This window comes from Papaver somniferum, chromosome 4 (genome assembly GCF_003573695.1).
Source record: "Papaver somniferum cultivar HN1 chromosome 4, ASM357369v1, whole genome shotgun sequence".
In the NCBI taxonomy this organism is placed as follows: Eukaryota; Viridiplantae; Streptophyta; class Magnoliopsida; order Ranunculales; family Papaveraceae; genus Papaver; species Papaver somniferum.
In genome coordinates this window covers 156,171,614-156,243,702 of record NC_039361.1, presented here as the reverse complement: position 1 = coordinate 156,243,702, position 72,089 = coordinate 156,171,614, and the positions used below count along the sequence as shown (strand labels likewise).

The window sequence follows — 72,089 nt, the reverse complement described above, 5'->3', positions numbered from 1 at the left end:
ATGCGTCTATACGCAAAGGTACCAAAGGGACAGGTAAAAGTGGTTTTCTCCTGGTCTTCTGGGGCAATAACGATCTGATTATATCCAGAGTAGCCATCTAAAAAGCAGTAGTGACTATGTCCAGCTAATCTCTCTAGCATCTGGTCGATGTAGGGAAGGGGAAAGTGGTCCTTCCTAGTGACCTTGTTCAATTTCCTTTAGTCAATACAAACACGCCAACTCGTGGTTACTCCGGTCGGGATTAACTCATTGTTATCATTCTGGACTACAGTAATACCAGATTTCTTGGGAACAACCTGAACGGGGCTGACCCACTTACGGTCTGAAATAGGGTAGATAATGCCTGCATCTAACAGCTTAAGAACCTCAGTTCTAACTACTTCTTTCATATTGGGGTTTAGTCGACGTTGCATCTCCCTAGAAGGTTTGGTGTCTTCCTCTAAATAGATCTGATGCATACAAACAGTAGGACTAATACCCTTAATGTCTGTTATGGTCCACCCTAAAGCTTCCTTGTTGTTTTGAAGGACGGTTACTAGCCTACTTTCATGATCTCTATCCAAATCGGAAGAAACAATCACAGGTAAAGTCTCAGACGGGCCTAAAAACACATACTTCAGGGTATCTGGCAACGGTTTTAGGTCCAACTTAGGAGGCTCTTCTAAAGAGGGAACTAGGGTAGATTTGGAAACTGGTAGTGGTTCGAACTTAGGTTTCCATCCATTACTAGTATCTAACAAAGGGGTTGAATCTAACAAAGCATTCACCTCATTAATCACATTATCATCATCAAAATCAATCCCAAAGTGAGCTAGGTATTTCTCTAATGGATCTTCTAACAAAGTGTTTGGTAATGACTCCTCGACTAATGTTCCTATCATGTTCACCTCTTCTATATTAGAGTCATGTAGTTCATAGGGTAGCTTACTAATATTAAAAACGTTCAGCTCAATAGTCATATTACCAAAAGACAAATTCATAATACCATTTCGACAGTTAATGATCGCATTGGATGTAGCTAAAAACGGGCGACCTAAAATCACTGGTAATTGGTTCTCTGGGTCAGGGACAGGTTGGGTATCTAGTATAACAAAATCCACTGGATAAAATAAACTTGTCAACCTCTATGAGAACATCCTCGATCACACCACGAGGAATTTTAACGGACCTATCAGCTAACTGAAGTGACATCTGGGTAGGTTTCATCTCACCAAGTCCTAGCTTAAGGTACACATGGTATGGAAGTAAGTTCACACTGGCTCCTAAATCAAGCAAATCTTTCTCAACGCGATAGTTACCTATTATGCAAGAAATAGTAGGGGACCCTGGGTCTTTATACTTAGGAGTAGTGGTATTCTGAATAATGGAACTCACGTGACTATCTAGGAAGGCTTTCCTTTGGACACTAAGCTTACGCTTTCGTGTACACAAGTCCTTAAGAAACTTGGCATAAGCGGGGATCTTCTTAATCGCATCCAATAAAGGTAGGTTGATAGTAACCTTCTTGAAAACTTCCAATACATCATTAAAGTTGGATTCCCTCTTAGTCGGAACGGGTCTCTGGGAACAAAGCCGGGTTCATCAGGACCCTCATTGGTCTTTTTGGAGACTCTATCAGTCTCCTCATTTTCTGGCTCAGAAGGGTGAACTACAGCAAGTTCACTTTCAGGTATGGAAACCTTGTTGTCAACTTTCTTTCCACTCCTAAGGGTTGTAACAGAGTTCACATGATTGTACGATTTCTCTCCTCTAGGGTTAGGATCAGTATGACTAGCGAACCTTCCTTCTTCTCTCTCATTAATAAACTTAGCTATTTGGCCGACTTGAAGTTCTAATTTAGCAAAAGACTGGGCACTATTCTTAAAATTCTGTTTGGTTTCCTCTTGAAAATTACCCTGGCTTTTTACTAACATTTCCTGACTTTGTGATAGCATCTCCTGGCTCTTCCTTAATATACTAAGGGTTTCCTCTAAGCTAGTTATTCTATTCTCAGATGGGTTCTGGTTCTGACCTGAAGAGTTCTTAGTATAACCAAAACCTGCGGGAGGCTGAGAATTACTAGACTGGCCTTGATTCTGGCCCTTAGACCAAGAGAAATTAGGATGGTTTATCCAACCAGGGTTTTAGGTCTCTGAGTAGGGGTCAAACTTCTGACGGTTCTCAAACCTAGCATTGTTATAGACAGCATGATCTTGCTCTTCACTAACCTAACCTTCCCAGAATGAGTTATCGGGCTCTATTCCACAACTAGAAACTTGAGAGGCTCTATTAGGTTCAACAAGGGACTTATTCTTAGATTGGCCCATCTCCAACACTTCTAACCTTCTAGATAAAGCAGCAAACTTAGCATCTGACGCAAAACTTGTATCTACCATATTGGTGCTACTTCTATTGACCAAGAGTCTTTTAGGGGGTTCCACACAAGACTCCCACTGTTGGGATTTTTAAGCGATAGCTCCTAAGAAGGTAAAAGCATCATCAGTATTTTTACTAGTGAACTCACCAGCGCACATTGACTCGACCATGGCTTTGGTCGAATAGTCTAAACCATTATAAATAATCTCTACCAGTTTCATCTTATCAAATCCATGGTGAGGACACTGGGATAGGAGATCATTGAATCTCTCTAAAAACCTATAAAGAGACTCTCCCTCTTGTTGCATACTAGCACTAATTTTCTGCCTAACAGCTGCAGTTTTATACTTAGGGTAGAATTTCATATAGAAAGCAGCAATAAGTTCCTTCCATGTTTCAATGGATTCAGATGGTAGGTTGTTCAGCCAGGTCTTGACTTTATTTCTCAAGGAAAATGGGAACATCTTAAGTTTCAAGACCTCATCAGTAAGGTCTTTTATTCTAATTGTCCCACAAATTTCCTCAAAATCCTTAATATGGAAATAAGGGTTCTCATCATTCTTTCCAAAGAATATAGGGATCATCTGAAGAATATTAGGTTTTATCTCGAAATTAGCCGTAGTTGCTGGCAATTTAATGCACGAAGCTCGGTTGGACCTAATTGGGAACATGTAATCTTTCAAAGTTGCCATCGGTGGCACAGCAGAAGTACTAGGGGTACTTTCCTCACGAAAAGACAGATTCTCAAAATTGAAGTTTCCAAAAATGGGGCTCTCAAAAGAAGAGTCTTCGAGCTCCCCGCTTTCACAAGAAGATCTTTTGGGCTCGTCACTAATCAAACGGCCAAAATTATCTCTTTTCCAAGCACGCTCTGTACAGGACTCGAGCGCTTTTTGCATACACAAAAAAAATTCCTAAGGAAGAGGGAGGTTCTAAGCAAACACACAGCAAGATGACTCCACCAGATCAAACCTAAAAATTTCTAGCAAACAAAAAGCATGATGGCTCCATTTAGATTGTTTCTAGACCATCTCATAATCCTTCGAAAGGGAATTCGTTACAATTTAAGCAAACCCCTATGGAATCAATCCGAGCTAAAGTAAGTTGAATCGAGGCGAGGGAAGCTCAGTGGAGCTTTGATACCCAAAACCTCACCGATACAAGGTGGCGCAGTCACGCATTCAACTCACAGAAACCATCAAGAACTTTGAAGTATGCTTAAAAGAGTAACCAATATTTTTCGAATGACTGTCCTGTTAAGATCTTTACCCTATAGGTCTCTTTCTAGTCAAAATTTTAGGCTTAGGTTCGCGTTAGGTTTCGTTTTCCTAAGGCGGTCAAGAAGGGAACGGTGATGAAATCCGAACCCTTATCTTATATGGCCAGTTCTTTCCCTTTACTAGGAAATTAAAAACAACCGGTTCAGTCCTCAATAAATATTCACCTTAAGGAATACAGTAAACCCGCTTGCAGGAGATTCGCGGGTGTTCCGAAAGACTTACCTCCCGTACCAGACGGGTGATGAACCGCTGAAGTCGACTCGGGCCACTGACACCGGTGTCAGTGTGCGAACCCAAGGGACCGAGATGATATTGTAATCGTCGTCCTTCCCTGCACACAGTTTGTATTTAAGGTACCCTTCCGTAGGGTAAAAATAAATTAAAAATGTCCAAGTCACAGTCCAAGTCCAAAGTAAAGTGAAAAAATATTACAAAAATTTCCTAATACAATTCTAAAAAAAAAATTAAAAAAATAATAAACTGAATCTTAAAAAAAAAAATTATTTGTCTTTTTTTTTTTTCTTTTAGCTTTGCTTTGTTCCAAGTCCTTAGTGTCCAACTTCAAACCTGCAAATCAAAGACACAAACAAAGAAACGTAAAGAGGAACAAATGAAAATAATAAAAAAAAAATCTAAAAAAAATGCTACCTAAACACAGATCCGCGTCGGCGGCGCCAAAAACTTGATGTATTTTCAAATGGTTGTAGTGATAGTGGTAAAGATGGGTTCTTTTCATATTTGTGAAGGGAATAAAATTTTTAGATTTTTTTTTAAAACTTAGGAATGTAGCAAAATTAAATAGCAAAGTGATGTGAAATTTTATGGATAAATAGGGGTTTAAGATTCCACCATTCTACAATACTTATGTGATTTAATATTTTTTTTACTATGGAATTTCAATAATTGGTTTGATTCTAAATTATTGCCAAAAGCAGATTTCCAAAATATCAAATGTTAGTCACAAGTATAATGCATCAAGAGTCTAAAACTAAGCATGCATTATCAAGGAAAAACAAAATTGATTAATAAAAACCATTTAATTCATTTTTTTCAATGCAGTTAATCACATAAAAATATTGCATAAATTAATAAAATAGAGTTTACCACATAATTCTTGCGAGAATGGCTTCCTCCGTCACCCATGGGATTGGGTTTAGTTACTCATGTTGGAAAACCTCTCAAAATATTTCATTGATGCTCAAAAGTGTTTTACAATGAAGAGAAAGACAAGGAAATGGTATAAAACAGGATTCTGCGACCCACAGACGCTGTGGTTCTGCGACCCACGTCTACGACTGTCCTGCACAGTGTGTTCTTCCTCTTCGAGAAGCAGCAGCAGCAGAGAAATATTTTTTTCTCTCTCGATTCTCTCGCTCTTTAGTGCTCTAAACCTCTACCAAACTTTCTAGCTTCCGGTGATCGACACTAGGGACATATTTATACACACACAGGCCTTCGAATATCACCCCATTACTCCCAAAAATCCTCATTTACTCGGCATTGAAAGAAAATATTCTCGAATATTTTCTTTCCATTTTTCTCTTCTCGCGCTGTCAGATGGATGAAGACATAATTCAGCGCGTCTCTCCCTCATTCAGAAGCATTGTAAGCACGCAATAGCCACGCGAAAATATCCAAAAAATCTCGAGATATCTTCCACGTACATGCTTTCCCTGTTTAGCTCCAAGATCACGTTCTAGCCCAATTCAGCTCATTACAACGCCCATAACAAGCTTGTTATACTCAATAAAGATGACCCAATTAATTCCAGCCATTTAGTCTCCCTAAAACATGCTTGAATTTTCAACCAAAGTTCTGCCAGTTAAGAACTTTCTTTTCCCGCCAAAACTGAAATTTGAAGTGTTGAAGATGAAGTGCCCTGATCCAAAATATGGGTGCCTTTAACAGCTCGGGTGCCTGGCGGTGCCCTTATCCAAAGTATGGGTGCCTTTAACAAATATCCTCCGGGGTGCCCCGAGCAACTTTTCAAGCTGATTTTTCCAAAAATGTTTATTTCCTAAAAATACATAAAAACACAATATTAGTACAAAAATAGAGTTCCAACAATACGGACATTGAGGACAAATTAGACACAAAAATGTGTCGATCATTGAATGACATATTCAGATTGAATTATGCTTGAGCGGATGTGGTGAAGTTGGAGATTTTTGATTCATTTGATGCAAACCTGCCATTTGTGGTTATTAAGTGTGGAAAAGGTGTTATAAATTGGAATGTCTAGGAACCCATGTGATCAGATATTGTTTAGTTTTTTTAGCTTTTAGACTTCTTTTTCATGAGGATGAAGGGAATTGCTGCTCTGTTTGGATTTACTTCTTTTATGTCTTATCTTGAAATTATTTTGCAAGCTTGTGGCGTAATGAATTCATAGAACAAGTTACCTAATACGCGTTTTTTTTATTGTGCTGTACACTTTGTCCATTGGTGAATTGATATAAAAAGTTACAAAATAGCGTTTTTGTTCATTGTGTTAGTTCTCCATGTACTTTGTTTAATGATCGGTTACATTCGGGCCCTCGAGCCACAATTTTCATAAATGTACACCTTGTGCCATATAAGGTTATGAACTATGGATTTTTGAGTATTAGAAGTTTGACACTTTGCTTAAGATTTATCAGGTTTTCTATATTATGACGTTGTTCCATTAGAAATTTCCCTATTGCAACTGTCTTGATTTGCTAATTGGTATTGAAATTGGCTATTTTAGTGTCTTAACCACACCCGACATCACAGGAGGGGTTTTGCTCAACTCCAACTCCAACTCCCATTAACTTAAGAGTGGATATAAAATGTTAACCACATTTTTGTAACCTGGTACCTTCTAATATTTTGAACAAAAATTTCATTAAAAGCTTCTCATTGTGACGTGGAGATCACTCTAAAGATTGGTGAAGCTTTTATGGGTGCGGTAGTACCATAATTACTGAAACATCAAACTTGTACTATGTTTTTATTTTCTCCTTCTTCTTTATTTTCTCACTCTTCTTAACATTAAAAAAAAAAGAAGCTAAATATCTCTAAAATATAAGTCGAAAACTAACAAATTTTATATAATCCGAAAGGTCTCGATGAGATTTACGGAATGGTTACCTATTGTTTTATGTTTGGAAAATTTAATTTTTCGGTATAATGACAGTTAATATCCAAGGATGAACATTATTTTTGAACAAGGTAGTTCATTCTAATTCTAGCAATTTATTTTGTAGATTGAACTCATATTAACAGTTTTATTTTTTTAGTAGAATTAAATCGTCATAGTAGTTCATTATTGTAGTTCATATTCAAGAATAAATCTCGGTACAAAAAAATCAGTAATGATAGTTAATTATGGTATTTCATATTCTAGAATGAAGTTGTAATAGGTGCTCATAATAGTAGTTCACATTATGCTTTGATATTGTCAAATGAACTCATGTGGTATTTCATATGGTTGAAGTAAACTCATATGTTAGTTCATTCAAGGAGTTCACTTTGTAGAATGAACTCGTATGTTAGTTCATTCAAGAAGTTCATTTTGTAGAATGAACTCATATGATAGTTCATTCAAACAATTCACTTTGTAGAATAAAATAGCTAGTATCACAGTTCACTAAAGTAGTTCATTTTATAGGTGATTTTTAGCTAAAAAATAAGGTAAAAAGTAAAAGCCTCGGTATATAACAACAATGGTACTCGCTGGGAAGGTCAGGCGGAGAGCTTTCCGAAATATATAAAATTTATTATTTTTTGACTTTTGGTTCAAAAGATATTTATGTTTTAAGTTTTTTATATTATTATTTATATTTTTGAAGAAAGAGAAAAAAAAAAGGAAGAAAATGGTACTTCTGTCACTTTTTTAAAAATGATGACATCATTGACAAAGTTATCCATGTGGGAAACTTTTATTATAAGAGCAAACAATATTTTTCTGGATCAGACTGATTTTTTTAAAAAAAAAACATTACCTTATCGGAAGGGTAAAATACCCAATCGCCACGTGTCAACATCTCAAAGGATGATCTCATGATAACACAAAGAATAGGATGTACCGAATCATTCTCTGAAAAGGTAATCACATCTGAATCGAGGTATTTGTTACACAACCGCATGAGAGACCCGTGTATGGAGTAGTCAAATCATTCATACGGTCAAGTCTAAAAAAGAAGCAATGCATTTAATGAAGGATCAGAAGGGGTGTGATACAGCTGTGGACGAAATTACATCGTATCAGAATACTCGGACGAAGGACGATCAACAGAGTAGCTCAAAGAAGGTGCAACACGATGTCTTCCAAGGAGGAACAGTATGATAATAAGTAAGGCGAGACAACTTGGATGAGAGTCGAGCAAGGAACCACGAAAGAAAATAATATCAGAATCGCCCGGGTCATGATAAGATGTACGAAAGCACCACCAATTTAGCGATATCTGATCACACCTTCACGAGTCCAGTCTTTCTATAAATACCAGTCCATGTATAAGGAAATTGACAGGTTATGTTGTATAATCTTAAATGGTCTTTTTACAGAGAATTCAAGAGAGAGATTTAGAGAAGGAAAGAGTTAGAAGTTCAAGTGAGATTTGTAATTATTTCAAGGGTAAGACCTTAAATTAATAAAGAGATAGTTTCTTTCCCGTGGATGTAGGTCTACAAGGCCGAACCACGTTATATGCTTGTATTCATATTTACTTTCATGTTCTTCATATCTTGTTTATCTTTAAATCTTGAATGTTAGTAGTTTTATAGTCGTTAGATCTAGTTGGGTGCAGTCATTAGAAAAGATGCAACTACATTTGGGCGCTAGAAATATGGAGGTATAAAAATTTAGTCTACCTCCCTTGCAAAGTTTTCAAAGTTCTTTTCATAATCTCTTAAAAGGAGTTGTTTTCTATATCACTGTATAGATCTCTACGAGACTGTCATGTGCCTTCTTGAGTTACTATGTGGGTGCCCTTATCAGTGGTCCATATGCATAAATAATGAAGCTATCCGGCTAGTCTTTGTCTTTCTAAGACTGGTGATCCTTGGACATGTGTCATTGGAAGATTAGCCTCTTAGTTTAAAGTTTCCTTTCTATTGGCTTAGTATTTATGTTGTAAAAAAAAACTGTTTTGGGAACTTAAGTTGATTTTAATGAAGTAATAAAGAGGCTGCTACGACAGATTTACTAATTCCGGTCAAGTTCCGTCTAATTTTCTGTGAAATCCTTTTTTTGATTTGTACTAGAGCCGTTCTTTCCTATCTTTCACCATGGTTGTTCCAACATGCAAATACCTACAAGATACTAACAATCGCCAGCAAATTGAGTTCGATTCATTGCACTAGAAAGTCAATAATCTTGCTCTGCAACTCAATACAACAACTACGAAAGAGGATTTACAGTTGTTTAAGGTGAAAATCCAACAAGAGATGCAGTCTCAGTTAGAATTTTTCTTTTCGAATCAATATCTGCAACGAGACCAAGGTGGTACTCAAGGTTCTAATGGTGGAATGTCAAATCAGGCTGGTGGGTCTAACTTTAACAGTCCAATTGGTGGTAGAGATTACAATCAGCAACACCGTATGACAAAGCTCGACTTTTCCAGATTCGATGATGAAAATCCTAAAAGCTGGCTTCAAAAATGTGAATATTATTTTCAGATGAAAAACATCCAGGATAACCACAAGAAAAGGATGGCATCCATCCACCTAGATGGCAAAGCTACGAAATGGTATGATAATTTTTGTCTGAATCAGACCCATATTTCTTGGAAATCCTTTTGTGAGAATGTTTGTCTTCACTTTGAAAATCCTGCTTATGATAATATTGTTGGTTTATTTAACAAATTGGCTCAACTCACCACTGTGGATGAGTACTTTGAAAAATTTGAGTATTTAAAAGCATTATTGTTAAACCTTCACAAGGATTTTCTTGAATCCTATTTCATTTCTAGCTTTATTGGAGGTTTAAAAGAAGAACTTAGAGGATCAGTTCTCATGTTCCAACCCACCACATTACTTCATGCTTTTCCCTTTGCTAGAATGCAAGAGAAGACTCTTTTACTCCAACAAAAAACATTTAAGCATCCTCAAAGACCTTTTCCTACTAATTTCTCCACTACCAGGCCATTCCATCCCTTCTCCCAACCTCCAAAATCATTGCTTGTCACTTCTCTACCACATCTACAAACTTCACAACCCAAATCTAGCCCCATCTTTCCATTTACAGAATTAACCCCTGAGCAAGTCCAAGATAGAAAGGCAAAGGGTTTATGTTTCAACTGTGATGACTACTAAGGAGGGGGCACATTTGCAAAAAAAAATAATACTTATGTGTACTCATTGGTGAAGAAGCATAAGAAATTTATGATGAAGGAATGGCAACTGAGAAAGACACAGAGCCACTCTTTTATTAACAGTGATATGGAGATTTCCTTACATGCTCTGAAAGGCAGTGCCTCAGGTGACACTATTAGGATTCCTGGCTTCATTAATAAAAAGACAACTTCCATTCTCATAGATACATGTAGTACACATAGATTTATTGATTCTGCTTTGGCTACTTCCTTACAATGCCCAATTGAAAGCATTGCTAGTCTGTTGGTCACTGTAGCAAATGGGAATAAAAATGTGAGTTCAGGGGTATGCTCTCAACTAGAATGGTATATGCAAAGCCATAAGTTCACAGGGAACCTCAGACTTCTGCTACTAGGAGGTTGTGACATTCTACTTGGTACTGACTGGTTAAGAAACTTAGGGGATGTCCTCTTCAACTTATCAAAGTTATGAATCACCTTCAAGCATAAGGGCAAGAAGATCACATTGACTGGAGTTCAACAAAAATATTCTTTAAGCATGATGAGTGGTGGAGAAGTTAAAAGATTCTTCAATAACCATTCTCATTGAGTTGTTGGTCAACTTTTTTCTGTATCAGCAAGCACCATCCAACCAACCTATCCACTTCCCTAGCTCACAATTGTCATTAACCAATTTCCAGATGTGTTCTCTGACCCACAAACTCTACCACCTCCAAGGAACTTGTACCATAAAATTCCCCCCATTCCTAATGTCAGGCCTGTAAATATCAAACCATATAAGTGTCCCTTCATCCAAAAAGAAGTGGTGGAAAATCTAGTGCAAGAAATGCTTCAGTATGGCGTCATCCATCCAAGCAACAACCCTTTTGCTTCCCCCATATTGATGATCAAAAAGAAATACAACTCTTGAAGGTTCTGTGTGGATTATAGGAGGTTAAACAACATCGCAATCAAAGAAAATTTTCAATCTCAGTCATAGAAGAATTATTGGATGAATTACATGGCTCCAAAAAAATTTCAAAGCTTGATTGAAGTCAGGATATCATCAGATCAGAATTTTTCCCTCTGACATTCACAAAACTGCTTTCAGAACTCACCATGGCCATTTGGAATTCAAGATAATGCCCTTTGGCCTCACCAATGCACCCGCCACCTTTCAAGCTCTCACGAACACATTTTTTCAGGCATATCTTAGAAAGTTTGTACTGGTATTTTTTGATGATATCCTAGTTTACAGCCCATCCATAGAATCTCATTTAATTCACTTATAAACTGTCCTTGAGATTATCAGAACTCATAAACTCTTTGCCAACCTTTCTGTTGTTTTGGACAGTCTGAATTAGAATATTTGGGACACATCATTAACCACAATGGAGTTAAAGCTGACCCTGCAAAGATATCTGCAATGGTTGAGTGGCCTATCCCTACTACTCTTAAGGGCCTTAGAGGATTCTTGGGCCTCACTGGGTACTATAGAAAGTTTGTAAAGGATTATGGTCTTATAAGTAAATCATTAACTGACTTATTGAAGAAGGATGCTTTCTCTTGGTCCCCTACTGCTACTGAAGCTTTCAATAAGCTTAAATCGTCCATGACCACTACACCTGTGATAACATTGCCTGACTTCACCAAACCATTTGTTCTTGAGATTGATGCTTGTGATGTGGGTCTTGGAGTTGTTCTTATGCAAGAACACAGAGCCATTGCCTTTTACAACAAACGCCTTGGGACAAGAGCTGCATCCCTATCCACTTATGAGAATGAGTTGTTGGCTATTGTTCAGGCAGTACGTAAATGGAAGCAGTATCTACAGGGAACTCATTTCATCATCAAAACAGATCACCAGAGGATTAACTATTTTCTAGACCAAAATATATCCACTATACTATAAAAGAAATGGCTCATGAAATTCTTAGGATATGATTATGAAATCCAGTACAAAAGAGGTTCTGACAATAAAGTGGCTGATGCCTTCTCCAGAAGACCGCACTTCACTGTTGGATTTCATTTTGTCTCTCTCTCACAGCCTGTTTGGACTCAATAACTTATTGATATCTATGCAAATGGCACTGCAGCTCAGAGCCTCATAGCACAAATTTTCATATCTTCAGCCTCAGCTCCCAATTATACTTACTTGAATGGCATCTTAAGGTCAAGGGCATACTCTATGTTGGTGCTTCAGCTGACATCAAAAACAAGATTTTAGCATCTCAATATTCTTCAGCTTTGGGGGGCCATTCTGGCATGCATGCAACATATGCTAGAGCCAGATCTCACTTCTTTTGGCCTGCTATGAAGAAGTACATTCTATTATTTGTTTCTACTTGTGATGTATATCAAAGAAACAAAGGGGAAGACACCTTCCTTGTTGGACTGATTCAACCTTTACCTGTTCCATACCATGCTTGGCAACACATTTCAATGGATTTCATTGAGGGATTGCCTATGAGAGAAAGGAAGTCTGTCATCTTGGTGGTTGTGGACATACTGACAAAGTACAACCACTTCATTGGCTTACACCATCCTTACACTGCCTCATCTGTTGCAAGGGAATTTATCTCTCATGTTTTTAAACTCCATGGTCTACCTTCTTCCATTGTATCTGATAGGGACAATATTTTTACTAGTCATTTTTGGCAGGACTTGTTCAAGGCATTGGGGACTCAACTGAAGTTAAGCACATCCTACCATCCACAAACTGATGGTCAAACTGAGAGGGTCAACTCCTGTCTAGAGAGATACTTAAGGTGTGTGTGGGCACCAGCTCAAGAAATGACATCTATGTCTTCCACTTGCAGAGTGGTGGTACAACACCAGCTTTCATACTAGTCTTAAAATGAGTCCTTTTCAGGCACTCTATGGACGCCTTCCTCCACATATGGCTTTTCTTTCTAATGCTACTACTTATGTGGCTGATGTTAAGGCTTATTTGAAGCAAAGAGATACTGTCACTGAACTTTTAAAAGACACTCTTTACAAGTCCCTGGAGAGAATGAAGTTCTTTGCTGATAAGACAAAAACTGACAGGGTTTTTGAAGTGGGAGACTTGGTGTATCTGAAATTGCAGCCTTACATACAAGCTATCGTGGCTTTAAGAAGGAACCTAAACTTTCTGCCAAATACTATGGTCATTTCCTGTTGAGCGGAAGATCGGTGCAGCTGCTTATAAACTCAAATTGCCAGCTGAAGCTCGGATTCATCCTATGTTCCATGTCTCTCAGTTAAAGAAACACATTGGAGCAAGCCACATTCCCTCTCCTTCCCTACCTGTGCTGAATACAGATGGTACATTTCTTGTCATTCCTGCTGCTGTTTTAAATTCCAGAATTATCATACGCAATGGTAATTCTATCCCTCAACTGCTTATATAATGGACAAATACTACACCGGAGGATGCTACCTGGGAGGATACAACTTACATCACACACCATTTTCCTAAGTTCCATCCTTGAGGATAAGGATGTGCTGATGGAGGGATTTTCACGTGACTTATTGAGTTAGCCGTGTGGATGCCCTTACCAGTGGTCCGTCTGCCTAAATAATGAAGCTAGCCGGCTAGTCTTTGGCTATCTAAGAGTCGGTGATCCTTGGACATGTGTCACTGGCATATTAGCCTCTTAGTTTACGGTTTCCTTTTCTATTGGCTTAGTATTTATGATGTAAGAAAACTGTTTTTTGAACTTAAGTTGATTTTAATGAAGTAATAAAGAGGCTGCTACGGCAGAGTTACTAAAAGTTTTTACTATCTTCCTAAAGAGACTCGTGAGAGTAGATGGTTGGAACGAAAATGGAGTCATAAAACTTCAAACCAAAGTTCAAACAACCTCATTCGTGAACGAGTTGGGAAGAAATAAGCAAGTAAACTTCATAGAGAGAAAACCTGCTACGACAGTTGAAAAAGCCTTAAAAGAAGAACTATTCATGATGTTCTTCACCTCCTAAGAAACTCAACACGACCTAAAATCTTCTTCTTTGAAACCCAAATCTAAGAAAAGGGTAAGGGTTGATGAGTACATAACCATCCATCAAACTTAAGTTTGTTCAAATCAAGAGCTTAAGGCGTTGAGAAATATTTCCTAATTTAGGAAAACGTACTTAAAAAAAGCGGGGGTCTAATAACCTCACCCAATATTTCGTCTAAGCAATCTGTATGGACATACTCCAATATAATTCCAAGAGAATCAACTAAACAATCAGACTCAATCAATGGAAATATATCCAAGAGTTGTATCTCTGTTTCACAATGCAATCATCAAATCAAACAGGTAAGAAATCCACGAGCCTGATTATTATGTGAAACAACTTGAACGATACCAAAGACCAATGTTCAATTGTCAATCAGTTTATATCAACAACCAAAGGTTGGATTATCTAATTGATTGAAGTATACACAACCTATGATATTTAAATTATATAAACAAATATAATGTGGAAAAGAAATAACACAGACACCAAAAATAATACAGGATCATGCGACGATCGTTTCTAACTTTATTATATGAAAATTAGATGTCTGGGACACCTCCTATTGGACATGCAGGTATGTGACGCACGATTCTCCGTTAGTCCCCACTTTGATATAAGACTAGGGATTCCCATTGACTTAGGACGTTTGCAAAATGAAGTAAGACCCTTGTAGCGCACGATATTGAGTTTTCAAGGCGTGCAAGGGAAAGTCTGTGGGATGAAGACGTCTTTGGAGATTCATGTCGAGATACTATCGCATGTGTCTTTGTGGACAAGATGAAGTTGTTGTTCCGCCTCTACAAGGTGTCTTGAAAGGGATTCATGTGAACTTATATAGTAAAATTATCCGTTGAGATTTATTATTCTTTTGGGAGGATGCTCAACCGAACTTGAGAGTCGTGTATGCCTTATGGTACAATTAGGGTAATAGATACATTTAGGTCCAACTGCGCAGTCGATTTTTGTTTGTTTTATTGATGGAAGAGTTCTCTTGGAATCTGCTAGGTAAATCTTCACGTGGAGGAGTCGTTTTTTTGACATGAGGAAATTGTATCTGATCGTCATATCTTGTCCTTTGTTCATCGCGTCTGAGCCTGACTCATGGAATAACCTGTCAATTGGATTTTTTCGACAGGAAAGACTTTGACTGAGGGAACTGCTAGTTTGTGCATGAATGAGTAACGTGTATCCTGAAGCTATGGTCTCAGATCCTTCTCTTGTTTTACTTTAGTGACGGTAGTTGTTTGTAGATGTATGTCGAGTAACAGAGTTTTATCTGAACTGTTGGCACTTCAGATTTCTTTTTCCTTGGTAAGTTCAGGTGCTAATATATTCTCCTTCTCCTTCTTAGGTGAAATGAGGTCCCATCAGAAAATGATACTGGATAATCGTTGGTGTAGCCGAAATGGAGGCTCACCGAGACTTATTCGTACAATCTCTAAGACTCCTTTTCTTTCTGACGAGACGGGTGTTGAGATAACATATCAACCGGCGGTTTTGAATCTTCAGATAAGTATGAGCATTGTCCGAGTAATATCTTGGAAGCTAGTCTCATCTTATACCTTGTCGCGTTCTGGTCATGATCCTCTGAAACACGAAAACAACAAGATGCATCTCGACTGGAGACTTATGACCTTATGTGGCTCTGCAAAGCTTTTGTCTAGGTCACGAATTTTTTGGAACCTTTCCAAGTTTTCGCTAAGTTTATCATGTAAATGATGAAAATACAAATTCGACAAAAAAAGAACTAGGTCAATCTCATACAGAATAAAAGAGTTAGAAGTAAAATAGTAAAGTGAAGTAAGCTTCTCGAGTCCCCTGTGATCAGGTTGAGGGCCCTTGACCTAAACACATTTTGGAGAAAATATTCGTCAGAATCTCCAAGTTTAGAGCGTCATTTGGTCCTTGAGGTCCTTGAGAGTGATAAGGTCGACTGGATGGTTGCTCATTTGCTCTATCGCAATTGTAATGAGCGTTATCTTCTCCAGTGAGGTCGATTGCAGGAAAGATCCCGTCAGTGCTATTCTCAGCAGTTTTAGTACTCCTTCTTTAGGAAACGTGTACTCGATCTAGATTTGTCGGATTTATCCCTACTGGTAACTCTAAAGGCCTATCCAGATAAGTTTGGATGTCGATCTGACATTTTGCAAGATTCTGTCGAGTCTCTGGGAGTTCTCCTTGGTCCTTATCCAACGTTTTCAAGGATTAGAAGTAGTTTCTTATGTAAATAGGTTACTAGGGCGTTTTGTTATGCAGGAATAGATCCATGTGATCCAGGACATACTAACCTATTCACTGAGGTCAAACTCGAAAGAGAAAGAAAGTGTTTGTAAGGATAACTCTCTCGGATAAGTCTATAATGGATTTACAAAGACTGAATCAATTGAACGTTTTTGTGTTTGTATTGTTGGAATCGTTTTCCTTCTTAAGAGATCTTGATTGATATCTGTAACTGATTGAACAACCTCCCACTGTGGCCGCCAAAATGTAGTTACCTAAAATCTGAGAGAGGCTAGAAGTGGGATTCTAGGGTTTCTGAAAGTAAGTTTCGGGAGGTTGAGTACGAACAGTCTTCGCCTAAACCACGCACAGTGGCAGTTCAAAGGCTGTTTTAGTCACATGGAAGAGAAATTTAGGATTGGTCTTAAGGAGGGAAGCAGATGAAGAGAGATCAGAGAACTTTAGGGTTTGAAGAAGAATTACTCTGAGAGGTGATGAGAAAGATCATCATAGCTTGGAGAAATAAATGACATGTTTATAGATGAATTCTCTAATCTCGGGTCGGTGAATATAAGGATTTCTTTCCGTTCTGTGCGGAGCAATTCTATCGTCTCTTCGGGAATAAAGATAAACTAGGTTGAGTTTATCACATTATTCAACCGCCTTTACTCTTTTCTGCGGTGAGAAATAAGTCGGGTATTTCTCATACGTGTCGTAGACCGTCAGACCAAAACCCTAATTGTTATCCCCCATTTGTATGAAGTTGAGTCACCTTCGTGATGACATGTTGAGAGAGAGAAATACTCTCTTTAGCCGAGTTAGCCGAGATAGAGAGATATTCTTCGATTTGTAAGAATAACTAGGATGCATCACGTGAAAAGGCATGAGATTCCTCAGAATTCGTGTGGAGAGGTGACTTTTTTCCTACAGTTGAGGCTCATGCCTGCCATGGGGAATATTTAGCCTTATTGGAGATTTTCCGAGAGATTTGAATCTCTCCGAGATTTTGCTGACGGATCAAAATCTCTATGAATATTTTCTTAACGGATCTGAATATCTATGTGGTCAGATGGGACTCGTTCTGAAGAGAGAGAAAAGGCTTTGTACGCCCGTTTAATGCCTCTGCGAGACTTTGGCTCACTTTTTTTTGACAAGCGTATCTTGCCGAGATGTGCTAGGAATCAACCTTGTGTCCATATGATGAACCAACAAGACCACTGTATCTCGAAAGGATGTTCTAGGAGTCTGTCGAAAGGGCCCAGAGGTATAATAACCAGCGTATCTTGCGGGGATGTCCTAAGAGTTATTTAGAAATATCATTTAGTCGAGTCAGAGCCTAGAGCAGACATGACCAGTGTATCTCGCGATGATGTACTAGGAATCATTCTTTGATCTCAAATAGGGTGAGTCGTGCTTACATGAGATATGTATATCTTTTCTCTGGGTCATAAGTATGTCGGGGACGTATTTACGCATATATAGAGCCTACATGACCAGCAACATCTCGTCGAGGATGTATACTAAGAATCATGGCATCAAAATCAGCTTCGTCTCGCGAAGAAATGCTGGAATTGTGGTTGTTCTGGTTCATAAGTCTACTGGGTATGTTTTACGCTCTGCAGAACCTACATGACCAGTAGTATCTCGTCGAGGATGTGCGCTAGGAATCACGACATCACGACCAACAGTGTCTCGCGGGGACGTATACTAGAAATCGTGGCTAAGGATTCCTTGAGGTCCAAGGGATAATCTCTCCTGTGAGAGTTGAATTTTGTCTATAGGGTTGAAATGACACTTTTTTCCCTTATCCAAATTTCACCATCTACACATACAATCAAAAATTATATCATCTAAACCCTAACTTTTTATCAAACCATGAAATAAACTCAAATTACAATTCAACTAACTTCTCTTTGGATTCTCAATCAAATTGAGAAATTGAAGTATGCTTAGCTTCCTTATGTTGCAAAGAACAAACCCTTTGAAGCAATTTCACGAATTTGAATTATCGAACGAGAAATCAAAAGAGGGGGATATTAGGTTTTTTATATTGTGACAAAAAAGGGGAGAAATATATGAAATAAACAAGTGATACTGGCACTGATTTTATATTGATTGGTATCGCTAAGGAACAGAACATTGGTGCTTAAACGTTCTATCTAAATGAAAGAGTGAAAGCACAAACTAAGGGGGGGTAACATGTCATATGAATTGGTATACCAAAGACGTGCTTATGGAATATCTACCTATCTTCCTTAGGGGGGGGTATTTGCTTTGTTATTATATTTTCAACATCAACATTTTCAAGGATTAAATGAAAGTAGTTTACTATGATGTTGAATTCGGGAATAAAGCGTATGTGTAATGAATTCTTGTAATTTGCTTATCCATATGATGTAAGAGTTTTGTCACTAAAACTGACAAAGGGGGAGATTGTTAGAGCATTGCTCGGTTGAACCCACCAAGCGTTGGTATGTCAAGTTTGGTTGTCATATTTTAGTGAATCAAAACTCATGTTAAGAGTCGCTTGATTATGTACTAGAGTCAACTTCGTATAGGTTAGCTTGAAAGTATTAGGATATGAGACATTACAAGTATTGCGAAGACTGGAAGATGTGAATAAGCAAGGAGCTACAACGACAAAAATCGTCCTTCCACTTGAGGTTAGTGATATTTTACTTGAATTGTTTCATTCCCTAACGTATCTTTCAAGTCCTGCATATTGAAAACAAAACTGTGAATCATATTTGAACTCTAGGTAGACATAGTATTAAGGAATACAATACGAGGTTTATTGTTTAACTATTAAACTATGTAGATAAGATATCGCCATAATCATTTGAATGCTATTGTGATTATGTATGGGTATAAGGCGAGGATTTCATCCTAGGGAACAATGTTTTACATGTGTTCTAAGGAAGTAAGTTCATAAACTTGTTTGTGAATCGAAAAGGAAATCGCCATGCGTTATTGGTTTATTATTAATTGCATATCTTATGAACAACCAATATGTGTGATTGAGTATAACCGTTCACGACTTGTTTTGTTCTTGGTAGAACTATTCACAAAGGCCTGACTTATGTATTGATATGACTTTTATTAGTAAAACCGATCTTAAGTAATCACCTGAGATGGTATGATATGGTTTGTGATTTTATGTCTGACCAAATATGGGAAAGGGGGACCGATCCTAGTAAGAGGTATTATACATGACAAAGGGGAACCGATCCTTGTATGAGCTGCAGCAAGGTTTATAACAGAAAGGGGAACCGATCCTATGAACATGTGCAACACATTTTTAGGCAAAGGGGAACCGATCCTATGGGAATATGCAACACATATAAGTTAGATACCATATATATATGTGGGGAACCGATCCTAGTACCTAGTCAACCGAATTTTGGAAAGCTAGTGTGATTATGCACAATACTCTCATGGAAGGTAGAACCGAAACTTGTTTTGGTAGAACCGTTAAACACATGATTGTAATTGGATGTTATTTGATCAATCGTATAGTTCTTGAAAGTCAGATGAACCAATTGTAAACTTGTTTTGAAATGTGGAAAATCGGTTTCAAGGTTGTAAGTGTGAAAGAGAATTTACAAAGTAAGGATGTCGACATACTTTGAACACGTGCTATGAATGTTTATTTCTTTAATTGTTCAAATTTATTCCTTAGTAGCTAAGGGAAAAGAATCCCAGGATCGAAACATAAATAAGTTAAGAATCTTTTAATTAAGGTTGTTAATTTCATTTTGTAGGGAAATAAGAATTAGTAATGTGCATTTACTAATTAGAGATTTTCCGAGAGATTTCGATCATTATTTTCGAACAGAGCATTTCCAGGAATTATGAAAATCAAATTTATTCTTTGATGAATATCTTGAGAATATTTTCGTTTTTGGAAATTCCTTGGTGTCCAAACTTCCTTGTCTATAAATACTTGAATTTTTCCTTTCTAGCAAACTAATCATTTGTAACAACAAGCTTCCTCTTTGTTGTGTTGTTACTGATGTAGCCGCCTATTCGGAGAGGAGAGTAACCTAATTAGGCGAAATTTCTTACGGCCGCTCAGTTTAAAGTCTTCTTTGGGATTGAGAAGCTCTAGCGTGTACCGTTGGTAGGAAACTAGATAATTACAGTTTATTTTTTGTTTTCATTGATGTTATTGACTAACGGTGGTTGAACTTTGATTGCGCCTAGTTTGTATATGCTTGAGAATCTTCTCTTATGATATAAGATTCACTCAAACTAGTTCAGAGTTTCAACATGGATATTTATACTGTTGTTAGTTCTAAAGACGATCTTGTGATAATCCATTATTAACAGACTCCATTCCGTGCGTGATTGATCAAAAGAGATTCAAGTGATTGTGTACTGGTTATTATTGAAGATCTAAGAAAATTTGAAGACGAAGAAGATATTTAAGATTTCTGATTTGTGGGTTCATAATCTTTGGGGTGCACAATACGTGTTTCGGTAAAATAGGATCCAATTAATAATCGGTTTATCCTTGTGATAGATTTGATTGATTAATTGAGTAGATCGGCATCAACTGTTGTTGGCTTAATCTTAAACGATTACTTTGGTAATTGAATATAAGATAGATCTAAGGACCTGGCGAAGGAGTTTATGTTAAGATAAGCAGAAGAGCCTTTGCCCGACTCATATCACTTGGTTGAAGAGAGTTGATACCAAACAGATTTGTTGTTCCTTCACTGTTTGGAATACGAACCAAGTACGTGACTTATTTATAGGTTGGAGGCGTGGGAATACAGATGGAACTAGGTGAACTATATGTTTGGTTGCTTGGTCTCAACTATACGAAGTTAGGTGTAATTTTCTGTAGCGGCTTAATCCTGAGAGTATATAATTCTGGACAAGGTCCCGGGATTTTTCTGCATTTGCGGTTTCCTCGTTAACAAAATCTTGTTGTGTCATTTACTTTATATTTCCACATTATAATTTTTTTATTATAATTAAAGTAAATCGCACAAACAATAATTCCTATTTACTTGATAAGTGAATTCTATTGTGTTTGGTTAAGTCCGAACATTTTTTATCAAGTAACATACTTCGTTGTTGTATTGTCTCGATCTCGTACTGATAGACGATCACACGAAGTGTGAACCCACTAGTTGTATTGTCTCGACTCAGTCCATAGACTATCACTTTCGGAGAAATGACTTATAGGTAGGAAAAGTTTTAGCTTGAGGTATATTTGGGTACCCTCGCCTTTTCAATAACCTTAAACTGTTTTTTAAGCTTTTTTTGACAATAACATAGGTGTTTGTCTACAAGCTTTCTCTAGGTCTGTCTCGCAAACCTCCCACTCTGTGTATATTTAGTTATAACAACCCACATTATCTAGATGTTCTTACTTATGATCTAAACATCTCTATCTTTGATTTGGTTTTCCAAACTCTTTTATTTCTAATGTAGTTTTATAAAACCTGAGTTAATTATTTTTTGTTTTTACCTTTTTTTTTTTGAAAGTGTTTTGTTTTTGTTTTGGGAAGAAATGGTCACTGCGATTTTATGTTAAGGTCTATGTGATTTCATTGAGTAATTTTAAAATTGAGTATCGAGTTTAAATAAGTAAAGAAAAAACGTTAATCAACAAGAGAATTAAACGAATTGTTGATCAACGCATTCCCCGTCCACTTCTTGTGGACTTTTGCTTCCTTCTTCAGTTTTTTGCAACTCTGTTTGATTTTATCCGATGAAATTTCTCCTCATCTTCCTTTAAAAGAAAAAGAAAGGAAAAAACAAAGGAAAAAAAACTAATTTACCATGAAAAGAAGCTAGTTTATCATTACGAGTCATCATTGAGTTTGATATAATATTTCAGAAAGGCGGCTAAGAAACAAAGTGTAGTAGTTTTTCATCACGATTGAACTAAGTGTAATATTTCATCTCAGTCTTTGATGATATGCATTTTCTTCCGTTCATCAATCTTTGATTCCTCAAACAAAAACCTCTTTGTTACAACTTCTTCTCCAGTAAATCTTCCTTCTTGAATGTAACCCATTAAAGTCTCTCTGCGGGAATAGGGGTGAAAAAATATCAAACCCTGGAATATCGATTGGTTCAGTAGGCACCCACAAGAGGAAAAATCCAAATCATTGATGAAAGTCATAAACTAAGACATATCACTTATCTTGTGGTAGATGCATATATTGTACTGCAATCCTCTTGTTCTCATTGTCTTCGTGATTAACTTTATTAGCAATCCAAGAAAATCATTTCCATACCCATCTGGATTTCCCATTCTCATCTTTTATTTTCTTTTCTTCATTATCTCAAGAACTGAGTAATGCATTTTCTCTTTGAGATTGTCGGATTCGATAATATCATGTGTTCTAATAACAACAACCGACCAAAAATAGCTAGCGAGAGAACCTAAAAAAGGGAAAAAAAGAAACGACAAATGTATTTCGTGAAAGTAGATTTCATAGTTCATAGTTATCTAAAACCTGAAAAATCTAAATTAATTATTAAAGTACAGACATACAAACTTAACATTTCAAAATAGAACAAAAAAATTTGACTTCAAAGTTAACAATATAAGCGTGTGAGAAATGGTCAAATCAACTAACTTCACAACTAACAGTCCTAGATATTTGGTTTAAATGGAAAAAAAAATAGAAAACACATTTCTCTTCCGTTAACACATTTTTATTTTATTAATATTAATATAAGACCATATTAGTGGAACTTTGGAAACTTATGTATTGTTATTTACTTATGTAAGACTTTAATTAAGTATTTAATAACTTAAAAAATCATGTTTAAAACAATTTGTGCATGGATGTATCATAATACCAATTTATTAGCATAAAGAAATAATCGCAAGTGGACTAAGTTGTTTGGATCGTTGAAACAACCACGAACCAAATTTTTATCTACTATTTTACCACCGGTAAAAATCAAATCGTTGTAGAGTCGGGCATATACAAACTGGATTAAAACCAAACCGAAGTTAGGCCGATTCAGTTGCACTTTAATTTTAAAAACTGATTTGTGCTCAGCTCGTTTATAGTTTCACTATAACAAAATGGTCTATGATCGGCTTGGTGGCGGATTTTTGGGTGAAGTTGGAGCATTTTGAGTCATTTGATGCAATCATGTATCTGTGGTTTTTTAGTGTGAGAAAGGTGTTATAAATTGGAATGTTTAGGAACCTATGGAATCAAATATTATTTAGTTTTGATTTTTAGCTTATAGATTTCTTTTTAATAAGGATTAAGGGAATTGATGTTCTGTTTAGATTTACTTCTATTGTGTCATATCTTCAAATTATTTTGCAAGCTTGTGGCTATTTGTGAAATGATAGAAAAATTTACCTAATACGTGTTTCTGTTTATTGTGTTGGTTCTGCGTACACTTTGCCCATTGGTGAATTGATAGAAAAAGTTACCAAATAGCGTTTTTTTTCATTGTGTTGGTTCCACGTCTACTTTATTTAATGATCGGTTACATTCCGACACTCGAGCCCCAATTTTCATAAATGTGCAGCTTGTGCCACATAAGGTTATGAATTGTGGATTTTTGAGTGATTATATTTTTTCATGAAATCAGACACACAGCTTTGTTCCTGCAACCAATTCATAAAAGTGGATTCTTTACATCCACGTGAAAGGTAAAGCTTTTAATTTTAGACTTGTAGTCGTTTTCTTCTTCTTTTTCTTCTATACTGAGATGGAAGTGTTTCTCTTTTTTTCTTCTGGAAGTTGGCCCTAGTTGAGCTCTGAACTCCATAATTGAGGTTACACATCAAATCATCTATCTAAAATTTTTTACCTAGCTCTAAAAGACCGTTGACGACATGTAAGTGGTTTCAAAATTTCTCAACTCAACTAGCTATATAGCATATTTTTGAAACTGGAGTGAGTATTAAAAGTTGGGAACTTTGCTTAAGAGTAATCAGTTTTTCTATAGCATGACGTTGTTTCATTAGAAATTCCCCTATTGCAACTATCTTAATTTGCTAATTGGTATTGAAATTATCTATTTCAGTGTCTTAACCATGTCCGACATCATAGGAGGGGTTTTGCTCAACTCCAACTCACATTACTTAAGAGTGGATATATAATGTTAATCAGATTTTTGTAACATGGTACCTTCTAATATTTTGAACAAAAATTTCATGAAAAGCTTCTCACTGTGACTTGGAGATCACTCCAAAGATTTGTGGAGCTTTTACGGGTGCGGTAGTATCATATTATAATTACTGAAAGATCAAATTTGTATTATGTTTTAAAAAAGAAAAAAACTTCAAAACTAAATATCTTTCAGAATATAAGTCGAAAACTAAAAAAAAATTATATAATCGGAAAGGACTCGAAGAGATTTACGCCACAATTACCTATTGTGTTATGTTTCAAAAATTTAATTTTTTCAGTATAATGAATAGTTAATATCCAAGAATGAATATTATTTTTGAGCAAGGTAATTCATTATAATCTAGAAATTCATTTTGTAAAATAAACTCCTATAAATAGTTTTTTAGTAGAATGAACTCGTCATAGTAATTCATTACTGCAATTCATATTTAAGAATGAATATCGTGATAGATGTTCATATTGTAAAATGTACTCATAATGGTAGTTCATATTATAGGAAAGGTAATTCTTTTGTAAATGAATTATGAAATGATATTTAATTATGGTAGTTCATATTCTAGAATGAACTTGTAATAGGTGTTCAATATAGTAGTTCACATTAAGTGTTCATACTGTTGAATGAACTTCTAGTGGTATTTCATATGGTTGAAGTGAACTCATATGTTAGTTCCTTCAAGTAGTTCATTTTATAGAATGAACTTGTATGTTAGTTCATTTAAGGAGTTCATTTTATAGACCGAACTCATATGATAGTTCATTCAAACAATTCACTTTGTAAAATAAAATAGCTAGTACGATAGTTCATTCAAGTAGTTTATTTTATTTGTAGAATGAACTCATATGGTAGTTCATATTGTAGTTGATTTTCATATGATAGTTCATTCAAGTAGTTCATTTTATTTGTAAAATGAACTCATATGGTAGTTCATGATGTACTTGATTTTTAGCTAAAGAATAAGGTAAAAATTAAAAACCTCGATATATAGCAACAATGGTACTCGTTGGAAAGGTCTGGTCGAGATTTGAGAATGGATTATTGTTTTTATTTGGTTTTAGTAGATTTTCTAATAGAATAAAATGTTGTTTTTTAATTTCTAGTGTCTTTTGGCACATTTCTCTACCATTTTGGTGATTTTGTCTATGCTTTTTGGGTGATTTTTTCATCGCTTTGAGAGCAATTATTTCTTCACTTTGATGGTGATTTGTTCAATCTTTGTTGGTTGTTTCATGACTTGTTATTCTATATTTGAGAACAACGACGATTCAGCACGGCCTTGCTTTGTTTTCATCTTCAGCAAAGGGGATTTAGGGTATCCGGGTTTCTCGTTCATATATACAAGATTAAGGGTTAAGCATTCCTTTCTTTTTGGAGCATCTCTTGTTATAGAAGACAAACATTCAAAATGGTCAGAATTGATTCCGGATTATACCATATTTTCTCTCTACTTCTCATACAAAAATTGTGTACCTTTCCGGTATTTTGCTCTTTCTCTTCGCAAATTACATGTAATTGGTATCTTTATTTGTATTTGTATTTTAATTTTCTTGTATTTTGATTTTCTTTCTCTTGTAAACAATCATGTATTCACCTTTTGGATTAAATGAAATGTGATCTGATTGTTCATCAAAAAGAAAAAAAAGGTCTGATCGAGAGCTTTTCAAATATATAAAATTTATTATTTTTTGACTTTTTGTTCAAAAGAATAAAATAATAATTTACAACGAAGTTAATCGTATAATACCTTAGGTGGCACCCTAGCAACAAGTTGGGCTCCAACACCCCTTTTAAAAGATATTTATGTTTTAAGTTTTTTTTTTAATTTATATTTATCAAAAAAAGAGAAAAAAAAAGGAAGAAAATGGTACGCGTTTTTAAAAAATGATGACATTAACAAAGTTATCCATGTGGGAACTTTTATTTCAGGACCAAACAATATTCATTTGGACCATACTAAAAATAATTTTTTAAAAATTACCTCAATTGGACCGAGTTAACAGGACCAAATTGAAACATAATCTAATACAAGAACTATTTGATAGTTTCTACTTTTGAACTCATGTTGTTGATATGATCACCAATTTCTTTTACCACTGCAGCATGACATCGGCATATGGGAAGTGTTCAATCATAAAATTAATGGCAAAGAAGAAAACATTCAGCTGAGATACTCAGAATTCAGTAGTTAGTTGGATGTACACAAGCAAGTGTGTGGTATCATGTTCACAAAGTTGAGGATGTCGTAGTATTTAATGGAGGTGGATTAGGAAATCTAGTTGACTACTTACATGGCTGCTAAGACCGAGTCTTATCTCTAAAAATCGTAGCCTAATCATCTCCTTCCCTCTCACGTTCTTTATTCTCTGGGATTACTACTAGGAGAGCTAACGAACGGACAATAATTGCCCACTTTAAAATGTAAAAATCGGAAAATGATTGTCCGTTCTATTCTTAAAATCCTTGTAACTTAGTGAGGTCAATTGAGATTTTAGTATAAAAATCGATTAATCTTTACAACCGGCTGATCATTATCCGTTTTAATTTAAAATTAGTGGGACCAATAGATAAATAAGCAGGATTTCGACTATCCTCCTTTAGATGCTTTTAAAATAAATGTTGATGGCTCTTTTCGTTATGATATTAAAAATGGTGGCATTGGACTTATAGTGCGTGATTTTGCAGGTACACATAAAGGATCCAAATGCATCTACTTAGAAACTGTGTGGAGTCCAAAGCATGTAGAATGTCTTTGAGAAGCTGTCAAGTGGGCTGAAGAGATGCAGCTAGTGAAGGTTTATTTTGAACTGGATTCACAAATTGTAGCAGATGTAATCAGCAAAAACAGTATGAACGTGGATTGGAGGATTCGAAATTTGTTCTTGGATATCAAATCTATCTTCTCTAAAAAGAATTCTTGGCAATGCAATTATGTACCCAAAGAAAAAAATAAAATAGAAGACATATTAGCTAAGTTTGCTAGAGTTTTTTACATTAGTAGTGTTCGGTTAACATCTATACCTGAAAATATCCTTTATTAACTTCAGGAAGATGCAGAATATGTAAACTCTCAAATCTAATCAATACATCTCCAGTTTAAGGAAAAAAAAGAAGAAAAAAAAATAGTATTTTGATTAAATATTATATAATATGGATCCAACAAATTATAAAACAGATGATTTTTATCCGTTTTTCTCTCAAAACCAGAAAGAACCGTAAGGGTTGGGCTCTTCCCAATCTGACATGGAAAGGAAATTGGGAATGGCTGGGAAAGAGCCATAAGACCCGGTGCAAACTAACAGCAGAACCAGTATTCAAGAACCAAGGTTAACACAAAGGACATTCTTTTTATTTCTTTCTAAGAGTAGTTTACATGACATGAGAGCAACCCTTACGAAAAATTGAAAAGTGAGTACGCATCTAAACATAACCACGAGCAAATCGGAAAACTCCGGTACCCCCACTAATAGACATCTGTCTAACTACTGACATCACAGTGTTCCTTCCGGCTATACTTATAGTGCTGCCGTTATACTCCCCAGCCGTGAAAGCGAAAGTCATTGACATGACAACAGCTCCAGGTTGACCAAGGCTGCCTAAAACATACAATCCTTGAGCTCACCCGATAAGCTCGGAATCCAATTCAGGGCCTTCTGTAAGCGCGTGGTCGATCACTATGGTAGAACCGAACCCAACGGTTGGATTCGTGAAATTTGCACTTGCAACTAGAACTGTTGTCGGGACGGGGCCGCTCGGCTTATCGTGCCAATATACTTGTAAATGAGTAAGTTTTTCCATTTTCAGACCAAATTTTATTGGATCTACGACATTACCGAAAGATGGTAATCCATCTACAACTATGCTGTTTATGTAGAAGATCACAAAAAATGAGAGAATTGCAAGAAAGAGGAAGTGTTTGGAACGAATGTTTGCCATAACAAATGGAAATAAATTTGAGGAAGTAGCTAATGAAATATGTTTAGCTAAGAGATGGTTAAACTCCAAATGCGCATGTATATATATATATATATATATTCTCTTGAGAAGATGTTTCATACTTCAAATGTGCCGGTGGTAGGTAGGGAGCAACGGCCTACTATGTAAACTGAATAAATTTTATCGTATATGTAAAAATGAATCAATTATATGCAAAACGGATCAATAATACACGAAATTGTCAACTTTCCCCGGATGTGTATTTATATATTGGACCTCTTTTTTTTTTGGGACTATTCAAAAATGACGGGGGACTATTTTGTAATAAGAATACCTACCCTATAGTTATAAGGGGTGTTTTAAAGTGTGATGACTAACCTATCCATCACAGATATATATATAATCACCTCCTCCCATCACCATCACCTATATATATATAACCACCTCCTCCCATCACCACCGCCGCTCACCACCACCGACCACCTCAAATCACTACCAACGCCACCTCTATATATATAGCTTAATTTAAATCATTAACAAAACAAAATCAAAATTATAACAAATTCATTACTTTTCATTCGTTTTCCATTGAAAAGATGAGAAGTAATCATCAAAATGAGTTGAAAATGGAAGTTACAAAGATAAGTTCGGTTAGGAATTATGTGAAAAAATTTGTCGAACTAGCCGAGCTCAACTTTAATGAAGGTTTTTGTTTTCAGAGAAAAATTCCGTTACGTCGAAAAAAAAATGTCAAAGATGAACTTATTGTTCGGTTACGCCGCAAAAAAGTTTGGTTACATTGCAATTTTTTTCTCCTAACCGAACTTTTCTCTGAAAAACCTGCATATTGAGTTCGGTTACTTCGTAAAAAAAATTCCTAGACGAACTCCTAGTTCGGTTACGTCGCAATTTTCTTCTCCTAACCGAACTTTTCTCTGAAAGAAAAAACTCAATTAAAGTTGAGTTCGGTTACCTGTGTTTTCAGAAATATTAGCCTAACTACACATGCAGATGAGTTCGGCTACATGTTTTTCAGATTTTGTAGCCAAACTTTTTTAACCAAACCAAAATCAATTTGTAAATTGATCATTTTTAGGAATGTTTTGGTCAATTCAAGCACCATTAACTAAATTTGAAGTATCTATGAGTTCCCAAAACATCGTACTTTTGTTGTGGCTCTTAAATACCCAAAACATTATTCGTTTTCATCTTCTTCTTCTCCCTCTCAATAAATCTTCTTTTGAAGAAAATAACTTATTTATTTAATCTCACTAATCATTACACGAATTTAATTATTAAGGACAAATTTAGTATTAAAAAAAAGAATAATTCATTATTATTTTTAATATCCATCAAAAAAAAATGAAGAGAAGTTCCCACCATTTTTGAGTAGTCCCAAAAGACGGTTCTATATATTAGACCTAGGCTTGGACTTTGAACAAGCTGCTGGCACAATAAATAATGGGCTCTTAACCCCAAGTACGTTAGAGTAGGCACCAAACGATTGGTCGATATTTAGTTTGCTGAATGTACTACGAATATTACTTCTTCTAAATCATAAAATTATACTATTATTTTTATATTAAAATATTACTATCTGTTTTTTGAAGTATAAAATTCTGAATTATACCATTACTTCTTCTTTAATATAAAATTATAATTAAAGTTCGTTTTGTAATTTAGTGTGTGGAATTTTTAGTGCCGAGGCCATATCTCTAAAAAGAATCAAAATGAGTTAAACACGTTCTATCACTGTCCGAAGCCACTTCGCATGAATCGCATTACAAATTTTGAGCCCTGAACTCCATAATTGAAATTTGAAGCTACAAATTTTACGAGTGGGATGTTTTTAGAACTGGACAGAGCGTGAGAGAGGAGTGCTCAAGATTAATAAAAACAAAAAATTAGTTTTCCTATAGCACGGCGTAGGTCCTTTGGATATATAGCTGGCTGGCTAAATTTCATAACCGAGGAAAGTGAAAACTATTTCACTGTCATGTTAGATTCGTCGTGTCTGATAGGATCTCTTTCCTTTCTTCACCGTATAGACATCCTATAGGATACAGTCGATAGATTAAAGTCATGTTTGGGATTGCTCTTTTTCAATCAAAACCACTTTATAAACAAACTCGTAACAATTTTTACCAGGTAAATGTTTCTTCTTTTTTTTCAAAATGCCTTTAAAGAGAAAAACTTCTATTTTAGGTTCCTGTAAGTACATATTTCACTATTAGACACGCGTCTAGTCTATAAAGAGACACGTGGAAAGCATGTATACCAAGACATCAGAGCACGATGCGACACGCCTACAATCAAGCAACATACCCCATCAACGTCCGATCTCCGTCCAAATAAATCTGAGGGCAGAGAATCAAGGGGCACCGAGGCAGGACGCTCCTACGGAGCACCGAATAACTCTTCAAAGGCTACTTTACCCTATCCCTAGGTAAAGCCGAGATCAACGGCAGAGAGAAGGCCGACTGACACAGACGTGATAGGGGCAGACGACACTTATCTGACACTAGCATACGTCCCAACCACTCGCATTAACTACTCTAAACAGTGTACGTGTCAATCAGCCCGTGGCATGAACGAAGATGACCCTTCGTGATCAAGCGAGGAACGCAGGGCGCATCCTAAAGAACGAAGACCTCTGCGTGTTGGACACAAAGCACAAGAAGATAAGGTTGTAACGGCTCTCAGAAGTAGGCCCCACACTCCAACCCTATAAATACCCCTCCTCCACCAAGAGAGAGGAGGGAAAAACTGAGAGAACTGAGAGAAACAATAGGAGAGCGAAATATAGTGAGTAAGTATTATCTTATATTTCCGGAGACCTTCGGGTATTAAAGTCATTTTGACTATCTCTGTAACCTTTCAATACCTAGTGAAATCCCCCTCCCCGTGGACGTAGGCCTTAGTGCTGAACCACGTAAATCTTGAGTTCCTTTACTTTTCAGCACTTACATTCATTTTATACTCCATGAGTATCGTTTTTACACTTACATTCAGTTTATACTCTATGAGTATCGCTTTTACACTTATGTTCTTCTACATGAGACCCATTCATGATAATATCCGATTAGGCAAGGATGAGCCCGAAGGCTTTGAGCCAATGAATCGATATAATCATCCCCATTTAAGGTACAAGACAAATATGCGAACATTGTTTGTGAACACGTGGATGCCTCCATGATTTATGTGTTCACAATCTGGCGCTAGAAACATGGACTTTGTCCCGGTAAAAGATTTATCGCTTTACTCCGTCAATTTTGATTTCACCTTAAACACGCACTATCGCTTTACTCCGTCAATTTTAGTAGCACCTAGCCGCTTATCTGCCAATTAATATTACGGCTTCGGCAGGCTTTCCAAAACCTTTTTTATTCTAGATTTATTCTGGGTTTACCGCCCACATTTATCACAGATCTGCACATTTCAAAATCGTTCGGTGTATTTCAAACTGGTTGAAAGATTTAATACTCAGATCCACGAGTGTTCACTACGGATCTACATTTTAAATAAGATCTCCTACGGTTTTTCGCTTTCAATAGACCTCCCACGGGTCTCTCCTCGTCTCTTTATTTGGCGTTCTTTATATATATAGCCCTCCACACAGATCTCTTTGTAGCCCTCGGGCATACTAACCCCATATATTTTACGAGTAATACTAACCCGATCCATTCGGATATTTTTGGTTCTCTTTATTTGAAATTCCCTTGTGCAGAAAAAGAAAAGAAAGGACCCAAGATGGAAAGGATACTAGAGGCAGGAAAAACCAAAGCCTCATCAAAGGAAGCACCGAGGACCACCCCAGTCATGACCCGAAGTAAGCAAATAGTAGACAAAGCTAAAGTCACTAATCAGAGACAGGATACTGCGGAAATCACCTCACCTATGAACGCGAATCTCATCGCAGCTGCGGCTCTCAGAGCAGCAGCAGCAAAGAGCGGGACGGCTGTTGCGGCTTCCAAGACATATCATCCCGCACCTCCACCAGCCTTCGGAGTGCCGTCAACAAACGATCAGAATCAAAATATGCCGACGGAATTAACGCCGCGGATGGGTACTCATCCCTTAAGACCAATCGTGGAGAGGCCAACAATCGAAGCTGATCATCTCCCACCCTTAATTCACACAATAGAGGAAGGAGGCGCCACACCCGCGGAGGCACAGGCTGGGACTCCAAATCAGGGGTCAAACCAGTCTCATCGACTGATAGCTGAACTCGTAAACTTGAAGAAGAGCCAGCAAGTTTACGCAGATGTCGTAGCTCTACTGGCCAGAGAAAACCAAGACTTGAAAAACCGAACGTCCCAAAGAACTAAGATCAGCCAGCAACCTGATGAAGTGAATTCAAAGGCATCTGAACCTAATCGGGACCGAAGAGTCATCATCGCCAATGCGGCTAGGGGATGCAGCGCATCCGACCCGGACTACGCAGTCGAAGGGTCATATTATTATGACAACGAGGATCAAAGGAAAAAGCAATCGACTGGGTATGAAGGCGTGGGGCATCGCCGCGCTATGGAAGAACTGCGTGATGAAATGATGGCAGAAATCAGACATCTCAAAAGTTCTCAAGGCGGAGGAAGACTAGAAGAGGTGATAAGAGAGGCTAACTCCACGCCCCTAACTCATCGCCTGGCAAACTCCCCCATTCCGCTGAAGTGCCCTGTCCCAACCTTTGAATGTTATGACGGATCTAGCGATCCTGCAGCACATATTCGGTATTACAACTGTATAGTAGCCCGATGGAGCCAAAACGACGTGGTGCTCTGTAGATATTTCCCGTCAAGTCTGAAGGGGTCAGCTCTATCTTGGTTTGACAACTTGCCACCTGATTCCATCAATCTATGATCAACTTGCAGAAAATTTTCTGAGAACTTACATGTACAACAAAGTTGTCAACACCTGAATGGACAAGCTATTTTCGCTGGCAATCGGATACAAGGAGACTGTAAGGAATTACACCAATAGATGGCAAAATATCTGCCAAGCTATAGGGAGTATGGACCCCGTAGTAAGCATTAATTGTTACAAGTGGGGATTAGACCGGATGAGTCCGTTGTTTGTGGAGATCCACGGAAGCGTACCCACTACCGAAGGTGACCTTCGCATAATCATTGAAAAGCATGCTCGCCTCGAAGAGATTCAGCGAGAGAACCCAAGGTCACAAGTATAAAGGTCTCACCGTACCAATTCCGCAGAACAAACCAGCGGAGTTAAAAGGGATAATCCAGTAGAACGCCCGTATGAAGATAGGAAAGGATGAGAGATGACCGAAAAAAAGACGATAGAAAATTCGAAGATCAAGTCTACACCAAGCTCAATGCTAGCTACGCTCGGATCTTGAGAGAGATCAAGGGACGGGAAAATATGGAATGGCCATGGTCTAAAGGAAAACAACCCCCAAGAACAGAGAAATCGAAAGAGTACTGCGAGTATCACTGCTTTAACGGTCACCAAACAGAGAAGTGCAAGAACCTCAAAATGATGATCCAAAAGTTGATTGATGGAGGTGAACTCAAGCAGTACATCCAAAGAGAAGGCACCGAGGATAGATCCAAGCGGAGCAGACAAGTCCAACTACTGGAAGGGAATCGCACAATCAACACCATTTCATGTTCCAAATCCGAAGGACCATCACTTACAGCTCAGATAGGGAAGAGGCTTAGGAATCAATTCGAGGATTTATGTGAATTATATAAGATCGATGGCGTAGAGGTAGACGAACACGAAGAGTGGATGGATGCCCCTATTACCTTTGATGCTGAAGGTGTCGAAGAGGATATGGAAGAACATAACTATCTGTTGGTCCTCATGCTACCAATAGCAGGATATAACCTCAAGAAGATCCTCATGGACGGAGGGAGTTCAGTTAACGTTCTGTTTTACGACACTTTCAAACGGATGAAGCTCTGCGATGAGCAGCTGATGGCATCGTATTACACCATCTACGGGTTCAACGGGGCACCTACAAAGCCATTAAGGTACATTGTGTTACAAGTGGACGCGGGCCTCATTAAGATAGAAACAAGGTTCAGTGTAGTAGACGCGCCATCCCCCTATAATGCCATCATCGGCCGAAAATGGGTGCACAAACTTAAGGGAGTAGCAGCGACTTACTACCAATGTCTCAGGTTCCCTACACACGATGGAGTAATGAAGATCAAAGGATATCGGGTCTCTGCAAAGGAGTGCCAGAAAACCCAGGATCGTATCAACAGCGAACAGGAAGAGCAGCGAAAAACCTGAAAGACCAAAATCAAAGAAACTGCGAAAGAAAAGGTCATAGACCTGTTCCTCAAGGAAACAACGGATAAAATCCTAACGAAGAATAATAGTGTTCTTAGCACGGAGACCGGTACTTCAGCGGCTAGCTTAGGGCAAGAGTCTACCAAATAGCAATTAAAGAATGTCCCTGTTCTTGGAGACTCGAAACCTACTTTTACACCGGTGGAACCCGTAAAAGAAATCAACATAGGAGCGGAAGAAGATCCGAAGATGATCAAAATAGGGACCATAATGGATAAAGAAAAAGAAGCTGCCTTAACCCAACTACTCAAGGAATACGCGGATGTTTTCGCCTGGAAATTAGGCGACATGCCTGGAATTGATCCAAAAATAATCCAACACGTGCTACGCGTCAAATCAGGCACACCACCTTTCAGACAGAAAGTAAGAAAAGTTGCACCGGAGTATCAAAAAGCAGTAGAGAAGGAGATCCTAAAATTGCTAGAAGAAGGTTTCATCAGGGAAGTCAAATACCCGACATGGATCTCGAACATGGTCATCGTTCCAAAGAAGAATGGAGGGGTTAGAATATGCATCGATTTTACTAACCTCAGCAAAGCCTGTCCAAAAGACATCTACCCCCTACCAAGCATTGATCAATTGGTTGAAGCAGTAGAAGGGTACGAAGAGCTATCATTCATGGACGGATATTCTGGTTACAACCAAGTTGCTCTGGCAGAGGAAGATCAACAACACACAGCGTTTTACACCCCACATGGCATGTATTGCTACACAAGAATGCCATTCGGACTTCGAAACGCAGGGGCAACTTACCAAAGAATGGTCGATACCATCTTCAAACCATGGATCGGCAGTACTCTGGAAGTTTACGTAGACGACATGCTCGTCAAAAGCAATCTACGAGAAGATCACCACCAAGATCTAAGAGATATTTTCGAAGCAATGAGGAAACATCACATGAAAATAAATCCGGAAAAATGCACCTTCGGTGTCACCTCGGGGAAATTTCTCGGATACCTGGTAACAAAAAGGGGCATTGAAGTAGATCCCGCAAATATTCAGGCCATAGTGGAAATGCCATCTCCGAAGAATTTGAAAGAAGTGCAAAAGCTCAATGGATCCTTAGCAGCCTTGAGAAGATTCAATGCCCGATCCTCGGACAAGTGCAAGCATTTCTTCAATATTCTTAAAAAAGGAAGTAAGTTTGAGTGGACCATAGAATGTGAAGAAGCATTCCGAAAAATCAAGGAATACCTGGCTTCAATCCCGATCCTACAAAAACCTGATCCCGATGAGGTCTTGGCGTTGTACATGGCAGCAACCGAAGATGCCGTTAGCGCAGTGTTGGTCAAAACCAATACGAAGATAAAACAACCTATTTATTATGTCAGCAAGACCCTCAATTCGGCGGAAAGGAACTACACGAAGATCGAACATCTCATCATGGCATTAGTATGGGCTAATCAAAAGCTGAGAACTTATTTCCTGACACATTTTATCCGATTCCCATGCAAGGCACCATTAGAAAATGTCCTCAAAAGCACAGGGAAAGTGGGAAGAATAGCCAAGTGGAACACCCACCTGGACCAATTCAACATCATCCATGAAATTCAACAGTCCCAAAAATCCCAAGTATTAGCATATTTCTTAGCAGACCTCCCATTGGACAATGATGAAGAAATTAGGGGCATACCAGAAGCCGACGAGGAAAACAAGGACCCGGTGGATATCCTCGAACCCTCGAACCAAAGACAACGGGAAGTCTTCGTCGATGGTTCCAAAAATAGGGAGGGTGCGGGAATAGGCATCGTCATCACCACTCCAACCGGAGAAAGGATTGTACACGCTCTCATATTGGAATTCAAAGAGCATACTAACAACATCGTCGAATACGAGGCGGTCGTACATGCCCTTCGTTTAATAATAGAAATGGGGGTAACTGATGTAAGATTGAAAAGTGACTCGCAGCTTGTCATATGGCAAATAGGCTTCGAATACAATGTGTACGATGGTACCCTCTCAGCTTACATGGCCTTGGTCCAAACTTTGGCATCGCAGATACCAAACATCAAATTCAGGCACTTATGCAGGAGAGATCTCAGACACGCGGACGCTCTAGCGTACATCTCATCCATGCTGATTGACAAAAATGTCGAAGCTATCAAGATAACAAAGGTATACGAGCCGGCAATCACATCACAATTTTCCTTTGCTACCCACCGAGACACGACAGAAGAAAATATCGAAGATCAGGTGGGAGAAGACATCTATAATGACTTCGACAAAGAGGAAATCCTGTCGAGAGCAAATCAAGACGAAGATTTCAGCTTCGAAGAGGATTGGATATTGGTGATTCATGCGTTCCTCAAAGATGGGATCTTACCCGCAGATCATAAACAAACCAGGAAAATACTCTCCAAAGCATGGAGATATGATCTCCGGGATGGGATGTTGTATAAGAAATCTTTCCTCGGGCCATTACTGCGGTGCTTATCCAGGAAAGAAGGACATCGAATTCTGAACGACATTCATTATGGTGACGCTGGAAATCATAGTGGCATGAGATCGCTAGCCGACAAATCAAAAACGCAAGGATATTACTGGCCCAAAATGATACAAGATGCAGCAAGAATGTCTCGGCGATGTGAAGAATGTCAGCGTTTCGCCAAAAAGATACACGCGCCGGCAACAACGTTAAATCATGTGGATAGACCGTGGCCATTCGCCAAATGGGGCATAGATATCGTGGGGCCCTTCATCGAAGGGACAGGAAAGAGACGATTCTTGATAGTAGCCACGGACTACTTCAGTAAGTGGGTAGAAGCTAAAGCTTTAGCCAGAATCAGGGACGTGGACGTATTCACCTTCATTTTCCAAAACATCATTTGCTGGTTCGGCATACCAGCAGAGATTGTGTCTGATAATTGCAAGCAATTACAAGGAAGAAACATAGACATGCTCTTCGACACTTTCAAGATAAGGAAGAACAAATCCACGCCCATATATCCTCAGAGCAACGGACAAGCGGAAGCTACTAATAAAACCCTCGCCCTTATTCTCAAAAAGCAGTTAGACGAACATAAGGGGCGGTGGTGTGAGCAGCTGCACAATGTATTATGGGCATAAAGGACTACCCGAAGATCCGCCACCGAGGAATCCCCATTTATCCTCACTTACGGGGCTGAAGCAGTCATCCCAACAGAGATCCTCATGCCAACAACAAAAGTTGAGGCATGGGAGAACAACCTCACAGCAGACATGATACTAGAAAGGTTGGACGACCTAGAAGAAATAAGGGAAGCGGCATTACAAAAAATGAAAAATTATCAACGAAAGCCTCGGCTCGGGCATCATCTCTCTCTTTAGTGAGGCGCATCATACTATCATTAACCCCCGGGCCAGAAAGGGAACGGGCCTGTCGCAACTCCTCCTCCAAAAGAAGTATTCTAGCTTCTAATGACGAAGCATGTTCCCGGGACTCCTGCAAGTTATCACGTGTCCACAGCAGCGCACCACTAAACAGACGACGGTCATGGTTGTATTGATTTTGCATATCAACCATCTGCGTTCGTCTTTCACGCCATTCATCGGCACGAGCATTCCACTTTTTGGCTTCACTCTTAATTTTCTCCACCAATTCCCTAATACGAGATTTCTGACGATCCCTTTCTGACCGAAGCCATACCAACTCAGGAACTCCACCCACTGGAGAGAGAGTGGGGAGACTCAAACAGAACACCAAAGTAGTAAAAGAGCATCACAAGGGATAAAAGAAGAAAAAGGCACAAACCTGTGAAAGCTAAAACCTTGCCACGAGTCTTCTCCAACTCAGCACGAACTGTAGAAAGATCAGAACGAAGACTTGCCTCCGCGTTACCAAGTTGTTCTTTCTCTTTAAGACTACTCTTCAATTCTTTTATCTCTACCTCGGCCGCAGACAACGCTTTCTCTCTGTGGCGGAGCTGGGCCTACAATTTCAAAGATTTCGCTTTGAAGAATTGGTATAAAACATGATTACAATGTTCGCTCCTCATCATCTACATTCCAATGACAATCATTTCAGCAATCGAAGAGTTATATTTATATTTATGTTTATATTTATAAGACTTACTTCCAAAACACGCTGCTGGGGAAAACCATATTGGTACCTGTCGTCCACGGCCATCATGTCAGCAACCGAAGATGGAGGATCAACCACGAGGGTAGCCTCCGAAGCCCTCAAGTTCTTCTCCCACATCTCTGCAACGCGGTCCTCAGAAGACAACTGCATCATCTGACGGGTATAAGCATCGGAGTCCTTCTCACCAGCAACCACAGGGGCAGGATTAGGAACGAACATCAAATTCTTCTTCTTAAACCAAGCCAGAATGGCATCTTCACCCTCGAGCATCAGCGAGAGAGGAATCTTCAGAAGGAGATTCAACCACGGACTTCCCCTTGGTTGTCGTTCCATCACCAGCGCAGGTCTCAACATCAAGATCCCCTGCAGGATCACCCGCGCCTTCAGCCTGCAGATCAGTGGCACCCTCTTTGCCAAAATCCCCAAGCACATCCCAATCATCATGGGGGGAAAGCAAGGAGAAATCTTCATCAAGGCCGAAGACATCATCTACAATAAAGAACTCCCCAGTGGAATATATCCTACCAGAGGATAACTCCTGAGCACCCAAAGCCTCATTCCCACCAGCAGAAACCCTCACATCACCAACATCAACATCAGCAGGGGCATACTCCCCCTCACCAGCACCACCTGCGGCAAGACCCCTCTCAGCCTCACCAGCACCACCTGCGGCAAGACTCCCCTAATCCTCACCGAATCCCACCGTGGAAACATTTCCTTCAGCGATAATGTCTTCCTCATCACCACCACCTGCAGCAAGACTCCCCTCAGCCTCACCGTAACCACCCACACCAACTTGTTCCTCAACTACACCACCTTCGACAATAGGGGGAGAAGTATCGGTGCGTTCTTCTCCATCATACATCTCTTCATCTTCGGCAAACTCTTCGTTCACCGGACTAGTAACTTCGTCATGGACCTCAACCTCGCCAGTCACAATAGTAGAAGATTGCTTGGGCCCAATTTTCTTCTTCTTCGACACCTACAAGCCAACATACGTTCCAAAGGATTATTACTCTCCTCCATTAAGAAAAGAGAGGGATGCGAATAAAACAAAAAATATAACAACAAATCGTACCTTGGCAGTAACAGCGCTCTTCGGAGGAAGTGTAGCACCAGAACCCTCCTCCTCATCTCCATCAACAACGTCAAGGTCATATGGAAAATTCATGCCTGCGAAATTCAGACGCCAAGGGGAGAAGTCTCCATAACGAGCAGGAGGCGACTCACGAGGCTTACTGTTTGCAGAAGGACGCCACCCACGCGGACCAGGAATCCATCCATAAGCCCAAGGGCCAACAACTTCAATAACGGTGGCATGCCACTCGTAATCATGATCACGCTTGATCCTCTCACGTGCAGGAAAAAGCTTCCGATTAGCAGACCCCTCGGTGCCAGGAATGTACTTCAACTTGGCATCGCTCACCTCACTTAAGAGCCGAATTTCACCCCGAGGAGCAGCGATGTTGCGCAGACTGACACTCCATGGCTTGCGGTTCCTATTGTTGACATAATCCCCAAAGGAGCTGTTAAAGTTCTTAGGAGTATACCACCCCCTCTCAGCAGGTTTAGGAACGTAACAAGTCATCATCGTTTCCCCCTTGATTTGCATATAGCATTCCTTCAGCGCACGAAGACAATTCCCGGACAACTGCGACATAGAGCGGTTATGAGTGTTCGTGGTAGAGCCTTCGCGACAAGCCAGCACGTCATAGTAGAAGGAGTCGCCAGACTTGGACAAAGGCAACATAAGACCCGCCTCGAAGGCCCCAACAGTAGTCAACAGATGGAACTCGTCAAACCGATACTTTGAGATAAGCTCGTACGTAATATCATCGTCGGGGGCATAAAAACGAACCTCAAAGGCCTGGAGATCATGCTTTTCTTTAAAAACCTCAAGGTCAATATGCTTGAACATGACCTTTTTCCTATTTAGGTGGGTCAGCTCTCGGCATAGCACCTTTAGAATGCTTCGTTTTGAAAGAAACCGTGGGAGGAGGCGGTAGAGGATTCTGTAGGGGAACCTAAGGAGAAGCCATGGAACGAAGGGGCGCGACATCCAAGTGTTCACCGCGTGAAGGAATCTGCGTTCTCCTGGAATCATCCTGAGGGCGAGAGGAAGCGCAGCTAACAGCTTACCTAGACCCCGACACACCTCTCACCAAATCCCCCTTCTTAGTGGAAATAATCTTTGTGCCAGAAGAAGAGGTAAACGTATGACCTCGAGGATCCATATGCGCAGACTTAGAAGAACCTTCCGGAGTGGAGATATATCAGACTCTCTACGGAGGGGACCTCGGAGGACTAGAAGGAGGTGTATGATAAGGAACCCGCGGATGTTCAGACATAGCTACAAGGAAACACAAACAGGTTAAAGCAAACACGAAGATGCTACCAAAGATCAAAACTCAATAAATTTCAAGTTCATCTTCATCTCCCCCAATAAACCATAACACTGGAACACAACGAACCAATCAAAATACTAGCCTATTCGTTTGATAAAGAAGAACAGGGCAAGCATATATGCTTCGACATATGTGTTCTTCATCACAAACGAGTTACAGCAGAAGAAAAAACGAAGAAGCAGGAGGGAGAAGCAGCAGCAGAAGCAGCAGCAGAAACAGAAGCAGGAGCAAAAGAAAAAGGGGAAAGTTCATACCTTTACAAAAGAATCCCACAGCAAGATAAAGACAAGTCTGGCAATGGCAGCAATCAAAAGCACAAGCAATTAATGGCAAGAAAACAGAGGAAGAGAATGAGTTACAGCAATTAATGGCAAGAAAACAAGGGAAGAGAATGAGTTGCAGTAGTTAATAGCAAGAAAACAAAAGAGAATGAAGAATAAAGAGACTGATAGGAAGGTTTAAGTCTTGAATTCCCCTATTTATAAACCCGAGAAGGAGAAAGAGAAACCATTACTGCATGGGCGGGAAACGTGCAGTTAATGCCCACCCCCATTAAGAGAGCAGTTAATGCATGAGTGGGAAACGTGCCCAAAATTTTAGGGAAGTTATTAGGGGAGAGGAGAAATATGTAACGATTTTTCTGCGGCTCTCCCACTAACGCTCGAGCCCGAAGAAAAGAGACAAATTGTAAGTACATATTTCACTATTAGACACGTATCTATAAAGAGACACGTGGAAGGCATGCATACCAAGACATCAAAGCACGATGCGACATGCCTACAACCAAGGAACATACCCCATCAACGTCCGATCTTCGTCCAAATAAATCTGAGGGAAGAGAATCAAGGGGCACCGAGGAAGGACGCTCCTACGGAGCACCGAATAACTCTTCAAAGGCTATTTTACCCTATCCCTAGGTAAAGCCGAGATCAACGGCGGAGAGAAGGCCGACTGACACAGACGTGACAGGGGCAGACGACACTTGTCTGACACGAGCATACGTCCCAACCACCCGCATTAACTACTCTGAACAGTGTACGTGTCGATAAGCCCGTGGAATGAACGAAGATGACCCTTCGTGATCAAGCGAGGAACGCAGGGCGCATCCTAAAGAACGAAGACCTCTGCGTGTTGGACACAAAGCACAAGAAGATAAGGTTGCAACGGCTCTCATAAGTAGGCCCCACACTCCAACCCTATAAAAACCCCTCCTCCACCAAGAGAGAGGAAGAGGGAAAAACTGAGAGAAACAATAGGAAAGCGAAATATAGTGAGTAAGTATTATCTTATATTTCCGCAGACCTTCGGGTATTAAAGTCATTCTGACTATCTGTAACCTTTCAATACCTAGTGAAATCCCCCTCCCCGTGAACGTAGGCCTTAGTGCTGAACCACGTAAATCTTGAGTTCCTTTATTTTTCAGCACTTATATTCCGTTTATACTCCATGAGTATCGTTTTTACAGTTACATTCAGTTTATACTCTATGAGTATCGCTTTTACACTTATGTTCTTCTACATGAGACCCATTCATGATAATATTCGATTAGGAAAGGATGAGCCCGAAGGCTTTGATCCAATGAATCGATATAATCATCCCCATTTAAGGTACAAGACAAATATGTGAACATTGTTTGTGAACACGTGGATGCCTCCGTGATTTATGTGTTCACAGTTCCCTTTCAAAAGATACCAAAACTAAGCTCTTTAGTCCCGAGCAAGTCTGGGTAGAGCAGAGATAATATCTCGTGAAGATCTTATCTCCAAAGTATGGCTAAATTTCTACGCCGGTACGCCTGCCTGAGAAACATGTACAGAGACAGTAGTAAATCCTTGGCACATTTCGTGCGGCGGGTGAAATAGTAGGGTTTACGTGTTCACGACCGTTAAATTAGCATACCCACTATATCCATGTCCAGGGCTACATGGAGGAGTCCTCCTTTTCACGATCCTACTGCCTTCATAGTTACGGGAGGGATTCCCCCTTCATAATATGCTAGGATGGTTTTACGTGTTCACCATTTCGAGGGACAATAATTGATACCTTCTCGATATATAGGCACATGAACCAAACGGGTATTTTTCGAATACGAGTCTGAGAAGATGTTGAAGAGGTAGTTGGGCTTGTTGTCACCGGGCGGAGCGGAGAGCCAACCAGTATCCAAGGACAAAATACCACTCATACACCAACACATATTGTCCATCAAGAAATGACCGTCTCTAGTAGAACAAGCCAGCCAAGGCTTTTAAGGCCAGGCGATCACGAGAACCGGGCACAAGTCGTTCCATGCGGACACGCTGTGCGCGAAAAGACTATCTTACCAACAATAGGTAAGATTAAGAAACAAACAAGGGGACGCCATCGAAACCTTTTCGGTGCATGGGCAGCACAGAAACTGTAAATGGGTGCCAAAGGCAGGCATGAAGAGGTATTCGGGTTTTTCGTTCACCACTAGGGGCGGGGAGCCAAAAAACACCTGGAAATCAAATACCACTCATACGCCAACACGTGTTGTCCATCGAGCAACAACCGTTTTGGAAAGAACTAGCAACTCATGCCAGTGGTGACAAGAGAAACACGATCTCCAGACATAGATCATTCCGAATGGACATGTTGTGCGCGAACAAACTGTCGAAGACGGGCCAACTCAAACCGGGAACAAAAATCCTACCTCTTTCATGCGGGTCGCTGCTCTCCACTTCCGTCTATCCAATGCATCTTCCTCTGTTAAATTATGTTTCTCTAAGTCACGCTTCACCCACTCATCCCACGTAAGTTTAGGTCCACCTCTACGTTTTATCTGACCCTCAGCTCGCAAAATGTGTTCTATTCGAACCGGTGCATCATGAGGTCTTCGACGTATGTGCCCAAACCAGCGCAACTGATGTTGGGTGAGCATATCCTTGAGTGTAACTACCTTCATTTTCTTGCGAACGTATTCATTCCTGATATGATCATGCCTTCTGTGTCCGCACACCCATCTCAGCATATGCATCTCAGTTGTGCACAGTTGTCTGGTGTCCTGGTCCTTAGTCACCCAGCACTCAGTGCCATAAAGTATCATGGGTCGAATCGTAGTTTTGTAGAACTCTCCTTTCAACTTTAAGGGGAATTTCCGGTCGCACAAGTCACCTTTATCCAATATCCATTTTTCCCATCCTTCTTGGGTCTGATGTCGAATGTCCTCTTCAATCCCACCATCGCTTTGGATTATCGAACCCAGATATTTAAAGGAATCCTTTTTAGGCACTAGTTGTCTGTCGAGCAAAACATCCCCAACATTCGGTCTGGGATCGTCGAAGTCGCACCTCAGGTATTCAGTCTTGGTCCTACTGAGTCTGAATCCCTTGGATTCAAGAGTTTGTCGCCAGCATTGAAGTCTCCACCTATGTATTGGACTCGCCAATCAGCACCATAGCATCTGCAAAGAGCATACACCATGGGATCTCACCGTGTATGTACCTCGTTAATTGATCCATCACTAGAGCAAATAAATAAGGACTCAAGGTTGATCCTTGGTGTTGCCCTATCTTGATCAAAAAATCGCTCGAAACTCCGTCGCAAGTCCAAACACCAGTGACATCTCCCTCGTACATATCCTTGATTAAGTTTATGTACTTCGGTAGTACTCTCTTCTTCTTCAGCATCCACCACAACACCTCTCGCTGAACTCTGTCATATGCTTTCTCGAGGTCAGTGAACACCTTGTGCAGATCCCGCATTTTTTCCCGATATCTTTCCATAAGTTATCTTACTAGGAAAATTGCCTCTGTGGTTGATCTTCCGTGCATAAATCCAAACTGGTTATTCGTTACGCACATTTTCTCTCGTAGACGACAATTGATAACCCTTTCCTAAAGATTCATGGTATGACCCATCAACTTAATACCACTGTTTTTCGAGCAGTTTTGGATATCCCCTTTGTTTTTGAAGATTGGCACGATAACGCTTCTTCACCACTCAATAGGCATCTGATTTGATTGGACAATTTTATTGAACAGCCTGGTCAACCAAACTATCCCTTCATCTCCCAGACATTTCCGCACTTCGAAAGGGATGTTATCAGGTCTCAGCGCCTTCCCACTTTTGGTCCCTCTTAAAGCTTCTTTCACCTATGTCACAAGGATGTCTTTGAAAATAGAGTCATCTCTCGTGCTTGTTGGGTCGATAGGGACCCCAAGATCGATTGTACGAGTATCGCCTCCTGTGTTGAAAAGTCCGTCGAAGTACTCCTTCCACCGCTCTTTTATCTCTGCATCTTCCGCCAGAACTCGATCTTCTGCATCCTTAATATATTAACCTGGATTATATCGCGCGTCTTCCTCTCCCTTAGCCGAGCAATATTGTAGATATCCTTCTCGTCCTCACTCGTGCTAAGGTTATGGTAGAATCCCTCGTAAGATCGTGCCTTCGCAACGCACACCGCGCGTTTTGCCGGATTTTTAGCCGCCTTATACCTCTGTAGGTTCTCTTCACTTTTATGCGCCTGGGCCTCCCTGAAACATTCTTTGTTTTCTTTGATAGCTTGTTGCACTTTAGTATTCCACCACCATATATATTTAGGGTGTCGTTTTCCACCTCCTCTCGATTCTCCTAAGACTTCCACCTTTAGTTGTTGAACACGGCTAGCGGTTTGTTTCCACATGTAATCTTCCTCACCTTCCTCACAGAGGATACCGTATGAAAGCACTTTTTTCTTGAAAACTCGTGACTTTACTCCTTGACATTCCACCATTTAGTTCTTGGTGGGATACTGCCTCTTTTCCGTTGGTAGCCTGAGAGCATGTACTTGTTTTTCTCGTGCCAAGGGTGTATCAATCAGGCTCATGCCGTACTTTCCTTAGGATTATGCAAGCTCCGATAACTTACATATAGATGTGTCTTACTTTCGAGGTCATTCCCACTCCGCCATTGGTACATGCCTAAGTCGAACGACTTGATAGGAAGTATGTGCATCCACTGTATGGCATGCAACTTGCCTCATCAAGTCTGGCCACAATCATATCTTGCATCAAGCGATCGAGCTTAGATGATATGAGGGGCCAAAGTGCAGGACCGGCAATGTTGTAGATCATTGTGGCTGCCTACGTACCCTTCCCTACTTTAAAGGGATCAAGCACAGACCGAAGTTCATCCTCGAAGGGACAGAAACTTAAGCCAACTCGTTTGCAAGGTCGTGGCCTATCAATAATGGTAACGGCCTGGTCCATATAGGTCGTTCCGTCAAGATGCACAATGATTATGCATTATCGGGTCCATAACATGGCATAGTGATGCCTTCGCATCATCATATGCCACATTGGAAAGGTTACGGAGCTATAAATGAGACTTAGGCATCATCTATACTCTTCCGGCTAAGCTATGAAGCTTACTTGTGCATGGTCCGCATATGCACCTTCAACCGACTACCCCTTCCTATATATGTTAACTTGCAATTTCTAAAAGTTAGAATAGGGGAGCAAATTGACATGATTACTTCACTATTCATAAGCAATGATTGTGTAATGATTGCGCGATACTCGTTCGACCAGCCCTTTCTGGCCTGATGCACAATGATTGTGCAATATTGGTTCTAACACAATAGCCTTCATTATGCGCAAAAGAATGCACTGCAATGCTTTAGGCCATCCACCCAACTAGCCTAATGCATCATTTGATGCGAGATTTGGCTCTTGGCCAAATGCCAAACATAATGCGCCATTTTGGCGCGGTATTGGCCTTAAGCCAATCTATCTCTTACCAACCAACGGAAGCTTTGGATGAAGCTTCATCTTAGACCATGGCGCATCTTTTATCATGCGCCATGTTACGACCTGTTCAGTAGGCACCCCACGATATGCACCATCCCAATCGTTTATGAAAGTCGTAAACGAAGACATATCACTCGTCTGGTGGTAAATGAAAATTCCAATCACTAGTCCACCTTCTGGATGATCATTGACATTTATTTGAATGTATGAAAACACTTTGTCACTGGTTCCGGATCCAGACACATAATCAAAGCCGTGGGGGGCGCATGGCAAGAATTGCTTAGTAAAATGGATTCTTGAGTCTTGGATAATCTGAGACATTCCACCACTGATATCATGCACCTTAGCTTCTGAATAATCAACCCCGCCGTCAATACACTCGATTAGATCGCCTTTGATCCTCCCGGATAACGTATAGTATCTGGTAAGAGTCTCGGAAAGAACTGTTTAGGTCTTGATAACATGCTTGGATTGTTGAGTTACAGTTATCTCTGTCTATTGGGTAGAAGAGAATAATAGGAACATAAAACCGAGGAGCCTTTTGATCAAGAAAAGATAAGCTGAAAATCCTAAGGTGATGTGGAGTCGGTGAGGATGGTTTAATGCTCTCTCTGGAAACTACTTCAACCTTCATTTTCATTACAAAGGCAGTAAACCTGATGTACGTTCATGTGATGCGTCAACCCTGCAATACACACATATAAAAATTTGGTGGGGCATCTAGGGTAGCTGACTATTTAGTGTTTTTTAAGGCTGGGTTTGGTAATGCTTTTATTTTTCCAAAAAAACTTTCAAAACACATATATATCAGTAATTTTTGAAATTAGTATTCGGTAAGAAAAAAAAAACGTTTTCTAGCCAAAGCACTTTCCGAATTCCTCAATTTTTAAAAGTTAGGGTGGAGAAGTTTTTAAAAGGTACAAAAGCATAAGCTTTGGTCCCACCTAAATTTAATGTTTGATTTACCTTTTTTATCTCTACTTTATTTTATAAATGAAATGTTATCCTTAAATTTATATACAATCAATTTTTCATTTTTTAAATTTTATTCTTTAAATATTATTATATTTTATTTTCAAACTATTTTATATATCATTTTATTTAATTAGTCAATAATAAAAATACAATCAAATATTAAATAATCACTTTAATTTAGTTTGATTTTTTGTCTGAAAATATATATATGTACATATATTAATATATATTTAAAGACGGACGATCCATGGACACTCTTAGATGGACAAGGTCGGACAAGATTTGCGCCATTTTCTCCGAAAAACTCAAACGATAATGAATTTAAATATAATATTTTATTGATATGTTCTGATTATAAGACTTTATGTTCCTACCAAAAATGAATGCAATTCGAGATAGGAAACCAGACCATCTATCGATCTTAATTTCAACCGTTGATTTTGAACGGCTAATATTCATAGGGGTAAATGATGGTTTTATACATCTCGAATTGTGCTCATTTTTTGTAGGATGTAAAGTCTTATAAGAAGAATATACCATCAAAATATTAGACTTAAATTAGGGGTGGCCATTTGCCCCACCCATCCACGTGGGTACTCATCCCGTTCGGGCAGGGATTTACCCGCATAAATGGGGATGGGGTTGGGTATGGGTAATACCCGAGAACTAATCTATGGGGATGGGTCGGGGACGGGATACAAAATCCCCGACACATACTCGCCCCATAGCTTTCATATTATAAGGGTTTAGACTTTTATGCAATAATTTGTATCGAATTTGCATAGTTGTACCACTTGGTCGATCTTTCTTTCATTCAATATTTGCATAGTTGTACTTAGTCGATCTTTATTTCATTCAATATATTCTTGATCGTTCTTATATATTCATCACTTTCGCTTCTTTGTTGTGATCAGACACATTCTCTGGAAGTTGAAATAGAAAATGATGCAAACAGTGAAACGGTTAACTATTGATGGTGGATTTTAGTTCAGGGCTAAAATTGTAAAACCAAATTTAATGTGCTGACATCTTGCAGAGGGTAAAGCCGTCTAATAAATGATGAGTGTAGAAAACCTCTTCGCTTTATTTATTCGAACCAATTCAATATATACATGAAATTCACTCAGAATGGTGCGTGCAACAGCAATCCCAAATATTCTGTGAATCTTATTAGCATTATTAATTAATGCATGATTCGCCTGGTATTTTCCATGTTGTGTTCTCAGCCAAACTCTCATCGTTGACATGACATGACGATTAAGTGTTCACTCTCAGCAAGGTAGCATGAATCTCCTGAAGTGCTAATATTGAGATCTGCATGAAATACCCACACAGGCTACATCACTCTCTGACAAAGAGAGTCTCGTGTCGAAGCGCTTTTAATTAAAGACAGCTCGATCGAACATGTTTAATTTCCTTAAGGAAATCTAAACAGTCCATATCAGTCTTAGAAACGATCACAACCACACAATTTGGCCGCGCAATCTAACAAGCCTAGCCAAACCTTAGCGGAAATAGGCAATCATCGTGATGACCACCGGCGGTCCTACTAATTCCCTGACCGACCGGACCTCACCCCATACATATCTCATCGTTGTCAAACGCCAACCTTAAGCAGGATGGTCACGCTGTTTGGAGAAGCTCGATCGAGCATGGACTGTACAAAACAGTCTTAAAAGTATCGCAACCGTCCAACTTTGCCAGTTTGGTTGGACGACTTAGATTGCTTCACAAATGATTAGGAAAGTGCTAGCACGTACACTGGCGTCTCCGTTTTTCCCTCACTTAATCGGTTTGCCCACGGCAAGGCTATAGGGCAAGAAAACGCTTGCTCAAACTATAGGGGGCGCGATGCTTCTAAACTCTAATCTTGGGTCGTGGAAGTACACTAGCGTCTTAAATCGATCACAACCATTCAACTTAGCCAGCCTATTTGGATGACTTAGATCGCATTTTGGACCATCACGAAGGTGCACATAAGTTCACCATCAGCCCAATATTATCGCCACGCGATCGATTTCCCCAAGGGAAGCCAATGGCGTGTCAAACCGCTTGGTCAAACTCTTGTGGACGTGGTTGTTTCAAAACCCTAATTAAAGGTTTACGCAACACGCTTCTGTCGTAAATTGATCACGACCATCCATCTTCACCAGCCTAAAAGGACGGTGTAGATATAGATTCAAGTGGTCCCAAAAGTGTTAACATGTCCACCATTGACCCACCTTTACATGTGACTAATCGGCTTGTGTAAACCCGGGCCAGATGTCTCGAAACGCACCCCCTAAAGGTGTAATGTCACGCGGTTCTCAAACCTTAATTTGCAGTTTGCGGAAATATATTTATATCGCAAATTGATCATGACCACTCATCTTCGCCGGTCGAATTGAGTGGCTCAGATCTGATTTTTGATGGACTAAGAGATGTGAGTATGCACGCCGGCAGTTCATCTCCATGCATACTCGATCGGTCCGTGTGAATCAGCACTCAGTGCTTGGATTCAATTAGCCAAAGTAGGGACAGCCACACGGTCCCTAAACCCTAAATCTCATCAATGGCAGTGCGCAACTGCCGTAAATCATCTTGTCCATCCAGCTTTTGCATGCATAATTGGACGATGAATATTTACTTCCAGCAAGCTTGCAAAGCAGCATGACAATCCCCAACCGCCTTTCTTCCACATGGAGTGATCGACCAAGTGATGGCTTGTTTACACAGCCCTCAAACGAACACCCAAAGGAAGTCTGGCATGCTGCCATTTTAAGACGCTCAATCCACGACTTATTTAATCAAGCTTTAAAACAACGATGCTTCATGCATATTGATTGTTTTGAGATGCTTAAAAGCAATGCATTACATGCATCGAGCACGTACGATATTTTATGAACATCAATTAAATAAATTAATTAGTTATTTAACCTAATAGCACCGTATGCTATTTTTTGCGGCAGGTCTTACTACTTGACCCACTCATTTAAGGCATCAAACATGTCACAAACTGGGGATACTTACTGGGGTATTGGTCTGGCGGTTTGCAGCGTGCAACGCGCCCATTACGAGAACGTGTCAGGAAAAGAGGGACAGTTAACGGTGATGAGGGAAGTGGGAAAAGATGTGATCGTGTGACAATCATCATCCCTACACGACCCCACTACTGCATCATTTAACTTCCTCCACTTCCTACGAAATAAGGATTACAATCAAATGACTTGTATAAATAGGTTCTTCGACCTATTTTCAAACAACAGAGAAAACCAAGTTATTGTTAACACCGTATCCAGAAAACACCTAGAACTGATAGCTTAGATTATGCAAGCCAGTTCAATATTCTGATACAAGTCATAAACAGCCAACACCTTCACAATCTCAACACCTTCTTCGCTTCCCTCCCTAAGATCAACCCCATCTCCTTCATTTTGGGACCGAAGCAAGTCTGGAACGATCATTTCTTGGTTTATGCCAGAATTGTACAAATGGATCTCTCGAATCTAAAGTACTCATGTGCAGTGCATTTGTTTAGGGTTTAGATTCGTTTATCATCCACACACACACCCAAATTTACCAAAACCAGCAGAAACAGTTTTCACCCATAAACATTAACATAGATGAAAATAGAATGAAAAAGGAAAAAGTAGATAAATTAAATAAGTCATTTAAAGATTCTTTTTTTCACGTTAATATGAATTTCTGAAATTTAAAGTTTTAGAATGCATTAATCTTATGTTATTATTTTTGTTTGAATCGTATTTAAGTTTTACTTATAAATAAATTGATGTATTAACTCAGCGTTATGGGTAACCTACGAAAAACTCGTTCCGTATGGGTATTCCCTATACCCGTCCCACCCCAATTCATGTGGGTAACGGGGCGGGTATGGGTATTTTTTTAACGAACGGGGCAGTGACTGAGATTGGCATACCCGCCCCATGACCATCCCTAACTTAAGTTCATTACCGTTCGGATTTTGCGGAGAAAATGGCGTAAACCTTGTCCGACCTTGTCCATCTAAGAATGTCAATGGATCCTCCCTCGTATTTAAAAGTGGTTAAGTAAAATAATTTTTTTAACGATCATAAATTCATAATAATTGACAACTAGTAAACTTGATATTATATATATTTATATTTAATAGTAAAAAATTAATTTATTTTTTAAACCAATAAAATTTATTTCTGTCATTTGATACAACAATAATGGTTAAATCTTTTACCAACATAACTTGATTTATTTTTTAATCAGTTTTAACATCAATTTTTTTTTACCACACGTCTAACTGCTTTTTTCTCACAGCACAGCAACGCACAGCAGAAAAATGCTTTTACAAAAACTACAGCAACACCAAACTAAACCTGATTTTGCACCCTTCTTTATTAATTAAAATCAACCGACAAGATTCCTTGACAGGCATATATGAACCGATGGTATACAAAATATCTCAACTCTCATGTAATACACAGCTTGGTTGACTTTCTTTAATTCGTTCGCAGAAACAGTCGTCGTGGGATCAAACTCAGTAAAATGGTGAAAAACTGGGCATACTGTTAAAAAAAATAATGGGCATATGATACAATGCGCACATTTACTGTTACTAAGTGCTTACCTCGTTTCCAGAACTTTTAGTGTAGAAATATTTCAGGTGGTTGTGCATGCCAGACGGAATCATATGACATGTCTGTAGATATTTAAGAATTAAAAACCTGACGACCCATATAAAAACAAAACCATGTAATGTATTCTCTAAACATTATTTGGCAGGTAACAAACACACGTAGCATTCATGACCTGTAGTGGTACATGCTAGAGTTTGACAAAAGGGGAGTACTGTCCTGTTGTTGTTATTTGCTAGACCTCTATGTGAAAGTCTGTTAAATAAGTATATATCTAGACCAGAACCTTTCTTGAATAGGATCATAATCAAGTTTGTGATCTTAAAAGTTCTTAGACTTGATTCAGATTCCTAAACTAATTAACTGTGCCATGTCTGTTTCTGGGATCCTAGAAACATTTGTATTGGTGGTTTCAACTTGTTTCTCTCTATATCTCCTCTTTGCTCTAATCAAATTCCTTCACAGAGTATGGTTCAAACCGATTTACATACAAAGAGTGTTCCAGTCACAAGGGATCAAAGGCCCTCCTTACAAATTCTTCCATGGGAACACCAAAGAAATGTTCAATATGAGAAGAGAATCCATGAGTAGACCACCTTTGAAGTTGTCCACACATAACGCCTTAGCTCAGATTCAACCTCATATTCATTCATGGATCAGATTATATGGTAAGTAAATATGCATGCTTCCTGAACTAGTTTATACAGGAGATCTATTCATTTGTACTTATATTTTTCATTTGCAACAGGAAAAACTTTCCTCACTTGGTATGGTACCAGAGCGCAACTTATTGTTACTGAGCCCGATCTAATCAAACAGATTTTGAACAATAGAGATGGAACATTCACTAAAAGAAAGATCGATGGCTTCATTAAGAAGATATTTGGAGATGGACTTGTTACCAACCGTGGGGAAAAATGGATCAAGAGTCGTAAATTGGCTGACCATGCTTTTCATGCCGAAAGATTAAAGGTACGTACGTATGCATGAGAACTAATAATTCACATCTGTTATATATGTAACTTAAATGATCACCATGAAATGTGAGTTTTGTTGCCATATTTGGTATGCTTGTTATGGTCAGGGATTGGTTCCAACCATGGTGACGGAGGTTGAAATAATGCTGGAAAGGTGGAGACATCATGAAGGGAAGGAGATAGAAGTGTCGAAAGAATTCAGACTTTTAACAGCTGAAGTGATTTCAAAAACTGCTTTTGGAAGCAATTATATGCAAGGGAGGGAAGTTTTCGATCGTTTAACGAAGCTGATTTCGATATTCTCTGCAAATTTTAATAAGTTAGCCTTACCAGGTTTTAGGTAACTATGAAGCATCCAATCTACTTTTACAAAATTCGTTTGCCGTTTCTTTTTTCCCCTTTAGCTATTTTTGATATATTTGTTGTTGTTGTTATTAGAACGCGTGATACAATCGAATCCGACAAGCTTGAAGAACAAATGCATAACTCAATTCTTGAGATAATAAAGGAAAGAGAAGAAAAGATGCGACTGGGAAGTCCTGATGGGTATGGAAACGATTTTCTTGGATTGCTAATAAAAGCTAATCACGAAGACGACGAGACCAAGAGGATTACAATACAAGATATGATCGACGAGTGCAAGACTTTTTACAATGGTGGTTATGAAACAATGACAAGCTTACTTGTATGGTCATGTGTACTTCTAGCTGTCAATACAGATTGGCAAGAAGAGGCAAGAAGGGAGGTAACAGATCAGTTACAGGGCAAGAAAATTCCCGTTCCGTATGATAATTCCCTCGCAAGATTAAAAAAGGTTCGCCAACAACTATTTTCCTTATGTATGGCATATATATCACTTCCTAAAGAATCATGCAACCTTAGTTTCAGTCAAAGTGATATTTTTACTTTTTTTTCATTTTTGCCTAAAATAAGACAAATTTGAAAAGTATAAGTATTACTTTACCTGAAATGGAAGGACTATTTATTTACAGATAAACGTGATTCTTTTTGGAGATAAATTTTGATTCTTGAAATTATTTTCTTTTATTTGTAGATGAACATGATTCTTTATGAATCTCTACGGCTTTATCCTCCTGTCGTCAATATAATGAGAATAGCTTCAAAAGAGGTAAAATTCGGGCAGATCATTGTTCCTGCAAATACAGAAGTGGTTATTCCACCTCTAGCACCTCACTATGACTCAACAATTTGGGGAGAGGATGTTCATCTTTTCAAACCAGAGAGGTTTTCAGAAGGTGTTTTGAAGGCTACAAACAATAAGCTAGGTTTTCTTGCATTCAGTTCAGGACCTCGAATTTGTGTCGGTTTGAATTTTGCAATGAATGAAGTGAAGGTAGCTCTGGCCATGATTTTACAACGCTATAGTTTTACTCTATCACCTGCTTATATTCACTCTCCAATTCAAGGGCTTAGCAGTTGGCCACAACATGGAGCTCAGATCATTCTCCACCCCTTGTGATTTATTGCTGAAAACTTGACTTAGTATGAGTTTCAAGTGTCTTTATTATGTGTAACAATCAATAATACATAACTTCGGGATTTTTTTTTATAGCGGATAAGATGTGATACAGCGAAATTTATAAGAACAAAACAAGAATCCTATTATTGGAGCTGCAATGATGCAACCTAATATTTTTTTTGGGCTGCACCGGATTATAATGTCTAAAATTTTGATATCGGGGACCTAATTTATATAAAAGTTCAGAAATGCCCCCAACTAATATAGGGTATTACCTTATTTCCCTTTTATTAACTAATATAATTTAATTAAAAACAAAAGAAAAAAAAAAACTAAATCTAAATCTAAATCTAAATCAATCTCTCCCATAGTCTCTCTTCTTCTTCTCTTTTTCTTTCATCTTCTTTGAAGAGACGAGGGTACCTAAATACACCAAAATCTTTTGATTTATCCGCTTATAAGTCTTTTACTGAATGTGGTCGTCTATGGACAGAGTCGAGATAATACAACAGATTCGATTCACACTTCGTTTGATCGTCTATGGATACGAGATCGAGACAATACAACAACAAGGTCACTTGTGTGATAAAAGATCGAGACAAATATGACAACAAAGTGCACTTGATAATAGGTTCGGTAATAACCGAAGCTCTATAAGATCAATATCAAGTGTTATAGAACTAAAGTGCAAGTGCAACTTACTTTAATTATAATAAAACAATTATAGTTAATGCGGAATAGTATAGTAAATGGCACAGAAATATTTTATTAACGAGGAAACCGCAAATGGAGAAAAGCTCCGGGACCTAGTCCAGTTTTGCATACTCTCAGAATTAAGCCGCTATACAAAATCTAATACCAACTTCGTATAGTTTTGACCAAGCAGACTATCCCTAGCTACTTAGTTCCGCAGTATCCCTGCGTCTTCGACTTCTAGAGTTACGCACGTGAACAGGAAATCTTTTTGGATCGTATTCCAAACAGCAAAGGAAGAATCTGTTTGGTAACCACTCTAATCAATCTTGCTAGAAGATATGTGAGTTGTTGACAAAGGCTCTTATGTTTAATCTAATAGAGTCCTTTGTCTGGTTAGATCAATCTAATATTGACTACCGAAATAATGAATTTCTAGATTCACAATCAATCAATATAGATCTCAATGAGAAACTATAAAGTGATGTTGATCTTACGCAACTAATCAATCAATTATATCAAAGATAAACTGATTCTAGTTGGATCCCAGTCGATTAAGGTTTGTGCACTAAATCCACAAGATACGAAAACTAATACAAGAAACTTTTCGTTGAGGTTTGGCAGGATCGCTACGTACGAATGAGACAGTGAATCTGTAACTTTTATTATAAGGAAAAAAAAAAAGGCCAATCGGAAGTGTTTGGTTTGTGTCACAGTGTGACAGTTAGAGTTATTACTGCATGGTAGTTAGATTAGTTACTGCAGAGTCTGTTATTATTAGTTTAGTTGAATGTCCAATCCAGTGTTGATTGGAGGAATAAGATTGTGACACGTGTGTTGCATCCATTGAGAGAAACTCTTCTCTATATATCTAAAATTTAATGAAGTTTTACTTTTTTGGCTGCGCTACTAAAACACAGATTTAGGACTGAGTTTCGATTCAGGAGGTGATTCATCACCATTTTATCCAAATTTCATCCATCTGGTTGACTAATTATTGTAACTATACAACAATTGGCATCAGAGTCGTTTCATTCCGCTCAAATCGATTCAATTTTTTTTTTTTAATCATGACCTTAAAGGATGTCGAAGCAGATGTTGAGAAACTCATGGGATCTTATGATAAACTTACTACAGAGATGACGGACGTCCATGAAGCAATTGATACATTAAACAAGAAGTTTGACACACTGCTGAAGTTTTTAGAGAAACCCCAACAAACTCCTGAGAAACCGAGTGGATCTCAATTTGAGACTAATGATAATCATTCTTTCATTCTTAACCCGTCACCGTTCTATCATTCTTCTCAATACAGAGTCCCAAAGCTGGATATCTCGAGATTCGATGGTGACAACCCGAGGGGATGGATTCAGATGAGTGAAAGGTACTTTCAAATCAATGGTACTGAATACCATATGACGGTAAATATTTCGCTATTTACTTGGAAGGTAAGGCCGAAATATCGTTTTTAAATTTTCAAGTCAATCGAAATCGCATTACATGGTCAGAATTAGCCACATATTTAATTGCCAGATTTGAAAATCCAGTTGAGGAAAATTTTGTGGGTAGCTTAAATAAACTGATTCAACTCTCAACAGTTGATGATTATTATGAAGAGTTTGAATCTTTAAAATCCATAATGTTAAACATGAATTCATCTCTTACTGAGGCTTATTTTTGTTATGAGTTTTCTGAGTGGACTCAAAGAAGAAATTGGTAAGTCTCTGTCCATGTTTCAACCTGAGACTCTTACTGAAGCTTTCTCACTAGCTAGGTTTGAAGAACACAAGGTCAATATTGCAGCTGCAGCTACCAAACCATTCACTAGATTCTTCAATACCTCATTTTCTTCAAACAGACAATATTCCTCACCATCCTTTCTCCCTAAACTCATTTTAACTTCAGCTAAGTTCACCCCTCCAATACCAATGTCTTTTTTCACCCCTCAATACAATCCTACCACTGCAAGCCCTTCAATTAAAAGACTCACTTTAGAGGAAAGGCAGAAAAGAAGTGATCAAGGACTTTGCTACAATTGTGATGTTTTTTATAAGCCAGGCCATATTTTCAAAGGCAAATAGAAGATATTCATGTTACAAATAGAACCTTCTGATTCACAGGAGACAGAAAAAGAGGAAGAAGTTTTTGAAGAAGCTTAAGAATCATCAGTCCAATCTGACATGGAAATTTCCTTACATGCTCTCACAGGCACTGCTACAGGGGACGCAATAAGAATTCCTGACATTCTTAATAATCACGAGGTCTCCATTTTAATTGATTCAGGTAGCACAACTATCTTTATTGACAGTACTTTAGCTTTTACCTGCACCATTAGTCAAATTGTTCCTATGATGGTCACTGTTGCCAATGGTGAAAAAACTGTCAGTTCTAGTGCGTGTCCTCAGCTACAATGGAGTATGCAGAGACATAAATTTGTAGAAAATTTGAGAATCTTACCTCTGGGTGGGTGTGATATTGTACTTGGAGCATACTGGCTCATCAAATTAGGTGATGTACTTTTTAATTTCTCTAAGTTGAGCATTCTTTCAAACACCATAATGAGAAAATTACACTACAAGGTGCTCCACCACACACTTACCTACTCATGATGAGTGGTGCAGTTGTCAAAAAATTCTTTTCCAAAACTACTCATGGAGTTGTAGGTTTTTCTATTTCTTCCACTCCTACACATATTACAACTCCTGCAGCTCTATCCCTTATCAAAAGAGTTCAATGATATATTTCATGAACATACCCAACTTCCACCTCAAAGAAGTATGGAACATAAAATTCCATTGCAACCACTTTCAACACCTGTTAACCAAAGATCTTACAAATTCCCATACATTCAAAAATCCACAGTCGAGCAAATTGTACATGATATGCTTCAAACTGGCATAATTCAACCTAGACACAGTCGTTTTGCTTCTCCAATATCCTCTTGGTCAAAAAGAAAGGAAATTCTTTGAGGTTTTTTGTGGATTACTAAAAACTCAACAGCATCACCATTAAAGATAAATTTCCCATACCAATTGTGGATGAATTATTGGATGAGCTGAAAGGGGCGATAATCTTTACAAAGATTGATCTTAGAGATAGCTATCACCAAATTAGAGTTCATGACCTGGAAATCTTCAAAACAACATTTTGAACTCATCAAGGGCATTATGAATTCAAATTTATGCTATTTGGCCTCAAAAATGCTCCTGCTACATTCCAAGCATTTCAACCTTATTTGAGAAATTTTGTTCTGGTTTTCTTTGATGACATACTTGTTTACACCTCCAGCATGACTGAGCATTTAGAAAATTTGAAAATTATTTTTTCTCTCCTCAGACAACATCAATTATTTTCTAAGTTGTCTATAAGTGTTGCTTTGGACAGCCTTCATTGGAGTACCTTGGTCATATCATTATAGCTGACGGTGTTTGTGGTGATCCCAATAAGATTGTTTGCATGCGGAATTGGCCAGTGCCTAAAACCATTAAGGAGCTGAGGGGATTTCTGGGACTTACTGGTTATTATAGGGAATTTTTGAAAGGATATGGTTCCATTAGTAAACCAATAACAAGTCTTCTCAAGAAAGATTCTTTTCTGCGGAATTCTGCTGACACCACTGCCTTTGAACAGCTCAAACATGCAACGACTACTACTCTCATTCTGGCATTACCAGACTTCACTAAACCATTTAATGTTAAGAGTGATGCTAGTGATAACTTTCTGGGTGCAGTGTACGGAAGACCAATTTCCTTCTTCAGCAAACCATTAGGTTCAAGAGCTCAAGCACTTTCTACTTAATGAGAAGGAGTTTCTTGCCATTGTCATGGTTGTGCAAAGATGGAGACAATATTTACAGGGCAATAAGTTCATTATCAAAACTGATCACCAGAGCATCAAATATTTTCTTGAGAAGAAAATAACTACTCCTTTACAACAAAGATGGTTGATCAAACTTCTAGGCTTTGATTATGATATTCAATACAAAAAAGGATCTGACAATGTGGTGGTTGATGTTATGTCCAGAAGACCTGCTGAATCTGGTGCTTGCCACTCTTTTAGTTCTCTATACACCAACATGGGCTCAAGAAATTACCAACTGCTATGTCAATGATGATAAGGCCCATCATCTCATTTCACAACTTTTGCTCAATCCTGCTAGTGCCCCACATTTTTCTTATCAAGATAGAGTTTTGAGATACGAGGACAATCTCTACACAGGAGTGGGAGGCAATATCAAAAACAATCTTCTTGCATCCCTGCATGTTTCGGCCATTGGTGGTCATTCAGGTATTCAAGCAACTTCTGTTAGAGCTAGAAGCCATTTCTATTGGAGAGGAATGCATAGAGATATTATACTTTTTGTTTTTCAATGTGAATTTTGTCAAAGAAATAAAAGTGACCACACAAATATTGTTGGATCACTCCAATCTCTCCCTATCCCTGAGCAAGCTTGGCAGGATATAACTATGAACTTCGTAGAGGGTCTCCCTGTCAGCAACAGGAAAAGTGTAATCATGGTGATTGTGGATAAATTAACCAAATATGGTCCCTTTGTGGCTCTTCAACACCCTTACACAGCTGCTACTGTGGCCAAAGATTTTCTCACTCAAGTCTTCAAACTTCATGGCCTACCTTCTTCCATTGTGTCTGACAGAAACAAGGTCTTCATAAGCCACTTTTGGCAAGATTTGTTCAAAGCTTTAGGGACAAGTCTCAACTTGAGCAGAGCTTACCATCCTCATACACATGGTCATATTGAAAGAGTTAATGCATGCTAGTAAACTTATTTGATGTGTCTCACAGGTCACAAGTCTAGCAAATGGAGTGAGTGGTTAGCTCTGGATGAATGATGGTACAATATCATCTATCACATCAGCCTCAAGATATCTCCATTCCAAACACTTTATGGGTATGTACCTCCTCACGTGGCTTTTCCTTCTCAAGTTACTACATCAGTTGAGGCAGTAGAAGTTTACCTCAAGGAAAGAGCAGCTCTTTTTTGATGTCCTTAAAGAATCTCTTCAAAAGTCACAAGAGAGAATGAAGTTATATGTTGATCAGTAAAGAAAAGATATTTCCTTTGAAGTAGGAGAAATGGTTTATTTGAAGCTTCAACCTTACAGACAAGCTTCTCTGTCCTTGCGCAAGAATTTAAACTCTCCTCTAAGTTCTTTGGCCATTTCAGGTGTTACAGAAAATTGGACCAGTTGCTTACAGATTGGAGCTTCCTTCTCATGCTCGCATTTATCCTGTATTCCATGTCTCTCAGCTCAAGCAACATATTGGACGTAAGCACACTCCCTCTCCTACCTTACCAATTGTTTATCATGAAGGTGAGATTATAATGGTTCCTCAACAAGTCTTGCGCACTCGCACCATCTTAAAGGGAAAGAACTTGGTCCGTCAGCTTTTGATTCAGTGGACTAACTCGTCACCGGAAAACGCTACCAGGTAAGATATTTCAAATGTCAGAGCTCATTACCCAAAATTTATCCTTCAGGACAAGGATCTTCTTCAGAGGAAGGCAATGTCACATTGTGACAGTTAGAGTTATTACTACATGGTAGTTAGATTAGTTACTGCAGAGTATGTTGTTAGTAATTTAGTTGAGTGCCTAATCGAGTGTTGATTGGAGGAATAGGATTGCGACACGTGCGTTGCATCCATTGAGTTTTAGCTAAGGTTATTGATTGGTATAATCCTGTAAGAGAAACTCTTCTCTATTTATCTGAAATCTAATGAAGTTTTACTTCTTTGACTGCTCTACTAAAGCACAAATTTAGGCATGAGTTTACATTTGCTTGACTAATTGTTGTAACTATACAACAGTGTGGTGCATAATGATAATTATTTGGAACATGTTACTATTAACCAGTGTGCTATTGCGTACCATAAGATTTATAGTACATTATAAGGATTACCATTATGTAAATTAAAGGAAAAACCAATTAAACACAGCACCCATGAATGGGTATTTTCAAGGGTGAGATTTGGATCTAGTAGTGAGAGATGATCTCATATCTACAATAGCAGATTCTTGAGCTCCCAGTTTGACAGCTTCTTTACTCGCTCGGAAAAATCTAGATATAGCCCCCTTTACATACTCATTTGCCTCCTTTACACTCATCTTTTCTCTCGTGTCATCTCTAAAGCTGCTCAGCATATGATCCCCATTGAGAACTGCAGCTAATTGTACCAATTCGCTTTGAAATTCAGATATGGCACCATCTTCATTGGCTTCTGTGGTTCTCAAAGGAGTCGCATCAGGTAGTACCTCTGCAAAATGATCTCGATATGTTAACAAAACAAATTAATAGACTTTGTTGTTCTACATGAGATCAATATTTTACCGAATTCGAATATGAAATATCTAAATGGGTTTTAGTTGTGCAAGCTAAGTAGAAAATAAAAAACCTGGACAATCTGTTCTTGGTGCGGTTAACTCCCCAACCACCTCCTCAAATGTACCAGCCCAAGCATCTCTATGTGTCAAGAAGTTGGATGAGAGGTTGAACATTTTCTTTATTGTTGCAGGTATCGAAGAGTGCTCGAATTCTGAGTTTGGAGCAGGTCCTTTCGGACCACTAATCACTGCAATAAAGAAAAAAAATTGTTCAAATACCACACCTAAATCAGCACAAAATACAATCTACATCATAACTAAAGCTAGTACCATTTTTTTAATTTTGTGTTTATAGCAAGCAATTACCTTTAAATAAAATGCAACATGTAAAACCAGCTATAGAGGATCCATTTCTGAATCCAATACAATTAAATTGTACGCTAAACATAAAACTGAACAGTTAAAACAAGAGCAAATAGTTACCGGTTCCTTTTTTGATCCAAGGAGATACCATTATGGTCGGTACTCGGACTCCCAATCTGTCAAATTTGAAGAAAAATGGAGCAGGGCCAGTGTTACCATCAGGATTAGGCACATTCTCATAAGGAGTAGTTACATGATCATAAAAGCCACCATGCTCGTCGTACGTGATAATAAAAAGGGTTTCGTTCCATTGAGGACTAGATCTCAATGCCTCGTAAATTTCCTTGACAAACTTTTGCCCATTGGCGACATCATGAGAAGGATGATCATCGTTAGCAGGAGCTCCTATTAAATCAAAGTATCTCGGCTCGATCACAGTTAGGCTAGGCAACTTCCCCTCACTTGCATCCTTCTTGAAACTCAAATCGAACTGATGAAACTTGGAAATATACTTGAGTTTCCGAAGGTTCCTATAAAATAAAGTAGAGGGAACGGTTTGGAAATAGATCCCAAAATCCATTCCATCTTCACGGAGAGAATCAAATATAGTTTTTTGTGGGAATCCCATCAGTAGTTGCTTCTTGACATGACTAGTTGCTCCATGAGATGTTCCAGAGTAAACAAACTGCCTATTGGGTTGTGTTGGTCCCGGAAGCGCACTAAACCACCGATCGAAAATGGCGAATTCGCTCACCAGTGAAGCAAAAACAGGTACTTTTTCAGGTCTAAACCCTTTCATTACAGCTTCAGATAATTCAGTGGACATTGTTAATGCTTGTTCAACAAAACCATTCATGGTAGGAGTTGATGAGTTGGAGCCGAAAACTTGATTACGTATGGCTTGGAAAGAGTGACCAGGATCCGGGTCTACAAAATGAGCATCATCGGTGAAACAAACTGATTCGGATGGAGATTTAGTTGAAACTGGATTACATTCATTACCTGTAACCCCATTGATATTTGGATTAATAGTTTTCTTCATCCATCCTATCATATGATCAAAAGATCGATTCTCTAAAACCAACACTACAATAGTTTTGATGGGTTGTTGAGCTGCAGAACCAGGAATTGAAGATTGGAAAATGAAAATTATAGTAAGAAGAAGAGTGAAATGAACTGAGGGTCTAAGAAATCTGTGTTTCTCCATTGCGAAATTTGTGTCAAGATAGTGAAGTAAAATGTCCTAGATATACTATGAAGATTCTTCTTGGTATATTTATGGAGAGCTCATTTTGGCAAAAAATAATAAATGCGGTGGATTCTCCGTCCTTGTTACCTGAAAAAGTGCATGCATGCTTAAAGATATGATCCCATTCATAAATATAGGTGGAAAAGTAAGATTTTCTTTGTGCTGGACAATGGGTCAGTGCACCAATTCAAACCCGGACCGGATTTCTAAGTTGAATTAGTCTGAATCTTATCAGTTCAAAATGCAGGGAAATTAGCAAAACGTGTTTCCTGGTTACTAATCAGGATGACAAGTTTCGTAACAGAACTAAATTATAGAGTGGGTAAACCAAGGAAAACGTTATGGGGAACCAAGGGTTTTCTATGGGCACCTGATGGATTTAGGCAACCGAGAGATCGCCTTCCCCGTCGTTTTCTATGGGCACCTGGAGTTGGATCCCTGTTTACTGAAAAGTAAGACAAAGTGAGAAACAATGAACAGTGACAGATATCATAATTTGTACTATATTCTAGACTAGATAAGCTTACAAGTACAGAAACTATATATCTATTGCAAATCTATTACTGAACATTCAGTGATACAAACGTGGGTGTTGTTATGGAACACCCTTTTGATCATGTCTTGAACTCATTTCTCCATCACTTCATATACACAATAGGTTAACCTAATTACATATCATCACAAACAACAGTTAAATCTTTCAGTATATTTTTGGTTTCTGGCGGGGTGGTAGGAAAACCAAAGGGGGCACTATTTTAAGCTCACCAGGCACCGCTAGTGGAACTGATAAAAGTCGCTCATGTCTTTATCCATGTCGTCGTCGCCAAGGGAAGTTGAAGCCATTTCACTTGCCCTTTCATCGAACTCGGCCTGTGTGATATGAGTGAATAAATAAGGAAGGGTACTAAAACTTGAAGGGGAGAATTGAAAAGCTGAAGGGATCTTAGCTTTCCTCACTTGAGGTAATTTCCATGATTTTTAGATATACAACAAATCTGTCACTACTCACCTTAGCTTGCCTGTAGCCTTCTAGCATGCGTCGGTATTGTTGGCGTGCCTTGGAAGATTCAACCATGGACATCACCTGTGAGACAGCTTCCTCGATGGCCACATCAACTTTTTGTTTTCGAAACACCTTTAGGATGTCTTCATCATCAGTTTCGTCGACGGATTCTGATTCCGGCTTATGTAAACCAGCTCCTTTACGACGCCATCGCAATACAACCTTATCCACGAAACCAACTGCCCACACAAACATCTTAAACTTCTTCCTGACTTGATGACCACGCACATGAGCCTGCAAACATAGATATTAGATCTAAGTAGAAGATAATCATGTATTCTTCTTACTCTTAAATAAACAGAGTCAATTGTTAACCAGAACAAATAATCCAATTGACAGGGTTTTGATATCTCTGTAATACCATAAGTCCAGAAAATTGTATGATTCTGAATACGTAAAATACCTGTATTCTCACAACTTTCTGACGCAAGGCTAAAAAGTCTTTTCGCCCTTTCCAACCACGATACTTCTTTTGAATAGACAAAGCTGCTTTATCAAAATTGTGATCGCGCCCACGGAAAGCAATCTTTGATGCAGCTGAAAGTCCAGCAACATATTCTGGAGTGAGACCATACTCATCATCACTAGCAGAAGCAACCTCTTTTTGTTGTCTCCTCTTAAAAGAATGTGCACGGAAAGCAGACTGTATACGTGCAGCAGCCTGAGCAGCATTTCGAACAGCGGACAAGTAATCCTTAAGATAGACCTGATCCTCAGTTTCACCGAGTCTCCCACCTGAGATGCTCTCAACAGTTCTCTCTGCCTCAGCCACGGCAGATCCTTTAGAAAGCTCACTTTCTTCAATCGTGAGAGATGAAAGGTGGCTTGTCAGGGCAACCTCAGAGAGATATCCTGCAAGTCCTTTGTGGCCGCTAGCAGCAGCAATTGAACCTGCAGTTTTACCCACCAGATCATGCGAGGTAGGATCTGTCACTGCCTCAGCTGACGCGCCAGCAGCTATAAGGGCAGCAATCATTTTCTCTCTGCGAACAAAATGATATTTAGATGATAACAAAAAAAGTGAAAACCTATGTTATGGACAATGACAAACAACACTACGTAGTTCCCTTACCTTCCAAAACGTGCAGCCCAATGAAGGGCTGTCCATCCATTAACATCACGAAAGTTAATGTTGATCCCAGATTGAAGAATCGGGCTGAGGGCCCATTCAAAACCTAATGCCCCTGCCATATGGATTACACCCTGTTCTCTCTTTGACAAGGAACAATTTGGTGTGTCACCTTCTTGATGCTTCGACGCAAGCCATTTCTCCAACTTATCTTTCAAAATCTTCTGAAGAAGCCAATCAATGGTTCCCAATGAAGTCTCACTGTCAAGTAGAAGTGCCTCTATCATATATTCCCAATGATCTTCATCTACTTTTGTTTTTTTTGCTGCATCAATTCCCCAAGCGACAGTATCTTCTTTCACGGCCACTGGGTCAAACAGAAGCATCTGCGCAAATCTGACGAGCAGTAGCAGTTCCTCGGTACTCCTTGTAGAATCTCTTGGCCTAACAATGTATTCAAACTCTCTTATTTCACTGCAGCACTCCCGATTGCCAGAAGTAACGTACAGGGGAACCTTTCCAGATATATTAGGAGGGGCATGGCAACATAAAACCCCTTCCTGAATGATTCGCGCAGGTGTTTCTATGTCACCAAACATACAATGCCATGCAGATTCGGAGGGATCAGAAAGAAACAATCCAATAATGAAGACCTGCATTGCAGACACATATTAGGTGCATAGTGATATCGACAACATGGTCAATTATATAGCTTAATTTCTGAAATGAAGAAATACGGAGGATAACCTGTCGTACCTTTGTATCCTCAGTGGCATATCCCCATCCTGGAGATATTTCTCGAATGATGAATTTTTTCTGTTGTGCAGTATTACAACTTGATTCTGCACTATATATATTTCTGGGCTGACCACCTTGATCATTCCACATATTGTAACTATCAGGATTGGGTTTATAAATATTTAGCCCAGTAAGACCTGTGGAAACTTCAGAGTTCTCAACTTCTTGGGCCACTGACACTGAAGCTGGTGATACAGGGTCATCAGAGCCTAACAAAAACTGTCTAGCTGCTGAAATCTGGATACTGTCCTCTGAACTTGGCAAACAATTGATCCCATTTTCAGTATCATCTCCAGTAAGATCTATCCACTGAGAGGTTGGAGCCGGGAATGATGATATGTTTTCCATCTCAGTCGAAACTAGTTTCTCCTGTGTCAAAAAAATCACACTTCAGAGTTTAGAATCCCTGGAAATTCTATTTTAAAACAATGTCAAACAATCAAAAACAAACCGATATAGTCAGAGTTATAGGGAATTCACTGCAAAGTAACAGACTAGCAGTTTAACAAGCATTATACTCAACGTATGCTTCTTACACTTCCATCCAAAGAACTAAGGCTCCTGTCTCTGGATTCAATCAAAGCTGACCCCGAGCACAACTCCAACATCTCTTTCCAGAAAGGAGAATCCTTTCTCTCAATTCTGTTTCCTGGGAGATTTTTCTTGTGAAGTTGCTTCCCATTCTCATCTACAACAAAAGTAACTGTGTTAGCTAGATCTATATGTTGCCTTTACTCTGGGGAAAACACAACAAAAAATTGGGAGCAAAAAGCATCAACCTCTTGAACTGTTGAATACTTCCATCGAAGAAGCATTCTTAAGTCGTTAATACTACAAACTAATGCATATTGCCTACATCCTGTGACTTCCCAAAAAGGAAGTCGTGCAGCTTACTTATAACCTAAGACTTCGGAGTGTGCCTTTACCTACGCCCCGTGCAAACTAATGGGCACCTGCCAACCTCTCTATTAATGGAGGTCCGTGCCTCCTTGGGTATAAACTTTCAGTGCTTGCCTATGAAAAAATTTCACTTACACACCACAACGGGGTTCATACCAAGGCAGGCAGGAAAGTTTGTTTAACAAAGTAAGTATGGTGCTTCTCAGGTTACATCCTGCGCATATCCACATGTTATCTACACGAATGATTTCAAAAAATTTGTAACCCGACAGACAAACCTGAAGCTTGTATGAATAGGCTGTCTTCTGAATCATCTAACATCCCTGACCCTTCACCATAATATTGATGATTGTTTACGATTTCTGAGTCTTCTAGGTTATCATGGTAGGGTCTTGTTTCACTATATGAACCCCCTAGATCTTCTGATTGCCCATTCTGCCTGTGGTAAGGAGGAATCTCTTCAATATCATTGTCATTCAAGCTTAACTGTTCCTCAAGCCTTCGCAATGCTTGACCAACCTCCGCGTTACTTGACCTACTAACCTCCGTGAATTCATCATCCCCATCCAGATGATCAACACCATTATTCTGGACAGCTAATACTGAACTCACTTCCATCGACAAAGGACTAAATGAACTTTGATATGGTTCATGTGATTCAGTTACTGCTGAACCGGAGCCTGGAATTGAGGTATATAAGGTATGTTCCTGAATTATTGTAGATGATCCTGGTGACAAGTGTGATGACGATGCAGCACTATACCTCCCCTGCAAAATATTATATATAGAATTTTTACTAATGGCATTGAACAAGATCCATACTTATCACACAGCTATTCCAGATGGAATAGCTCAAGCTACTTCAAACTATGTTTTCATGATGGCAGTGCACTAGCTACGCATAATGTTGATGTCTGGTTACTATAATTAAGTCTCACTAACATACCTCGCTAACTTCTCTGTAGTGGACCAGAACAATATGTTCATATGCCCTGCAAAAGTAAGTCAAACTATCGATTGTGAACCAAAAATTGTATTCTGACGTATCAAAATGAACCCATTTACTTGAGATTAAAAAAGGAAATCAATAAAGACTTGACAAAAAGAAAAAACAACAGAAAACTTACGGGTCTAGCATCCAATAGCTTCGCCTCTGAAAACATGGATTCTGCTCGCCATGAGCATAATAACAATTCAAAGCCTCAGTATTCCCAACCTATCAGCAAAACAACACACAAGGTCATCAAAATCAGACAGGTAACTGTTATTGCATGCTTGTTCAAGAAATTCCCAAATTAACTTAATGTTGCATCCACACAATGTCCAGATATCACTGCTTACAATAATAAAGCTTTAAAAATATTATGACTTCAAGCATATTTAAGTACTAACCTTTAACCGTTCGTGTGCTTCCCCAACAGTTCTCCCATCCTTCTTTTTCCTCCAACCATACCCATCTCTTCTAAAGAAACGGAGTACCCTTTTGTTGAACAGAAACAAAGATCCACCTATCCAAAAAGTTCAACACAATTAGCAAGTCATCCAAACATAACAAAATACACAATCCCAACTACTACAACCATTTTATTAGACCATTGCAAGTGGGATTCGAACACCATACCTAAGCCCCAACTAAATGAAACTCAACAACAACAAAAAATATGGTATACTTACTGGGTGGTTTTTGAGGTGCAGACTCAGTGAGTTGACGATTCTCATGATTTTGCAAAATGAAAAGCACTTCTACTGGCTTCAACCAACGCCTTTTAGCTTCTTGAACTAGTTCATTTATATTGAACCCTGTCATCAAAATTCAATCAACATCAAGTTTATTTACTAGCATGGATTTTGAAATAACAAGAGAAAAAAAAATAGGATTTTACCAAGAGAAGGAGTTTGCATCATTTCATTCCAGACAATTTCACAAACACCTTTCAATCCTCTTCCTCAGGAACCCTAGAAGAGAGAGGAATGTGAAAATTCCAAATGGGGGAGAAAGACGAAAGACAACTGTAGTACTAACTGAGTCAAACAGACTGAATTCAAAGACTTGTCTGTCTGAGTGGAGGTAAAAGGTTTTTCCGTACGTTTTACTCAGCTTTTCACTTACTTTTTCTGAAATGAATCTGAAAACAGTGGCTGGCTGGCGGTGTGACCGACTAAATATCTGAAAATGGACGGAAATAGCCTTGTGTTTGTATGTGTGTTTCCTTCTGTTTTCTGTTGGGTATATTATAAGGGAGTACGGAGTACCTTCCCAACTACCAACTTCAACATACCACAAAACTGGGAAAAAATGAGGAAACATCCGGGGAACGTACACCAAGCAAGTGGATACGCTGACGTGAATGTTAACTTTATTCCAGGTTTGAACTCGGATCGTCCACGGGTTCTCTGATCCGAATCTGAATTATTATTATACCAACCCGCGGGTTACGGGTTAATACCAGCATGAGCTCGCGGGTTGAAATTCTTCACGGGTGGTCATTTATCCTACCCGAGCCCGTCCCGGGTAAAGCTCGCGGGTTCACGGATGCTCACGGGTGAACTGGTTTTTGTTGAGTTAACTCGCCAGAAACCGATTTTTGGGCTATTTCCGGCCATATTCAGCCCATCTAAAGTTCCTTTCCTACAACCTAAGTACCTAACATTCATCCAATTTAAAGATTTCACTAGAACTCCAATCTACAAAACAAAAAGGATGCAAGTACAGCAGTAACAGCACTGGTTTAAATGTAGAAAAATGCTGGTAATATGAATGATACTTCGAAAAAGATAAACAAGATAAACAAAGAAAGACCTTTTGTATATGATTTCAATCACATCAAGCATGTTAAATCTCAACCAAAATTCAAACTAAACTCATTCAATTTGAAGCTCATACAATTAATATCTCAAATTCACAAGCAAACTCTAAACTGCTCATTCAATTCCAACCCATTACCCATAGTACCATTACTATCATTTCAATTTCACAAGCAAAACTGTTGAATACGAATACAACAAATAAATCATGGAAGTATGGAACTGAACAACATGAGTACATGACCAAATCAAACAGATCTTGTATATATAATCATCAGATTCATCACCAATTACAATCATACAATAAACTAAAACATGTGAAATTCAAAAAAATCTTAATCAAATCAAATTCAAAATCAAACAGAATAACAGATATACTAAGAACAAGTCAAACTGAAGACTGAACTCAAATCGAATGAAAAAAAAACATCTTACATATTATTAATCGAACAGAAAATCAATTCACTCTTCACGAACCCAGAAAATCAATTCGTTGTTGTATTCCTCCGATTTTCACGAGCCCAGAAAATCAATCCGCTCTTGTATTTCTCTTCAAGACTTCAAACAATTTGTTATTCAAGCAGGCTAATCAAAAAATTTATATAAAGAAGAAAACAAATAAGAAAATCTGATTACCTGTCTTTGATCTTTAGATGAATCTAATAATTTTTCTGTCACTTCTGTGAATCTGTGAAGTTTACTCAGGAGAGTAGGAGACTCAGCAGCGCTGCAGCAGGGTCAGGGAAGAAGAAAAAAAGAGGAAGAAAGAAGAGGAAGGCGAGCTAGGGTTTTTTCCTTTTATATGAAGAGGAACGAACATGTTACATGACACGTAACAGATAACTGTGTCATTGTGTGACACGCAGCAGCCTAAGTGGCAGTGGGTGCGGACCGAGCCGGGTTACCCGCGGGTTGCACGGGACGGGACGGGTTAACCCGTTTCTTCACAAGCCACTAATTATACAACCCGCGCCCGTCTTGTGTAGTTACGATCTGGGACGGGCACGAGTTTTCACGGGACGGGACGGGCCAACCCGCGGGTTTTGGCTCGGATTGCCAGCTCTAACTATGACGAACTTTTTGGTGAGGAAAAAACCTTTATCGGATATTTGTAATCTTTTTCTCAATTATTTTCATGGTGTTGTTTCTGTATATACATATTTTACTATCAGACACGTGTCTATAAAGAGACACATGGAAGGCATGCGAATCAAGTCATCAAAACATGATGAGACATGTCTACAACCAAGAAGCATATCTCATCAACATCAGATCTCCGTCCAGATAAATCCGAGGGCAGAGAATCAAGGTATACCGAAGTATGGTGTTACTGCGGAGCACCGAATAACTCCCAAAGAGCTACTTTATCTTATCCCCAGAAAAAGCCAAGATCAACGGCGAGGAGAAGGCCGACTGACACGGACGTGACAGGGGCAGAAGACACTTGTCTGACACGAGCGAACGTCTCAACCACCTGCATTAAACACTCTGAGCAGTGTACTTGTCAATCAACCAGTGGAACGAACGAGGACAACCCTTCGTGATCAAGCAAGAAACGCAGGGGGCATCATAAAGGACGAAGACCTCTGCGTGATGGACACAAAGCACAATAAGATAAGGTTGCAACGGCTCTCAGAAGTAGGCCCCACGGTCCAATCCTATAAATACCCCTCTCCACCAAGAGAAAGGGGGTCGACCAAGTGAGAGAAATTAGAGAAAAAGATAGGAGAGCGAAAAATAGTTAGAGTAAGTATGTCTTTTATCTCCGCAGACCTATGGGTACTTTAAAGTCATTGGACTATCTCTGTAACCATCCAATACATAGTGAAACACCATCCTCGTGGACGTAGGTCTTAGTGCTAAACCACGTAAATCTTGGTCTTATTTACATTCCAGCACTTTACATTCAATGTATACTCCATGAGTATTGCTTTTATACTTCAATCTCTTTACATTCTTCTATACGAACGTCTGTTATGATAATATTCGACTAGGCGATGATGAGCCCGAAGGCTTTGAGCCGATGAATCAATATAACCATCCCCTTCGTACATATAAAATAA

At 38.9% G+C, this 72,089-nt stretch overlaps 4 protein-coding genes across 4 annotated transcripts; 1 reads left to right on the top strand and 3 right to left on the bottom strand.

Moving 5' to 3' along the window:
- Nucleotides 1-43,604: 43,604 nt before the first annotated feature.
- On the bottom strand, nucleotides 43,605-44,679 carry LOC113273333. The gene is made up of 2 exons (XM_026523072.1): nucleotides 44,420-44,679; nucleotides 43,605-44,343 (listed from the first exon to the last, which is right to left on the bottom strand). Exons 1-2 carry the CDS (start codon nucleotides 44,677-44,679, stop codon nucleotides 43,605-43,607), a joined length of 999 nt encoding a protein of 332 aa, XP_026378857.1.
- A 7,847-nt stretch (nucleotides 44,680-52,526) lies between these two features.
- On the top strand, nucleotides 52,527-54,850 carry LOC113274396 (cytochrome P450 CYP749A22-like). Its single transcript, XM_026523797.1, has 5 exons — nucleotides 52,527-52,954; nucleotides 53,035-53,258; nucleotides 53,371-53,603; nucleotides 53,702-54,077; nucleotides 54,318-54,850. The coding sequence occupies exons 1-5, from the start codon at nucleotides 52,657-52,659 to the stop codon at nucleotides 54,741-54,743; spliced, it is 1,557 nt and encodes a 518-aa protein (XP_026379582.1). The 5' UTR covers nucleotides 52,527-52,656; the 3' UTR covers nucleotides 54,744-54,850.
- Nucleotides 54,851-61,284: 6,434 nt separating this feature from the next.
- LOC113273332 (non-specific phospholipase C6-like) lies at nucleotides 61,285-63,349 on the bottom strand. Its single transcript, XM_026523071.1, has 4 exons — nucleotides 63,145-63,349; nucleotides 62,263-63,069; nucleotides 61,851-62,027; nucleotides 61,285-61,712 (listed from the first exon to the last, which is right to left on the bottom strand). The coding sequence occupies exons 1-4, from the start codon at nucleotides 63,347-63,349 to the stop codon at nucleotides 61,414-61,416; spliced, it is 1,488 nt and encodes a 495-aa protein (XP_026378856.1). The 3' UTR covers nucleotides 61,285-61,413.
- A 567-nt stretch (nucleotides 63,350-63,916) lies between these two features.
- On the bottom strand, nucleotides 63,917-69,396 carry LOC113271682 (calmodulin-binding transcription activator 4-like). Its single transcript, XM_026521581.1, has 12 exons — nucleotides 69,105-69,396; nucleotides 68,896-69,021; nucleotides 68,614-68,729; nucleotides 68,349-68,437; nucleotides 68,168-68,213; nucleotides 67,500-67,989; nucleotides 66,858-67,009; nucleotides 66,280-66,690; nucleotides 65,527-66,176; nucleotides 64,858-65,437; nucleotides 64,401-64,688; nucleotides 63,917-64,261 (listed from the first exon to the last, which is right to left on the bottom strand). The coding sequence occupies exons 1-12, from the start codon at nucleotides 69,124-69,126 to the stop codon at nucleotides 64,166-64,168; spliced, it is 3,066 nt and encodes a 1,021-aa protein (XP_026377366.1). The 5' UTR covers nucleotides 69,127-69,396; the 3' UTR covers nucleotides 63,917-64,165.
- Nucleotides 69,397-72,089: the final 2,693 nt, after the last annotated feature.

What these genes read in the sequence shown, in the direction of transcription:
- LOC113273332 (XM_026523071.1), bottom strand. Translation starts at nt 63,349, where the DNA reads ATGGAGAAACACAGATTTCTTAGACCCTCAGTTCATTTCACTCTTCTT. An exon ending in AAATATCAATGGGGTTACAG is followed by an intron (nt 63,070 to 63,144) that starts GTAATGAATGTA and finishes CTCATTTTGTAG; the next exon opens with ACCCGGATCCTGGTCACTCT. An exon ending in ACCAAGAACAGATTGTCCAG is followed by an intron (nt 61,713 to 61,850) that starts GTTTTTTATTTT and finishes ATCATTTTGCAG; the next exon opens with AGGTACTACCTGATGCGACT.
- LOC113274396 (XM_026523797.1), top strand. Translation starts at nt 52,657, where the DNA reads ATGTCTGTTTCTGGGATCCTAGAAACATTTGTATTGGTGGTTTCAACT. An exon ending in TTAGCCTTACCAGGTTTTAG is followed by an intron (nt 53,604 to 53,701) that starts GTAACTATGAAG and finishes TGTTGTTATTAG; the next exon opens with AACGCGTGATACAATCGAAT. An exon ending in CCCTCGCAAGATTAAAAAAG is followed by an intron (nt 54,078 to 54,317) that starts GTTCGCCAACAA and finishes TTTTATTTGTAG; the next exon opens with ATGAACATGATTCTTTATGA.
- LOC113271682 (XM_026521581.1), bottom strand. Translation starts at nt 69,126, where the DNA reads ATGATGCAAACTCCTTCTCTTG. An exon ending in AGAAAGTTGTGAGAATACAG is followed by an intron (nt 64,689 to 64,857) that starts GTATTTTACGTA and finishes CTATGTTTGCAG; the next exon opens with GCTCATGTGCGTGGTCATCA. An exon ending in AAGGCTACAGGCAAGCTAAG is followed by an intron (nt 64,262 to 64,400) that starts GTGAGTAGTGAC and finishes CATATCACACAG; the next exon opens with GCCGAGTTCGATGAAAGGGC.
- LOC113273333 (XM_026523072.1), bottom strand. Translation starts at nt 44,679, where the DNA reads ATGCGGGATCTGCACAAGGTGTTCACTGACCTCGAGAAAGCATATGAC. An exon ending in GTGATGGATCAATTAACGAG is followed by an intron (nt 44,344 to 44,419) that starts GTACATACACGG and finishes TCCAATACATAG; the next exon opens with GTGGAGACTTCAATGCTGGC.